This window comes from Mauremys reevesii, linkage group 11 (assembly GCF_016161935.1).
Source record: "Mauremys reevesii isolate NIE-2019 linkage group 11, ASM1616193v1, whole genome shotgun sequence".
Lineage (NCBI taxonomy): Eukaryota > Metazoa > Chordata > Testudines > Geoemydidae > Mauremys > Mauremys reevesii.
Genome location: NC_052633.1, coordinates 55,015,304 through 55,077,562, shown reverse-complemented (window position 1 = coordinate 55,077,562; position 62,259 = coordinate 55,015,304). Strand labels below are relative to the sequence as shown.

At 40.4% G+C, this 62,259-nt stretch overlaps 2 long non-coding RNA genes across 3 annotated transcripts; one reads left to right on the top strand and one right to left on the bottom strand.

Annotated features, from left to right (window-relative positions):
- Positions 1 to 1,638: 1,638 nt before the first annotated feature.
- On the bottom strand, positions 1,639 to 44,435 carry LOC120375035. The gene is made up of 3 exons (XR_005586405.1): positions 44,393 to 44,435; positions 5,870 to 5,950; positions 1,639 to 2,330 (listed from the first exon to the last, which is right to left on the bottom strand). It is a non-coding gene; the product is annotated as an uncharacterized LOC120375035 (long non-coding RNA).
- LOC120375034 lies at positions 44,125 to 52,705 on the top strand. Of its 2 annotated transcripts, none has more exons than XR_005586404.1 (3): positions 44,125 to 44,414; positions 46,444 to 46,591; positions 52,104 to 52,705. It is a non-coding gene; the product is annotated as an uncharacterized LOC120375034 (long non-coding RNA). The 2 variants fall into 2 exon arrangements; XR_005586403.1 differs by having other exon boundaries at positions 46,487 to 46,591; positions 52,104 to 52,704.
- The last annotated feature ends 9,554 nt before the right edge of the window (positions 52,706 to 62,259 follow it).

Sequence of the window (62,259 nt, the reverse complement as noted above, 5' to 3'; positions counted from 1 at the left end):
TGTCCTGAAACACAGCAAGGCCCCAATCCTGAAAACATGTTCCTATATGCTTAACTTTAAGCAGGTAGTAGCTCTTTAAAATTAAGCACATACTTAAGTATTTGCAGGATTGGGTCACACATCATCAGAGAACTCTACTAAACCTAATGATGAATTAGTTCTATCTATTATCCTTGGCTAAGATCAAATATTTGATTCCTGTTTGACTCCATATAAAGGCAGGAAGTAAAAACTTGCTCCCACAGCTATATCTTGGTCCAAGTGATCAGCATGCTTTTGAGTGGGCCACAACAAAACACGATTGAATTAAACATGAGGTGAAAAGGGGAAAACAAATTTATTTTTTAAAATCTTTGTATTCATTTGCTGTCTTTCTTTGGCGATTGCTCCAGTTTTTGGCCTATTCACAGAACTGCTGTGGCACTGCTGCAGTTTTATAGCAGCTCTTGTGAAATAAGGGCCTAGCCAGAGCTTTCTGAAATCAGTGGAAGTCTTTCTACTGACTTCAAAGGCCTCTAGATAAGCCCTAAAATATGGGGAAAAAGAAGATGCCATAATATGACAAGGAAGTCCATGCAATACAAATCTGCCATGTTGACTTAGCCATATCGTACACAGAAACACACACTGGAATGTGTGCCACACACCCATGATAGTTTTTGCCAGTACAGATTAGTCAATACAAACTTCACAGGATAGTATTGCAAAACTGGATGTTAACTCCTATATGTCGTATAGCAGATACCTTTGCGTTGGTTAGCTTGGGAGTCTCAAAACTGCCTCGTGTAATATCTACCTCTCAGGGGGAAAAAGTGACTAAACCAACCATTGGAATTAAAACTAGTTCACTGCCAAAAGCACTAGGAGAGGTACGTGGTTGCCCTTTCATAGTTAAGCTAAAAGTAACCTGATTAAATTGCATATATGTGATTCAATGGCATGAATAAAATGGGCAATCAAGAGAGAGCACAAATAAGTTTTACATGCATAGATTTCTCTTAAGTCCTTGTACAATAATAAAATAAATAATAATAATAATAATACAAAAATCTCCTTGTTCTAGCCTATGAAGTATAACACAACCCTGTTGACTGTGAGTTGAAGATTATGCAGTAGATATGAAATGTATATAACTCAGATGTCAATGATAGCTCTGAAGTACTAGGGAAATAATTAAGTTTTCCTATTAGGAGTACACATCCTACTGAAAATTTCAGAACCCTTCACTGGCATACAAAACTGCTAACAATAGCTGAATTAAAGGTTACGTACAACCTAACTGCAAGCTTTCGACAAATTACTGCAAGAAGCAAAGACAACTAGGATATAAAATCTGAATAAATGAAGAAGTGGATACTTATTCAGTTTATTGTCTATCACTCAGATTAGGAGTTGCTATGCAATTGTTAACATTGCAGAGGCCATGGAAAGAAAATTTGAATTTTCCAGCAATTCAAGTAAACACCAAAAACCAAACCAATATGTTGCAATAATAACCAAGTTCAGTGTATTCTTAATGTAAATAATATTTATACACTTCATTTTGATGTGAAAAGCTAAAATAAACATTTGACACAATCTTAAGCATGGAAAGAGCACATTTTTTCTACATTGTTAATATTATCGAACATCAGACCAGCAGTATATTTATTACATTTTTAATATACAAAGTAGTAATTTGAGTCACCAAGTCTCTGTATGTTAGAATTGTTATAATCTGGTTGAACATGTCCTCTTCACTTTAATACACATTTTAAAATCTACTCCTGTGTTACTAAGAAATTAAAGCAAAAGCAATAGGCATTGTTTATGCAAGACTTGGCAATATTCTGGTTCTGCTGTTACAGAGTAGACAGCTAGACAGCACAGGGAATACAAGTTAACTTGCAAGTTCTAATTCAAGAGCTGAGCTGACACTACTGATGGTAGCACTGATGATAGTAAAAGCAAAAAGGAGGCAAGCATTAAACAGCAGGTAATGCCATGATGGCTTATGCTCCGTGAGACAAAGGAAAAACATTTATCTTTGCCAACACCATTTTCAAGTATCTTCAACATGTTTACTGTAAGGCAGAATATGAGCACCCAAAGCTGTGTCATTCAAACATCAGACACAAATATGTGGCTAATCAAATACATGCTTCTTGACTGTAAACCTGAGTAACAAATCATAAACTGTTTCTGGTAGCTGTTTCTAGCACAGTGATCAGGAATTGGCAGATATGTAACTAAAAATGTATTGGAACTTTGTCCAACAAAGAGGCAGGTACAATTGGACACTCTTCCTTTATAGAGTCTTCACAGGCCCAGAGGTCACCAACAGAATGCCCCTAGGAAAAGAAATCACTTTGTAAAATACCTTTTATCAATCAAAGTAACCCAAAGTCTTATCCCAGAAACCATCATGGAAGAAACAGGACCAAACACCCTAAAGACCGTCATTGAGACTACTCATGTATTTAAAGTTAAATGCATGTGTAGGAGTCTGTGAATGACTACTTCTCTGAGTAAGGTTGTCAGGACTAGGTTCTAAGAGAGAGTGGAGGAGTCGAGGAATGATAAAAGAAAAGATGAGAGAAGGGAAGTATAAAAAATAGCAAATATTAGGAAATGAGGAAAAATAGGTGAAACTAATGCCATTTGGAGAGGATATGAGAGCAATTCCCACCTTTCTTCACTAAACCATAAGTTAATAAAATACAATACACAACAAAACTTTCTACACACATTCTTAAACTGATCCCCCTGAATAAAGGCAGGAAGGATTGAAGAAGTAACAGAACAACAGCTCACAGCAGAATTACTATTATGGCAATTTTATTCTGTTCAGCCATTTTGTTTTTATTGGAAGACTCTATTCACAAAATATGTCCCCCATTCATCCACATAAGCACATGCCTCACTTTAAACAGCTGAAGTCAATAGACTAGCCAGGTACTTAAACCTGGTCACTCACGCAACTACCTGGCTGAATCAGGGCCTTGGTGAGTGGGCCCTATGTAAACCTTCAAATGTTTAAAGTTTCTTGCATGAGGTCAGATATTTGATTTTTTTTCAACATTCAGCTTTTTAATTCATATTCACCATCATGCAATAAATATATCATTCATAATTTATTATTTTCTAAACCCTTATGAAAACATCCTATAGAATTTAGGGAAAATGATAAGCTTTCTACTGGTTTTTTGAGCCATCCTATGGTATTTAATAGAGAGCTATAAAATTCTAAATTATAAACATACAAAAAGGAAATCATTCTCAACTAAATTTTAGATTGTAAGATTTTAGAGTAATTTCTATAGAACCCTATTAAATGTCTATAGAACTCTATTAGGTTTCATTCCTATTAAATTACATAGGACCTTTCCATAAGGGAATTTACCTTTATGAGCTTAAAAAAATAGTCTGGGAACCATTTGTGAATTTGTGAACTGGTACAAGACATGTTTGGTTTTTTTTTCAAATTTGCAGTGTTATGAGATCATAAAATATTTTATCACTATTTGAGGGTTTTTTTTTCCTTTTTATAGTTCATTTCCCATTAGAAAACCTTGAACCAGCCAGTTCATTCTGAGTTTGTGATTTAAAGCCGAGAACTGGATAAATATTTAGCCTATCCCTAATTACCCTCTATAATACCGAATATGCAAATTTCAATGTACTTGGAATTTTCTCTAAATGATTTGGCAAGTATAAATTATCCTTGCCCTCAAGACTCCTGGTTTCCACAGACAGTGAATCTACAGTTGGTGTTAAAAGGCTGCAGCTTTATTACTAACAATCAATATAAGTTTTAAACATGAATACACTTAACCAGTGTTAATGCAATTACATTACATTGACCAATATTAATGCCAGAGACATGTCCGTTGCTGGACTGTGCCAAAGGCATCATACATAACTGTCTCCAAACATCCTTCTTACCTCTATCTTCAAGTGATCTGACAATACTACAAGGTATTCAGCCAGCCTAACTGAGGGTCACTTTGCCAGACGGCAAATTGCCAACTCTTTGGGACAAATTCAGAGTTGTCACATTTCACGTTAGGACTTGCAGACCAGACCTCACTATTCAATGTGAGATTGTCCATGGGCCACATTGTAAACCCCATGTGCTGTACCTTGGCCATCCCTACAATAGTACAAGGGCAAAATGCTGCAACCTACAAACACCTACATTTTGAGGTGGGTGATTCCTCTCTCATTGGACCCCCTGATTTGACTTATCTAAGGATTTTCCCTCTTAAATCACCATGTAACTTATCCTACATACAGATGAGCTCCTTCAGGGGGTGGAATGTCCTTTATTCCTCCACAGAGAGGGACAATAATCAGCTTTAGCTCGTATCCAGGCAACCAACTGCCATCAGACTGGTCACCACCCTGATCCTCTGCCTCTTAGAAAAAAGCTACAAAATATACTTGCGTACATGCAGTGAAAATATGTAGTATATTGTAAAAGGTGACTTTAGGGGCAGATTTTCAAAGGTATGTAGGCGCCTAAAGATGCAAATAGGCAATCAGTCGGATTTTCAAAAGTGCCTAAGGGTGGGATTCACAAGGGGGACTTAGGCATTTAAGTTCAAAATTTAGATCCTCAAAACCCCTACTCTGCTGTCCCGTACCCTGTAGGTGCCTACACTTACATGGCACCTACATTTTTGCTGGTTGCATGCACACTGCTGCCTCAGTGCTGACACCACCATGCAGCTCAGTGCCTAATGCCTAAGACTCAATGGGATTCACAAACTAGACATTCCCTCTCCTCTTTTGCCTGTGAGGCCCAATCCACTAGATGTGCTCAGAGGCCACTGCACAAAACACAGCTGCCAGAGTTCAGTGATGCCCCCCTTAAGCAATCACTGGAGCAAGTACTGGAATGTGCAAAAAGAACAGGAGTACTTGTGGCACCTTAGAGACTAACAAATTTATTTATTTACTGGAATGTGGTTCTTCCATATTGCAGGTGAGTACCCTACCCACTGGACTATAAAGTATTTCTCTCTCATGCTCTCTCAGGCCCACTGAATAGTTAAGTATTTTATACAAACTATTTTATATAAAGCTTCATTAGGAAAGAGGCCAAACCTAGAATATCCCAACTTGGGTGTTCAGAGATTTGGTTTCAAGTCCCTGTGCCACATCAGGCAGACTGAAGATATGAAACTGGGTCTTCCACATGTTAAGTGAGTACCCTAGCCAGAGGGTAAAGGGTAGCTCTCCATATATTTCTTTAAAAAGGGCTGGCTTGGCTTAGGCACCTAACTCCAGGAAAGGGACCATGGTAGTGAATCCCCAGTAAAGGGAAGTGCTTAACTCCATTTAAGGGAATAGGCTACACCTCTCTACTTGGTATTTCCTAATGGCTAATTTAGGCAGCTCCTCGCTCTGCATGGTGGCTTCTGTGAATCCACTTTTTAGGCACCTAATTCTCACCATGCATTGTATGGAGAGCATGGGAACCTAACTTGGGGTTGTAAATTCCACTTGACAGCCAGGTGCCTAAAAGTTAGGTGCTGCAAAACTCAGGCTATGTCCCCAGGTTATGTCCATGCACCTAACTGTCACTGAAATCATAAGTAAGGCATATAGGTGCTTTTGAAAATCCCACTAGATGCTTATCTGCATCTTTAGGTGCCTGAATACCTTTGAAAACCTGGCCCTTTAATTCTTCTATTCCTTAGAATCATTGAGGGATATCTATAAACTAAAGTAAAAATCAGATGTACTGTTTTGTAATACTGATTGTAATTTGTAATCATGTTTTTTTTTTATTTTAAAAAATCATTCCTGTTCATATGAGTAATAACTACATTCAGATTTGAAGAGGAAATACCACAGATCAGGGAAGCATGAGAGTCCAACGTACAAAAAGAATACATCCTCATCACTAGTAGCATCTTCTACTTCTATGGGTGAAGGTCTCACTGTTTATCAGAGGCATCATTACCTAATATTTAAAAGAAAAGAAAATCACTGCTTCAGAGAGGAAATCCTAAAATCTGAAAGGGCCTTTTAATGCGTCAAGAATAGCAGCTGTTTTTTCCAAAAAGGAGATTTGGCAGGCGCTTAGTCACAAAGTCACTGCTTTGGGAGTTTACCCAAGAGATGTGATGGGAAGCCAGAGATGCTGGCATAGCATCAGGACAGGTTGTCCTTGATGAACCAGAAGGATAAGGCAATTTTGGCCACATCTGACATCTCGCTGAGCATGAAACTCAGCAGCAGTTGCACTTTACAGAGGCTTGTGCAAACACTTTTTTAGCTTTGTTCTCTGAATTTCAGGTCTGAAAGAAATCAAAAAAGCCAGATTCACCAGTGAAGTGACAATTTACAAAACCAAAAATAAGACTCTAAGACATCCTGCACTATAAAATGGATGTGCCTAACCACACCAGTGGGATTTAAATGCTTTCAGAACTAAATGACCTAAAATTGTGTAGGGCCCTGTTAAGTCTGTGATTCCATGACCATAGAGTTTGCTACAGTAGCCTATGTCTATAGCAGGATTATGCAGCAAAATCTAAGCTTTCATTTAAAAGCATTATATTGTTGGCTCTGGTGGTTGGGAATGTAACCTTCCAAATGTGAATCAAATGTGAATGGATGCAGTGCTGTTTCCATGACTCTGTGGCAACAATAGCCATGTGAGCAGTGAACTGACACATTTATCTCAATTGAATGTTCACTCTGAAGCCTAGTGATTATACAGTAATTTCAATATTCCTTATTCTTTCACTACATTTAGGTGAAATGTTCAGCTTTTCAGAAGGATGGGAGAATTAAAATGCCTACCTGGTGTCAAAATCTAAATGTCCTCAAAAACCTTCCCTGATGCAAAAAAGCCCTAACTGTCTTTCTTACCCAGATATCAAAATCTCTGACTTTCCTCTGGCAACTTCTATAGTTTAGTCATGTACTTTTTAATATAAAAATGTATGGTATATTGGAAACTGAAAATGGGAGGACATGATAAAATAAACTACATTCAACATAAAAATTAACAACAAGGCATGTGTAACTATTGTATTATTCAATTCTATATTTAAGTCAATTAAAAGCCCTCCAATTCTGAAATTTCCTGAATTGTCTGCAGATTTCCAGTTTGCCATCCTGGAGTGACAGACTCCCTAAAAGGTCTTACTGAAAAATGTAGTTCTGTCTTGCCACAACATGCACCAGCCATTTGTTATCTGAGCTATGTGTCACTTCCATCCACATTAAGCATCAGCAAGACAGCTGTAGACAAAGGCAAAGAAATGAAGAGTGGCATAGGTGAGCCAAGACCATGACATATACTCAAGAGAGGGAAGAGGGTGGGAGGCCATGTGGTCTAGAGGACACAGGAGTGGGATTCTGTTCCCAGTTCTGCAACTGATTTGTGTGAATTTAGACAAATCTTTCACATCTTTGTTTTCCTATTTGTGAATAGGGGCTTGTTGGACTTGATACAAAGCCCTCTGAAGTTAATGGAAAGGCCCATAACATTGACCCACCATAAAGCACCTTGAGATCTACAGCGCACAAGCACTATGTAAGTGCTAGGCATTATTATAATGTAGACCATAGTTATACAAAAACAAAGCAGCAAACATAATTATGTTAGCAACAAGAAGAAAGTCAAGGAAAGTATGGGCCCCTTACTGGATGAGAGAGGCAACCTAGTGACAGAGGATGTGGAAAAAGCTAATGTACTCAATGCTTTTTTTGCCTCTGTCTTCACAAACAAGGTCAGCTCCCAGACTACTGCACTGGGCAGCACAGCATGGGGAGGAGGTGACCAGCCCTCTGTGGAGAAAGAAGTGGTTCGGGACTATTTAGAAAAGCTGGATGAGCACAAATCCATGGGGCCAGATGTGCTGCATCCGAAGGTGCTAAAGGAGTTGGTGGATGTGATTGCAGAGCCATTGGCCACTATCTTTGAAAACTCATGGCGATCGGAGGAGGTCCCAGATGACTGGAAAAGGCTAATGAAGTGCCCACCTTTAAAAAAGGTAAGAAGGAGGATCTGGGGAACTACAGGCCAGTCAGCCTCACCTCAGTCCCTGGAAAATCATGGAGCAGGTCCTCAAGGAATCAATTCTGAAGCACTTACAGGAGAGGAAAGTGATCAGGAACAGTCAGCATGGATTCACCAAGGGCAAGTCATGCCTGAGTAACCTAATTGCCTTCTATGACAAGATAACTGGGTCTGTGGATGAGGAGAAAGCAGTGGATGTGTTATTCCTTGACTTTAGCAAAGCTTTTGATACGGTCTCCCACAGTATTCTTGCCAGCAAGTTAAAGAAGTATGGGCTGGATGAATGGACTATAAGGTGGATAGAAAGTTGGCTGGATCGTCGCGTTCAACAGGTAGTGATCAATGGCTCCATGTCTAGATGGCAGCCGGTATCAAGCAGAGTGTCCCAAGGGTCAGTCCTGGGGCTGGTTTTATTAAATATCTTCATTAATGATCTGGAAGATGGCATGGACTGCACACTCAGCAGGTTTGCAGATGACACCAAACTGGGAGGAGGTAGATACGCTGGAGGGTAGGGATAGGATACAGAGGGACCTAGACAAATTAGAGGATTGGGCCAAAAGAAATCTGATAAGGTTCAACAAGGAGAAGTGCAGAGTCCTGCACTTAGGACAGAAGAATCCCATGCACTGCTACAGACTAAGGACCGAGTGGCTAGGCAGCAGTTCTGCAGAAAAGGACCTAGGGGTTACAGTGGACGAGAAGCTGGATATGAGTCAACAGTGTGCCCTTGTTGCCAAGAAGGCTAACAGCATTTTGGGTTGTATAAGTAGGAGCATTGCCAGCAGATCGAGGGACGTGATCATTCCCCTCTATTCGACATTGGTGAGGCCTCCTCTGGAGTACTGTGTCCAGTTTCGGGCCCCACGCTACAAGAAGGATGTGGAAAAATTGGAAAGAGTCCAGAGGAGAGCAACAAAAATGATTAAGGGGCTGGAACACATGACTTATGAGGAGAGGCTGAGGGAACTGGGATTGTTTAGTCTGCAGAAGAGAAGAATGAGGGGGGGATTTGATAGCTGCTTTCAACTACCTGAAAGGGGGTTTCAAATAGGATGGATCTAGACTGTTCTCAGTGGTAGAAGATGATAGAACAAGGAGTAATGGTCTCAAGTTGCAGTGGGGAAGGTCTAGGTTGGATATTAGGAAACACTATTTCACTAGGAGGGTGATGAAACACTGGAATGGGTTACCTGGGCGTGGGGGGTGGAATTTCCTTCCTTAGAGGTTTTTAAGATCAGGCTTGACAAAGCCCTGGCTGGGATGATTTAGTTAGGAATTGGTCCTACTTTGAGCAGGGGGTTGGACTAAATGACCTCCTGAGGTCCCTTCCAACCCTGATATTCTATGACAATTACAAGTCGTCTTTATGTGCGTATTACCTAATGTTTTTGTTATCAAATGCGCCCAAGGATAGCAGTTTCCCACCTTTAAAATTGTCAAAGTTTAACTTGATTTTGCTTTTTTGACAACATTCCTACCTCCTACCTTATTATTAATCTCTTAATAATCCTCTTTCTTTCTTCCTCTCTCTCTCTCTCAAAAGGTACTGTGCATGAAGGTCAACTCTCTTAACACAGCTTCTGCCCACTTTTCAGCTAATGTATTATAGCACATTATCGAGTTTCCAAACAATTGTTCAGTTTTCATTAAAATGTGCTAGGTTTCTCTCTTTCTGTAGTGTTAGTAAAAATGGTGTTGAGTTGTTGACTAGTAATATGAACAAGCAACCCCTTGCCCTGAGAAGAGGGTGGAATTGATTCTTGTTATTAAAAACAGACCCCATGTAGGCCACAATGCATGCAACAAAGGTTAACATTATGAATGTGTAGCTAGCAAGTTATATACATGTGCCAGTATTTGTGTTTTAATGACTCATTTCCAATTTCTGATGCATCATCTCAAATCCCAGTTTGTCATATTGATGTGTGATGGAACCCTCAGGTGCTAATTCAGGAAAACTACCTCATAACAGAAAAAAAAATTCTCTATGTACTAAATATTATCTGAATTTTCCTATTTTTCTCTTTCCTAGGAAAAAAAGATGAATAACTCAGAAAGACTTATCCCCTTCAGCACAGAAATGGAGGCAGAAAGTTTGTGAGAAAATAAAGCTCTAATCTGGCAGTGAAAGTAAACTTCAAAAATTAAGATGAGGAGGGAATCAAGAAAATGAAGTCCAAACACACAGGTGAAAAAAGTTAGGATAGTAAGATACTACTAGCATGTAAACGTATCTTTTATTTCTAAACCAAAGAACTATTTGTACCTTACTGATGCTGTTATTACTTTGAATCAATGTTAGAATGATCCAAAGCCAGTGAGCTACTTAATACCCAATTCATATTTACATCAGAATTAGGATGGAGTTTTCCACAAGCCAATCCATCCAATTTAACATGACCATTTGAAAGAGCGCCACTGTACCATGGACAAGGTAGTGACTGTCATAATTATCTTATAACGCATGGTCTCAAAAATTCACAACAATGTTCAGGGCTTATCTATAAAAGCCACTTGGAAAACACTGAAAAATCTTTCTGTCTAGACACATTTCTGGTGATGTCATTTTTGGGAGGCTTCTTTCCTTGTTCTTTGTCATTAAAATTTGAATGAAAGCAGGATCTTTATTGCTTAAGAGTTCACGTGCTTTTGTTGTGTATTTCTCACCTCAAGTCATAAACCTCTGCTTCTAACATCATAATCATCTCCACATTAATTAACTGTGATGTCACAAACAGAAGATTCTGACTTCAGGGGAAGAATAACAGCACATCAACTCCTAAAGCAACAGAAGTCTCATTTTCATGCAAATATCCCTAATGATAAAACAGGGATGAGAAACACATTAAATATATTAAACAACACTGTCTTCAAATACATGCTGTTTTCCATGCAGAATGTCAGCTGTTCTTTAAAATCCATGAGAAATTAAGTTGTTCATACATTTACTATCAGAGTATTTTTTTCTTTCTCTCTCTAAATTATACATCTAGATGTTTACATTAATATTCAGAAATGTTTGTTCTATTGTCTCGAGATGGGGTTGGGACATCCTAAATTCTATAGCAAATAGTGACATAACCACATAGTAAGACTACATTGATTAGGCCTGATTTTGATTTCTCACCAGGCTATTTCAGGAGGACTGAAGACAATGTCAATAACACTGGTGAAAGTGGAATTTGAATCAGGTTAGATAAAATTTAAATTTAAAGTTTAGATAAAATCAGGCTTTGTATTTTATGGCATATTTGATTTGCACAACTATGCATACAGTATAACACGTTCTCCTGTACCTTTTTCCTTCAGCTAATCTAGACATCTGCACTCTCCCACTTTCTCAGTTTGTTCAGACTCTTTCATCATTTGCCCTTATCATGTCTCTCAACTGCTCTGATTTAGTCACACAGCCCCTAATGCTGGATCTCTCAACCCCTTCAGAAATCTCTCTCAGCTTCTCCAGCTGGGTCTTAGCCACCCCTAGATTCTGGCAGCTGAATGGCAAATATGAGAGTCTCGTTCCATATCCACAGCAGACACACAGTTATTATGAAAACTTTTCCTACTCCAAAGTTGTCTCCATAAACATTCAGATCTAATAAGCGAATATTGTGTGGTTTGTGCAAACAATGGAAATGTGTATGGGCAAAGCTATTGCTCAGATTTATTGCTCAAAACAATGACTTGGATATGGATATATTTGACTAAACAACAACAGGAAAACTGGTCAATTCACCTGGAAATTCTGCATAAGCTACAAGTCTCACTACTGCTAAATTAGGGTATTGTGACTGGTTGACTTTATCAGTGTCTGGCTCCGACTGGGATGGATGAGAAGTAGCTACCTGAAGGAGGGGAAGCAATGCAGGCAATTGACAGGGATGATACTTACCCCCTCAAATGCCTGAATTTTTTTCTCAAGCTTGCAACTTTAAGTCGAAGACAATACAGAGTCTTCGACTTAAAGCTGGGCAAAAACATTTTTTGGTTTAGTAGTTTAACCAACACACACACACACACACACATTTTGGATTGGGGTTTTTTGTTTTGTTTTGTTTTTTGGATGGAGGTGGGAGGTGTTAATATTTTTAATTTTTTAAAAATAAAATATAGGGAAATTCTTAACAAATCGTCTTTCTGGAAAGAATAGTTGACACCCTTCATTCGGAAATGCCAAGTGAACCATTTCAACATTTCCAATTTTTTTTTTAAAAAGTAACCAAAACAACATGCTGAAATCAACTCAAATTTGCAAACAGTTTCAGTCACCCCCCAACTTCAGTGGCATGGAACTTCAGGTGTGTTCCTCTGGCGCTGTTGTCAAGGATTATCACTTTGGATAGAGAGAGTCTGAAATGGGCTTTATGGTAGTAGTTGTCAGAGCCTGTGATGGGCAGCACAATAGGCATCAAGTATAAACTGAGCATATCCAGATTCAAGAGCATTACAGGTATTACAGATCTCTTCCCAGGTTGTTTTAATGGTACATTAGTGGTGAAGGACGTCTCATATTTGCCTTAGTCTAAATTCTTATAAATGCTCTATCTTTTGTGAAGTGATTATCCCAGATCTAGCAACTCTACAATTTTAACACTTTTCCCCTCTACCTTGAAAAACTTTTGATGCTAGAACCAAATTGGGGAAATCTGAATATAACACTGTAACTTTAGGTCTGGGGGCAGGATAAGAAAAAGGGCTAGCTAGCATAGCAACCATGAGTCATGTGCTAAAGTTCGGAAAATTCCCTGGGTGGTTGTGGTTCTGGTTTTTTAGTATAATGAGTATTTAAAAGCTTAGCAAACAGAGTCCTAAAAATGTAATTGTAGCTTGGTAGCACTATTAAATATGTATACTGTGGTCTTTTTGACAATTGTATTAATCCCTTTATAAAGTCTTCAGAAGTTCCATCACAGAAGCATGGATGCTGTTTTGATCTATTTATTACTCTTAAGTGTTCAGAGAACTGTCCCTATTTTCTAATTAACACTTTTAAAGATAAAAAGCTATGTATTAAATCAATCTGAATGATGGTTGTTTGTGAATCCCACAAGATAAGGCAATTTGCATGTTCACTTTGTACTTACAAACTAAATCTGCACATCTCCAAAGCAGCTCCTTATAATGTAAACCTTTTGTGAGTATTTGTAACTTAAAAGAAAGTTTGGCCTAGTACAGAGGCAGTGCCAATTATCTAAAGGACTTCTTTACTGAACATGATTAAGATACAAAATTATTAGGTTGTTATTTTATATTGTTTGCTAAGGAATTTGAGGAAACTACTTTAGAAACGTTAAGTGTTCTGGTGTTTCTTTATTTCTTTTTTATGTGCAGTAACATAACTTGCTTTGTTAACAAGTAAACAGTGTGAACAGTGACCACTTTTCACATCATATTTGGGCTCAGATTCCTTTGTTGTGAATTAAATCACTTGCTGCTGAAATCTACCTTTCACCATCCTGTTTGGGTGTTGAGCTGTGGCTACAAAAGACTTTAGATAGAACATGAATTTCAGCTTGAATGTTAAATTAGAGCAGTGATTTATTATTGGACTTCCAGTACTGATGATTCAGCACTATAAAGATGTTTACAAAATTAGGTATTCCAGAACAATGGCATCGTTTCCGCTCCCACCTCACCCCCCCAAAAAAAACCCTCTCTTTTGTATAGATATGTGCTATTGCACAGTGGAAATGCAGAAAATATACACTCAAGATGGATCTCTGAGTAATTGTTCTTGAAGTTCTCCTTTAAAAAGACTTCCTTTCATATTTACTATCTATCACCACTGTATTCCATCACTGCTTTGTCTACTCCTGCCATAGGTCCAAACAATTTCAGGGAGACGAGAGGACATTTATTTGGTTTAGTTTACCTGAATCTGGTCCTGGTTCCAAGTAGTGATGGGTGACCCACAAAAGGGCTTAGAGATTTTTCACTTCAGCTAAGCCCCTGAAAAGTCCATAACTTCCATCCTAAGCGTCTGTACCCGTCTTCTCCTCTCTGGCTTTTCACAAAATAACCCAAACCTTTTCCTTTCCCCCAAGTCTGTCTGTTGTCTTGATCCCTGAATGCACCTTGATCCCTAACTTTGTTATAGATCAGGATGTAGGCAGTATTGCCTAGTAGTCAGAGCAGGACTCAGGTCTACTGAGGCTAGGGAACAAAGTTATTCAACTGCTAGTTACCAGAGCCAGGGATCAAGCCAGAGTCAGAATCAGGAATCAAAGTTTGGATTAGAGCTGAGGTCAGATGCCAAGTGCCAGAGTCGGGGTCAGAAGTTGGAAGCCAGGGTCAGAGCCAGGACTGGTAGCTGAGAATTGGAGGTGACGCATAAGGACAGGCAAGGATCAAGCATGGGGCAGGAGCACAGTGGGAACAGGATCGAAGGCAGGGGTGATGCAGGAGCCAGGAGCAGACCAGAAATCAGGAACACAGTTGTGTGCAGGAGACAGGCACAAGCCCAATGCAGCCACAACAGGAATCCGTTTTGTTGCTCACACAAACTTTCTGTTCCTCCTTCTGGCTTAAATAGCGTAGCTGGACCAATCGGTGGAGCTGGGTGATCCTCCAGTCAGAACTCCTGTGGGTAGTGCCTTGGCTGGGGCTATAGTCCTAGTAGCTTCTCAGCCCAAAAGGTTTCAGTAGATGTTGGGTGGAAGCTAGGATGCAGTGACTGAATGGGGACACCCAGGCCTTGGTTCAAGACCTGCCACATCACCACTCCCTTTTCTTGATCCTGATCAGGCCTTCCATCAACACAGCTATTGTTCTACCTCGGCACCTTATAGACATTCAAAATGCATCCATCACCATAGCACATAAGGGCCTTTTGCATCTAGTGACTGCCATGGAGGTCTCTCTCATTTCTGGTATAAAAACTGCAATAACCAAATTTCATGTGGTCCAGAGTTAATCTGGGTCAGAAATCCCTCAGACTTCATGACCAACTCTCCTAACTTAAATAACTCTGAGAACCTGTGAGATTTGCAGACCACAGCCAATCCAGCAGAGATGGTCACAACCATTGAAATCCTAAAATGATCCAACTATTACTACTACTTTGCACTTATATAGTACTTTAATTTGTGGATCTCAATGCACTTAATGCTAATTAATTTATCAAACTCTCTACACTTTGTGAAGTAGGGTACATATTATTTTATCTCTTTTACAGATGGATACTGAGGTCCCCAAGTTCACTCAAGGACAGAGCTGTAAGCAGAATAGGTGAGAATGACCAAAGAAAAGAACTCAGGAGTCCTGAGCCTCAGTCTACATTCAGTGAAGACAGGAGGTCTGTTGGGGTTCATGGAAAGAGGTGACGATAGGTTTACCTTATAAGCAATGTAAAAAAGTATTATTTGTTGTTTGTACAACTCCATGCATGTCAATGGCATTTTATAGAAAAGTAAAATGATAGAACAGAATAGAATAGAATAGAATTCAGAGACAATGTCTATGATGAAGTCTGGGGTGAAGAGCTATTAAAAGCCTTTTAAGAGGTCTGGAACCACTATCAAAACATTCTTTGTACTGCAGCCCAACACTGGACATCAGTATCATGATGGTAGCTAGGTGGCCAACATGAAATGAGATGTTGGTCTCAGTTTAGTTCCTAATGATCCAGTGTCCACATTACCAGAAAAAAAGCACTACCACAATAGCAGTAATTATCACTCTTGTTTGCATCCTCAGCAGCGAGCCCATGGACTGAATGGGCAAGGAATGTGCCTTTTTTTTTTTTGTCACTCAGCATATGGTTGAGACAGATTTACAGGGAAGCTTGCACTGCTGTAGCCTCAGTCCATTCTGTGATCAAGAATTTTCATTCCAAAGGGCTGTAAAATGCAGTCCATAACACAAGCAGTGGAATCACTGGAAAAAAATTCTTAAAAAGAGACGAAGAAAGAATGACCACCCCACTGTAGATATTGTAGGAAACAAAGCACATTGATGGTTAGGTTACTAAACACTGTGAATTTTCACAGTGGATCAGCAGAAAGTTATGAAACACAGGTGTTCCTGTAATTGTGATACATCGGGAAAATTCACACTGTTAAATGAGCCTCAGCTTCATACTTCCACCTGTGTGATGTGGAAATGTACTGTTTGTACACTGGGCTATAATAGACAATATGTAGGAGTGATTACTGGCTGGTTCAAGACCTGCTAGGATTTTTTTCACTGTGCTCCTTTATTCATCTGAGTGTATAATTTCTGCATTTATATTTACCACAGTTGTAAAGTGGGAAATGTGTGTTATACATGCTGGTAAAATAATGATAAGAACACACAAAAATGAAGTTAAAACATTGTACGGGAGAAAAAAATCCTGAAAGCTCATATGCAAAAAGGATAGCTTTGAACCCGGAGGGTGTGTAGGAATAGGAAGGCATTTCAGAGAACTTCAAATGAAATTAGACTTTTTTCTCAGGTTAGAATTCTATTAAAACACTGTTTTTATATGTGGAGAGAGGGGGAGGATGGGTTTAGAAGAGAGGGAGTGTGCACCCTGGAAACACAGAGAAATAGAGAAATGGGGCCTGGAAAAAGATGAAGTAAAAACATCTACAAAGATCACCTGAAACTGAAAATGAAGAATACAAGGAGAACACTCCAATACACCTGTAATTTATTTTCCTTCAACATGTTTTATGGTTGTTAAAGAGAAAATCAGAGATCCAGGACTCCTGGGTTCTGTGTCAGATTTTGACATGGGCTTATCATGTGACCATGGGCAAACTATGTAACCTGTGACTTACTTTATTCACATTTTATTGATTTATAGGTGCTTTATTAAATAAATCTACATTTCATAAAAACTACCCACAATGGATAACTTTAAAGAACTGCTGCTGTCTTAAAAATCAAGAGTACTCCTGTTGCTCTAGAAGTTTGAACAAGAGTATTTTTTATTGCATTAAGAAAAACAGGTATTGTATGAAAGCTACTCATGGTCTGCCTGCAAAGTCAGATTCGGATCTCATGCAGAGCCCGTGCAACCATTTAGGCAACCTAGGCGGTCGTCTAGGGTGCTAGGATTTGGGGGGCGGCATTTTCTTTGGCAGCGACCACAGCAGCCGGATCTTCAGCCGCCCCGGTTGCCGCTGGCATTTAGGCAGAGGGAGCTGGGGCAGGGGGGCGCGGGGAGGGATGCCTGCAGCAAGTAAGGGGGGGAACAGCACACAGGGGAACTCCCCGCCCCAGCTCACCCCTGCCCCACCTCCTCCCTGAGCATGCCGTGGCCGCTTCACTTCTCCCGCCTCCCAGGCTTGAGGTGCCAATCAGCTTAGGCAGGGGAGGCACCTCAGGGAGGAGGGGGGGAGCTGCCGTGGGGCGGGCGCCTCAGGGCGGAGGGGGGGGCGCCTCAGGGTGGGGGCTCGGGGGCGGGGGAGGGTGCAAGGTGGAAGTTTCAGCTAGGGCGTGAAACATCCTTGCACTGGCCCTGGTCTCATGAGCACTGGTGTAAATATGGAACAACTCCATCCGTTTCAGTGGAGTGACTCCAGAATCACACTATTGTCTCAGAACAGAATTTGGCTTGTTATGTACAAAATGCACAATGAAATTAGAATCAACAATTAAAAGGGAATATTTTGCTGTGAGGAATCTGAGAATGTGACCAAATTCTGTTCTTTTGTCTAATTTGTTTTTAAAGAATCTTTGTACAATTTCTTAGTTGTTACATTTCAGTGCCTTTGTCACCCCATTGTGTGTTAAACAATGTCATTATGATTGTTATGCTTATCCACCAAGTTTTGCCAAAATCCCCCACTCACTGCTTCTTCATTAAACAACAACAAACTGTGAGGGTTAGTTCTGCATCAGCACTTCAATTTCCTCATGAAAAATTGGCCTTCTTTTTTCTTGGCTTGTGAGCACCCCGACCAATATCACTCATGCCTTGTTATATAACAAAAGGAAATAACAGTGACTGCAACAGCAATCTGGCTTTGCCTGCCTGTGCTGGATGCCATTTTGAATTGTACAGCCCAGTCAGCATGCACTGTTTCCTCATCACCTGAGAAATGACAAAACAAGGAGACAGAATGCCTCATTCTCCCTGGTACCAGGCCCTGCCAAATCAGCTGGAAAGGGGGGTTATCAGAATATTTTGGCTAGTCAAGAATGAAAGATGTGTACTTGCTAGACAGAGATGGAAACAATCTTCACATCCCTTTCACACTAATTTTAGTTTAAAAATGGGAACAAGTGACAATCATTTACTGTGCATAATAATTGGTTTGCTTCTTTCCAAAGCTTGGCTTGGATTATTCAAAGAGATGCTTGGTATGGTCCCTAATACTTATATGGAGTCTCAGTGACTTCAACCGAACTCTTTCATTCAGGTCCACACATGCACCACTGCTTGCAAGACTGGTGCCTAGTTCTTCAGGTTGGGGGCTACAGATTTGTTGTTATTCTAATGGTGATTTGGTAAGTACCTCTTGAAATTGGGACTGGTAATCTTGTATGCTTGAAATCCAACAACGTATTTAAGCACATGTTTGATTTCAAGCATACAAGTTAGCTCTCGGAGCAATCTGACCATTTCCTTCGCTACTTGTCTGTAAAGTGCCTGGCATAGGGGTTTTCAAACTGGGGGGTCAGGACCCCTCAGGGGGTCACGAGGCTATTACATGGGGGGTTGCGAGCTGTCAGCCTCCATCCAAAACCCCGCTTTGTCTCCAGCATTTATAATGGTATAGTGGATCAGTGCCTATATCAGAGCCCATAATTAAGGACTGAACTTGTGAGGAGCTGCCCAACTCCTGAGAGGTGTTAAGGTCACTTGTACTTTTAAAGCTAGATCTTACAAGGATCTGAGTGACACCTGAGAGGAGCAAGAATGCTCATCTCCTAGTGAATTAAGTATGTCACAAGATTGGGTACTAATGCTGAACCAATGACGTGAATGGGAGTTTTGCCATTGACTTCAAAGTTGCAGGATTCAGCCAACAGTAACCAAGTTCCTCGGTAGTCACCCAGAAAAATCACAGAGAATTTTTCTATTTTAAAACTAGCTAAATGCCTTGGCTGAAGTTTGTGATGTGCCAAGTGAATAAAGATTTTTTTAAAGGAGGAAGAGAAGGTGGCTCAGTGGCTTACATAATAATCTTCTTTTTGATGGCACTATGGATCAGATGGCAGTTTGGTAATTTTTAGCACAGCTCTCGTTTAGCCCAACACAGACACAGAAAATGAAGCACTCATTTGCTGACTGGAAAATCACAGTTGAGGTCGATTGATGAAGCAATGCAAAGAAGCCTGTTCTGTTCCCAGCTCGTGGATAAACAATACCAACCATCACCCTTCACTAGTTATATATTCAACTATTGAATATTTAAAAAGCCAGCTAAGCTTCTGTATGGCTTACCAGATGATTTGTAGAGAAAATGTCAGATTATTATACATTTAGTAACACTTGAAGCAGCCAAGTTGTCCTACGTGTCTAACACGGAATAAAATAATTACTGAAAAAATATTAAAGAAATCCAAGCTATACCAAAAACGTACTGAATGATAAAACCATGAAAGTGGATTTTCCATTACACTGTAAAATCTTAGGAGGCCAGGAGTTAACTAAAAAAAACAACAAAAAATGAAGCAAGGAAGGTACAGTAGTTACTTTCTTGAAAACAAAACCAATCTTTTCATTCCTGCCATTTGTTTGAATTCTTCCTCCGGGCAAGCTGGACAGCTGCACTAGTAGGTTTTTTAGTCATGGGTTGTAAGCCCCACCTGGCTAGATTTGTTTAGCAGACAGCTGGCAGAATGAAATAAAAAGAACAGGGACATACAAACTGCTTCCAAAACAAAAAGCCAAAAGAAGACTTTTTGGATGCTTTAGCTTTCACTGGGTTTATTGCTTGTGCATGTGCATCTGAGGGGAATTCTTCCTTTAAACATACGTATGTTTACCTTCCCCCTTCACCCCGCACCCCAAAAACATAAATGGAGCCAAAAAGAACAAAAAAGTTGGTTCAGTTAAACAGATAAACAGCAAGGGAAAAGCGTGTCTTAGCCTACTTGTTTATTTTTTCAAGACACACACACACAAACACCTCATTTATGGTTTCTAACTTCCCAAGAATGACATTGGTTTTAAATTAACTTGTCGTCCCCCCCTATTTTTTTAAAGCCAATAAAATAGATTTTCTTCATCTGGAATGTTCTTTCTAGCTTAAAGATAAGAAGGAGTTTAAAATTGTGGGAATGGCATCCCTCCTGCATCTGTTTCTCTCACAAACCTATCAAATATCTAATTTTTGGCATGACTGCTGGCTCCAACAGGGGGATGACATAAACCAGCTTTGTGGTTACATGTTTCACTTTTAATCTCATGAAAATGAAAAATCAGTGCTGAAATGTCCCTTTACATGTGACAATGTGGGACTCTTCCAAAAACCAAAGGAAAGGGGCGTAAACCTGGTTAAGCTTAATATACAGCATATGTGTAAACGTGCCTTTAGTTCAGTTTTAGCATGATCCTAGCACAGCTATGTCAGCTTTTTTTAGGATCACACTAAAACTAATTTAAAACAATTTTGAAAATATCATATTTGGTACACAAAGCAAGATACATTTTGTGTAGCCCTAGTGTAAAATAGGAATCAGTAGATTAACAGGCTACTCTGTGACAACCTATCTTCTCTAAGCATTGCCAGTTTCCACAGAGCTATAATACTCTTAGAAGACTTCAAATTGACCATAATACATTTCTCTAGTTAAGAAGAAGACAATCTGATTTTTGCATGAGTTCTGCATTATACTTAACACAGTAAAAATATTGCATGGAAGACTAAAAGACAGTATGATTTGGACACTGCCTGACTGGAAGAATTCTGTAAAAACCAACTCCAAATGTTTAAGAATAAGCAGCCCTGTCTGTATTTGCCTATACCTTCTTAACCAACCCAAATGACTTGGGGTTAGAACAAACCCCAAAATGGCCTGAAATGCAAACCTATTTCCATATTTAGTGGAAACACACCAAATATTAAATAGAAGACCCTGACAAACAAATCTAACCCATTACATAATACTTGCTTTTCAGAGCAGAAACCTTTCTTGGCTCTTTTCCACCCCTGCCTATACATCTCTACAGAGCATAGACTTCATGGAGCCTTGTGTGCTATGTGAATTTTCGAATCCCTACTTTACCAAAAACACTGATATCAATATCATATGCTTCAAATAGGAGGGGCTCTGCTGGCTTAATCCCTTGGGCTCAAAGAAACCCAATGCCCTGTCCTGGGATAGTACTGGCAAAAAGCAAAGAGATACAGTTACTTTATACAGATTTCATATACTTATGAAAACGCATTTCCATCAAAGAATGAGCAAAGAGGCATGGGGTGAAGGGAGAAGTGTGCTTGGTGTTGTTTATCTATACCTTTGGTTTCTGTGTGACCCTTATAGACAATCCAATCTTTTCTGTAGCCCAACAATTTTCTATTTAGTTTAATGGATACAATTACATTTGTTTGGTCAGATACATACGGGACTGCATCTTTTTGTTGAAAAGCTTTGACATCCTTTACCTTTCTATCCCCTTTCTTTCCCCTCCTCCCTAACTGAAAAGTGGGAGCGACAGTAATTTTGTATTTCTGAATTCTTTGGTAAACGTTTTGTAAGAGTCCACTAGGTCTGCCCTAGATGAACCTGCAACTCAGCCAACTTCTTTACTAAAGAAAATTGATTTTTGTTTACTCCTTTCAGTAAAGAGAATCATGATGAATTTTAATAGGCTCACCCCCCACTGCTAGAAAATCTCCCTCCTTTGGCTCTGTGAGCTTTGAAATACGTAAATCAGAAATAAGCCTGGATTTAAAAAAAGAAGAAGCAGAAGAAGGAATTCTATACGTTTAAAGCTCATCCTTAATACTTGACTCATCAGCCATGTTTTTTCCTGTGTACATCACCCCAATGAGCACTACATCACTTTGCTGCTCTATTACGAGAGATCCTAATTGTAAACTGATCTTTACTTTTTAACAGAAGGGATAATGAATAGCAAAACCAGTGGAAGTATTTCATTTCTATGCTGGTAAATTAACATAATTCATTTCAATTCTGTTAAACAGTTACATTTTCCTCTGGAGAGAACTGTTTGAGGAAGTAAAAGTCCAGGAGAAAAAAGGGCATTGGCTTGTAAAAATGTTCCCTAAAATTATGACTATTATGGCATAAATAAACATGCAACATGTACTTATGGAGGCCCTGATCGTGTAACTGGAGCTATGGGGCAGATCCCTGTGGCCATGCAGAACACAACTGGTTTTGCCTGGGTGCCACTTAAACCGATCTGATTGCAGGATTGGGATCTCAGATTGCAAACTCCTTGGGGCAAGGACTGCGTCTTCTTTTGAGGTTTTAACAGTACCAAATACATGGAGAGCACTCATTAAACAATGCAGATGTCATTTTTAGTAGAGATAAATTGTATCCTGGTATGTAAAATATGGAAATATACTTTGTCTGCCATACCATGCTGTTTTTTAAAAGGCGTTGTTGTGCAATGACTTCTATAAGAAATCTTTAGTTAATTTCTGGGCATAGGAAAGTCAGATCAGTTTTCCTCTAATGCTTTGAATGTTTTATTATAGTATTTATCATCCCCAAATATCCCCAAACATTTATTAACGTAAACAGATATACCAACTCTGCCGTGGATCATTTCATTTAGCAATGAAATGCAGCTGTCTCTTGAGGTGAACCATCACCATTCTGGGGATGGGTAGAATGTCATCAATCCAAGTTAAAATCTGACCAGGGCACAAAAGTTAATAACCCTATCATTGCTGAATTGTTGGACCTTTAATAAGCAAAAGAAATCAAGACCTTGTTTTTACTTGGCATCTCCAGCAGATAGTGTCCCCTAGTGCCATGCTCAGGCACTGGACTAGATGCAGAGCTGGTTGGAAAAAAATTCAAAAATGCAAAAAAAATTGATATTTCAAAGTTGTTTCCATTTTGCTGGATTCAAAACAGACCCATTTTTCATTTATTCACATTTTTTATTTTATTTACTATTTTATCAAAAGCATTATCAAAAGTGTAATGGATGGGGGGGAGCAGTTTCAAAACCTAGGTTTTTTGGTAAGTAAAATATTAACTATTTCCACAAACATTTTGATAACATCTCTGATTTTTAAAAAAGCCAATTTTTTGGTTTTTTGGTTTTTGTAAAAAGGCCATTCAACAACAAAAAACTTGTCATTTGAGAAAAATTTCTCCCAGCTCTACTCAGAGGAAATAATTCTTCGTAGACAATAGTAACCAGCATTACTTCCCACAGCACCTACACTTTAATTGGCTGTCCGCAAACCAAGCAACAACCTAGCTTCATTTATGATGCATGATGCAATCTCAGCCTGAGGTGTTTTGACTGCAGGCCCTCACGATTTTGATTTTACTTTGATTTCAAGCTTTTTAATATTAGTATGCGTGAATCTCTGAGGGCTAAATCATGTTCATGGATGTGCAGTGCCTTGTCGCTCATAAAATCAGTCATCATGCTTATCCATGCACTATAGTGGATTTTATCAGGTATCTGATGATGTGTACATGTGTATCTAACGTAATCCATTTCTAATTCTGGAAGTTTTGAAAATCTGAACTCTCATCTCCTTATCAAAAACCTTTTAATGGCTTAGTTTTCTCCAAAATTACGCAAAAATTAGGAAAAATACAGAATTTCCAATAATATTTCGAATTTTCTCTCCATATTAGTATTTAGATTTATCATTTCTTCAGCATTAGATTGCCTTACCAAGTGTAAAAGAAATGTAGCATGGCTTTTATAGCAGGTGAATGACGAATGAAGTAAGTCTAAAACTAGAACATATTGGTAGTGATGTTTAATTGATATTTAAATAATACAGTCTAATGAGAAAAATAAATAATAGTGACCCTGATTCAAAAGTGTCCTTATGCATGTGCCTAACTGTAAGCAACTGAAATCAATAAAACTACTCATATGTTTGAAGTTTGGCATTTGTTTTAGTACCTTTTTGAATCGGGGCCTTTATCAGATTTATTGATTTGCTTGATTCTGAAAACAACTTACTATGGTACACATAGATACTTGTTACTCATATGTGTAGGCCCAGTCCATGGAATTATTCACATGAATAAGCATTACTCACCTAAGTAAGGCTTTGCATAAGAAAGCCATATTTGTATATACATGTATATTTTATACACAGAGAGACACAGACTGTATGCCAAATATACACACAAATCACTCATTAATGAAAGGCAGCCACTTCTGGAGTGGAATATGTCTGCTATTAGAAAGGTAAGTATTTAACAGCACACTACACCAAGGATCTAGTATATGCCATACAGAATATTGGGTCCAACTGAAAGGAGGGAAATTAAGGTGGCAGAATGTAGTTACCAGCATAAGAATTTAGCTAGGACTCCAGGATTACCACTTGTGAAAAGAGCCTTGCGATCTTTAGTGACCACAAGTAGTCCAGACCTCTGTTGTCTCATACAGATGTGGGTACAATCAATAGCACTGTGCGCCTTGTCACCATGCTGTGGCATCAATTCAATAACAACTCAGACCTAAGAGTGCTGCCTATTCAATCACCAATACTGGTTCCTGCAGCATCATATTGTTTTCTTTTCCCCCCTCAAGGTCTCTCATTCATGTACTAACCAGGCCTGACACTGCTTACTTGTGAAATCTGACAAGATCACAGGCCGATCTGCTTTGGCTGCAGGCACCCCTTGAGTAAAACACAAAGCAGCACAGAGCAGTCTGGGTACATATAAAATGTGATGAATGTCAGACGTTTTGGTGGGAAGGTCTCTTGGAAGCGTTTATGTGGAAACCCAGCATCTTTTCTCACACCTGTTTCTTCTTAACAGGCCCAACCTAGATTGAGGCCTTGTGCTTGGTGTCCATTTGAAGACAGCAAGCATATAAATATTGTAATGAGTCAACTCTCATGTAATTTACATATTAAAAGGAGAGAGTAATGCATGGAAAAATCAGTTTGTCTAATGAAATTAAAAGACTTTAATCAAATACTGGTAGTGAATGGAGATGTTTGAAAACCACTCTAACGTCATCTGGCTCACTCTTCACCATACCAACTAGAATAAAAGGATGTTGGGTGTTTTTACCTATCATGACCCTCCATCCACCTAAATCATTTGTATCATAAGAACTCTGAACCAAGGGGTCCTGTCTGGGTGTGTGATCTTCAGATAGTGGGACAAATGTTGAACTCAGATACACTGGTGTAAATATTGGGTAACACCATTGACTTCAGCAGAGTTGTTTCTTAATTACATCAGGACAGGTGAGAATAGAACTTTACCCAGGACAGCTAAAACAAGCATTTTCTCTCAAATATGCAATGACTGTTTATTTTCATGGATGAATAAAGAATATAGTACAAAGATGCCAAGTGGCTTAATGTACAGAGCAATGTACAGTATTCCTTTGGCTCAGAGGTTGGAATGACTGCTTCTCAGCAGGTCCTGTTGACCTCTCCTAGTGCAGATGCATGTCACCTTTGCAGGCAGCTTTCCTTTTCTCAGCCCTGCTCTAGGTTAGTCTCTTTCCCTCACCCTACAAGATCTGCCCATCTGAGAACCAGTTTTCCTAGGCTCTATCTGTGTGGCTGTTTATCCACAGCCAGATCCCAGGCTGCTACTCATCAACCATCTGCCTGTCATTTCCTGTGCCTGATCCCCGTCTAACCTTATGTCCCCTTCCTCTTCATTCTGGAATCATCACACAGTGCCCCTGACTGGATAGATGCTGATTTCAGTCCCCACTTCCCCCAGGATGACACTGATGTCTGGCCTCCAACTCCTTCCCTCCAGATCATTCTCAAGAGGGTGCCCACGGAATGACTCATCGCACTATGTATTACACTCAAAAAATACATTAAAAGAATGTTACAGCTGTAAAGTTTAGCACTCAAAAGTGGAATTAAGGTTTCCCATACAGCCTTAATATAGCCCCTTTGTGTGTCTGAGTTATGATACAGTCTAACCACATGATCACACAGTATTTTTCCACAGGACCCTTGTTTCATTCAGTGCACAGGATGGACAGTGCTCACTAAATGAACAGCTAGTCAATATTTTGTTGTATCCTTGTTGAGAGTCACCAGGCCCTGTTTACTGCACACTACTCTGAAGACAGATTTTTTAATTTCCTCTCAGGCTTTCCTATGGTGCTCCCATTGTAGTATCTTAGTGCTTTACATCAACTCATTCAGCTTCACAACACCCCTGCAAAGTGAAGAGGGAGGTTTTATCTTCATTTTACAAATGAGGAACTGATGCAGAGATCAAGGTCAAAATCATCAAAAGTGTCAACTAATTTTTGGTGCCTAACTAAAGATGCCAGGGTCTGGTTTTGAGAGTACTTTTTCATTCCACTTGAAGTGTTCAGAGCAGTGCTCCCTCTGCTGCTGGCCTGACCCCACTGCCCAGCTCCTGTCCTTGCCCTCCCTGGTTCCTGCCCAGCCCCTCTCTTCTTTCCTCCTCTCCTCCTGCCCTCATTCTCCCAACACTGCTACTATCTGCCCCCCAACCAGCTCAAACCCCTCTCCCCCAGCTGCTACCCTACTCCCTGTCTGCACTTCCAGGTCCCTGCTCCTAACCTCCCCTCCCCAGCTCCTGTCCTGGCCCCTGCCCCTCTATTTCTCCTCTGCTTCTATTTCAGGTCCCCCAGGTCTCTTGCCACTGGCTCCTCAAGCCCATTCCTCTTCCCATTCCCCCACCCTCTTCTCCTCACCCGTCTGTATTCCAGTCAGGTTGCTTCCTCCTCTTCCTCCTCTCCTCCATGTTGCCTGGCTACCAGCAGGGGAAACACTGATTGCATAGGAAAGACAGTTTCCCTGCTCTCTGTCTCTGCGCCTGGTGCTACAACAGCCGCCGGCAGCAAAGAGGAGCAACTTCAGGAAAAGTGCTGTTCAGTCCCTGTAGCCATGCTTGGGGCTGATGGAAACTCTGGAAAATTTAGCTGCCAAACTTTAACAAGTTTCTACAGAGCATGTGCAAACTGCACATTTCAGAGGCTCAAAATATGCCCAAATTTAGGCAGATTTTCTGAGGTGGCAAAGTTACATCCCTGACACCAGGGTGCACCAAATGTCATGTTCCAAAGCATGGAGGCACTACAGCTTCTCTGTTAAATGGTTGTCAAAATTTCTAAACAAAGGGAAAATAATTTCTTTCCTCCCATAACATGGGTATTGGGAACTGCTGAACTTATATAGCTGAAATTTTCCAGAAAATAAAATAAAGTCAGCCTAAAGAGGACATAGGGAATAGAAATTATCAGCCTAAATGGCTCAAGTTTGCCAAAGTCATGAGCAATTGAAAAAGGAGTCTTATAATAGAAAATGTTGGGCAACTTTCTTAATAGGCATCACTACCTCTCCTGCCTATAATATAAAAAACAAATATTGATTTCTTCCCCACTCCTTTGTCCGTGCACTATCCATTTAGAGTTAAATCTTGAGGAAGGACCTTTCATATTTTATGACCAAAAAGTGCCCAACACACATTTGGGTGCTTTATGAATAATAATAATATCCTTGGTGTTGCTATGAAGTTCCAAGTGCCTATAGTATGCAACACAATGGAGCCATGAAGGGCTAAATCCACAAAGGGGACTTGACTCAGTGTTGCAAAACCTAATTTTAGGTTGCCCAGTAGAATCCACAGCCCTGAGTTAAGTGCCCAGCTCCTTATGCAATGCATGGAAAGAGTTGGGCACCTAAGAATGGGATTCATATAATAAACCAGCAATTTGAGTACTGAGCTATCTAAGTTACTCAGGAGGAAATCCAAGGTCTGGGGTTTGGGGTAAGCCCCACTCACAGGGAGTTAGGCACCAAAGCCAGGTCACGTAACAGTAGTGGTGGTGATATGCAGTGCTAATGGCTTCCTTTCACTGCTCTTTACATTTGCTCTTAACAGATTCATTGGAATACTGGTGCTATTTCCCAGGGACCTCCTAGAATTAGGGCTTGTCTACATCCGAAATGCTACAGCGGCATAGCTGGAGTGCTGTAGAGCTTCATTGTAGATGCTACCTATGCTGAGAGGAGAGGCTATCCCACCAAAGTAGGTAATCAACCTCCCAGAGGGGCAGTAGCTAGGTCGATGGAAAAATTCTTCCACCAACCTAGTGAGATCTAAACCAGGGACAAGTTCAGCTTAATTATGTCGATCAGAGGTATAGATTTTTCACATCCCTGAGTGAAGTGGCAGGATTGACTTAATCTTCTAGTGTAGACCATCTCTTAGACTTCGTATTTATATTCTCTAAGTTCCTCACCCGGGAGTCAGCTGTACTACTCATATCAACCATATCACTTATTGTCTATCCAGTAGACACTGGCTCCAAAAGAAGATGCTGTTGCACAGTAATGGAATTACTAAGTAAAGGAAAGGGATTGTGTGAGTTTTGGGGGTAAACTAGGGGGTAAATTTAGGGATAAATAACGGTTTGCCATTGATTCTCATAGCTATCACCCATACTTTATTAGTATGCTATAGCTTTGGTGGTGATGACCTTTTTATTGTTTTTGTGGTAACTCTTTATTTAAAGTATCTTATCATTATGAATTCATTTAGTATTGATTGCAATAGCTATGATCGTAAAGAATTAATTTGGCATACTATGGATGTCATATGCACTTATAAAAATTCTGCTGTAATTCAGGATTAATTAATATGGCAAAGTTATTGCTTTTGTAATTTCACCATCTCTAATACATCTCAGTTTTTTCAGTAGGTTGGAAAGCCCACTCTTGCAATAATCTGAACAGGGGATTTCTTCATTCTTGTGCAAATTTTCAAAGAGTAACTAAAAATATGCCGTATTTTATTTTTGGATTTCTACATGCCTTTGGTATTGGATTTCTTTTATTATTTATTTCAGTGGGATCTAAGGACCTCAAATCTCATAGATTTGGTGAAACAACTGGACTGAGTAGGTTTTCCCACCTGCTTATAAAGCCTGAAGTGAGCAAAGGTAATTTAAAGCTCACTCAGTTTGAATGTCTTCTCAGTGAAACAGAAAGGGGTCTGTCCTTATCAAGACAGAGCCTGCTGGCAGAATATTGGACAAGTACAATTGGACAATTACCTGTGGGTTCAAAGTCTCCATAGAAATGTCAAACTACACTTCTAGCTAATTGAGACTTAGCAAAAGCAGGTATTTGTTTTGGATACTGTGTCTCATTGCATTAGTTACAGGCAGCATGTCAGCCATGTCTCCATCCTGCCAGTTCTGAACGTGATGAAATACAACTCAGTTTGATAGTAAAATGAGTGCAATATACCATAATGACTCCAGTAAGGCAATTACAATGTGGATAGAATGTGCTTTCACAAAGTAACAGATCATATACCTCCTAAATCTCAAAAGCTTCCAAGTTTGGGTTCACTTTGAATAAGAACCCAAAGTCTAGATATTCATCTCATCTGAACATTTTGGAATTTCCACCACCACCACCCCAATCTCTCCTTCCCCAAACAAAGACATCTTCTCAACATACGCCAGATCTTCTCTAACCTACGTTACAGAGAGGTCCAAGTGACCCCACTTCCCTCCTCTGTGTAAGTCTTCTTTTCATGCAAATGAACTCATTCGTCTTCTATAACAGGATCCTATAATGCCTGTACTGTGGGGAGATGTCTCACAACATTACCATTCTGAAATATAAAAGGAGGGGTCTCACCAAGAATTGTAAAATCTTGGTGCACATAAGATCCCTCCCTCCAGGAATGAACAAAATCCAGGTGTGGAGGAGGAGGCAAAAGAGGGGGTTGCTTATATTTTAATCAAATCCATTTACCCATCCATACCTTAATTCAGTTGTGTTTGACTTACATTGAACAGTTACCTGAAAAAAAATACAATATCTTCAGTTGCAGATCAGAAACTGGCATCCGTCCTGTCCAAACACTAAGCATTTCAGCCTCTTAGCTATAATGAACATACACATTCACCCTTAAAAAATTAACAAAAAGGATGTCATGAAGGTAAGAGGGTGTTCTTTATTTGTGCTATGGGAAGCAATAATGGAGATTTACAGTTCTTCAATACAGCAAAGGATTTCCCAGAATGCTGACTAACTGAACCACTCGGTCATTTATTGATGTACTGCTGTTCTGAAAACACAGGTTTATTAATAAATAGCTTCACTGGAGTGTAAGATCTAAAGGGAGGTGGGAGAGGGACGTGACTGTAAGAAAAAAGAAAACGGAAACATGCAAAAAAGTCTAGTGTCTAGGGCGTAGGAAATAGGATCAGATCAACTCCAAGGATCAAGAGAGAAAAGTAAATGTGTGGGGAAAACATTTAAGCAGTGGAGAGGTCGATGGGAGGTCTGGATCTGGAGAATGTTTTGCCTCCTGTTTCTGATTTCAGGAGCGTTAACCATCTCTCACCATTTAATTAATGCCTTCAGTAAAGTATGTCACAGATGTAAAAATCTATTTCCAAAAACCCTGTGGTGTAACTATAAAATGGGTTTAAATACAAGTTGAACTGCAAAAAGCATGGAAGGAAAAGAAAACTTCCGTGGCTTATCAGGGTAGTTGATGGGGACAAAGAAATGCTCCTGCAATCCTGCTGCTGTAAGTGCTACAGTTCTCTCACTTCATCCTACAGCTGTGATGCCCCAGAGTATCCAGTGCATTTAGCATCTCAGAGCCAGGCATCAGTCGTAGTGACAGCAGCCTGTCTGAGGAAGATACCAGTGGATTTGGGGGAGAAGCAGGTCTACCTTGTTCAAAATAAATGTCTCCCCAGACAGAATTTGACAGTTGGATGCAGTGTCTAGAAGGTCAGCTCCTGTGCTCAGGTCTCTCCGTTAGCAACAGACTCTGTTACCATTTTGCCCATGGACTTCTATTTTGTCTCAGTTTAAGTTGCCAGTGCATTGCTCAGTGGAATTCTGAACAAAGTGAAAGGAACAACTGGGGAAAACTTCTCTAACATCCTTCCTTTTAACTTTAGTCAGTGTAGAGAAATGTATCAACATGTAGCAGATGTGCTGAGACCAAAATGATCTCTTCCTCATGATTACAGTTAGTTATACCTGGGGATGTGCAATTTAATTCAGGCACAAATGTGCAAAAGAGAGTGGCACTAGAGTAAAATAAGTGGTACTAAAGTCTTTGTTCCATGTACAGTAATATGGTGTTTTATTTCACTAGACCAGGCTCACACATAAAGAAAAGAAGTAGTTTGATACAAGCCATCTCCGACAAGTACTGCTAAGTGAATGTATTTGTTATCTGCATTGTTGTAATAAATATCATGAAATTTCTTATTTGAAGTTGGGAAGTAATGATTCTTTTGCCTTAATATGCTACACTGGCTCTGCTTCCTGTTGTTTTCCACAATTTAAAAGTGCCCAAGAATGTCATTATAGCTTCATGTATCAATATTAAACCTTTGCAAACAGTTGACTAAATGAGCAGTTGTTATCTTTGTTTCTGAAAATAGTGTACTTTTTTACTTCATTTATCAGTAACTAGGTGTAGTCAGTTGCACTCCAGTATTGATCACAATATTTATAACAGCCGTGGAGTACCTTTGCTCAAGGTCATTGTAAGGTCGAGTTATGATCAATATGAATTGACTGCCTGCAAATAAATTTAAGTAGCTGACATAATTGCAACTACTACCTATCTAAAATTAAGGTGGACCATTCCATCCTTTGTTAAAAAGGTGTATGCGTGAAATAAGCACACATTTGGTACAAACTAGTCTTGATAGGTTTTACAAGTTAAATCAGGGATTGGCAACCTTTGGCATGTGGCTCGCCAGGGTAAGCACCCTGGTGGGCCGGGCCAGTTTGTTTACCTGCTGCATCAGCAGTTTTGGCCAATCGCGGCTCCCCCTGGCTGTGGTTTACTGCTCCAGGCCAATGGGGGGTGCGGGAAGCGGCGTGGGATGAGGTATGTATTGGCCTCCGCTTCCCGTAGCCCCCATTGGCCTAGAGCGGCGACCCGCAGCCAGTGGGAGCCGCGATCGGCTGAAACTGCTGACATGGCAGGTAAACAAACCGGCCAGGCCCGCAAAGGTGCTTACCCTGGCGAGCCGCGTGCCAAAAGTTGCCGATCCCTGAGTTGAATAGTCTTCCACACGATTAGAGCTGTGCTTAGGGCCTTCACCAGCAAACATTTACTCACATGAGGAGTCCTTATGCACATACGTAGTCCCATTGATTCACTCAGAATCAGGACCGTAGCCTGCAAAGTTTGAAGCGAAGGTTAAAAAACTACATGCAATGTCAGCGTTCCAAAGCTTCACTTAAAGTTTTTCTGCTCTGTGGACCCTGTAGAATTAGGCCAAAATTTCCAAACATAGATACCTAAAGTTAGGCCCCATAATCTATACTTGGGCATCATAATCTGTTTTTCTCCCACTGAAGTTATTTAGGAGGCTATCTTCAGCATCCCAAATTAGAAATTTTGAACATAGATTTTTTTCATTAAAGTAGGGTAACCAGGTGTCCTGATTTTATAGGGACAGGCCTGATTTTTGGGTCTCTTTCTTATATAGGCTCCTATTACCCTCCCCCCGCCCCGGTCCCAGTTTTTCACATTTGCTGTCTGGTCACCCTACATTAAAGACATTAACCTAAAATCTGATCTTTAATATTTGCAGGTGTTCACAACTTCTTTTGGAACTTAAATTGAGAGCATTTTGAGCTGGCATACGGTCTGAGGAAAAGTGCAGTTCAACACATTTATTTATATTTAGCTAACTCAATGATTCAGACAATCATAGTTAAGTAAAAGAAGATCTGGACAGAATGATTCCATAATAGGGCAAGATCCACTTGGGATCAGTCTATCGGCCACTGGATATCACTGCTGCTTACACAAATTATGTTTACAAAGCACTTATCTGACTAAAAGTTGTGATTGCAGGAAGCAGTTTAGCTAGAAACATTCCACACAAGCAATTTCTAATTTCAGAAGAGTAGGCTCATAAAGCTCAAAAAGGTGATATCCAACTTCAAGAGCAATTAATTTCATTTGGTTGTTTCAGCTTTAGCTAAATGAGAGTTATGAATAAAGAGCAAGTTTTGGGGGTGCAAATAGCTCTAGAAAGCAGATGCCTTTCTGCTTTTTAAAAGTGATCTTTTCTAATAAGGATATTTCCCCTCTAACTGTGATTTAAAGAATAAAAAACATATAACTGATCATTGAAAAGTAGAAAAGTGTGAAAGTCAAATTCTGTTTCCAGTTACCTCAGTGTAAACCAAAAGGAAGTCTACTGATTCCAAGTGTTACTCTGGATTTACACAAGTACAAATCACACACAGACACACACACACACACACAGGCCAAATGCTCAGCTGGTGTAAATCAGCATAGCTTCTTAATCAATAGAGCTATGCCAACATAATTTCTTGAAATATTTTAGAGCTTATTCTGTTAATTGAATCCAATAAGATGGATCCTCAGGGCCTGATCCAAAAGCAACTGTGATCAATGAGGAGATTCCAACTGATTGCATTTTTTAATCAAGACCTTAAAGAAAGGAAAACAGAATGAGACAGATACCCAGCAGGTGTAAATAAGCATAGCTCTATGGAAGGTAAAAGAATGCTGCTAATTTATACCTTTGGAGAATATGGCCTGTGTGTTCAAGAGGTGAATCCCTCATGTTAAAATATTTTGAGCTATATCTCAAACCGTGGGCTAAATTTTCCAGAGTAGCAAGGCTGCTTTTTTCTTGGCAGGTGATGCAAAGCAGGCTGAATTCCATCCTAGCTAACCAGAGGATTCCCTCTGCATATGACAATTCTCAGTGGTGTAGGACTATTTTTGCAGCTCCTTCACCTCTCCTCCTCCTTGTTCCCGATCCCATGCACATTGGACTATTGGTAACTGGTATAAATAGATCAGCCACCAGGGCTGATCTAAGCGGGACCAGGGGAACTTTTGCCCTATCTCCAGATATACACAAAGTGCTGCTTAGCCAGTCTATAGAAGCTAGGGCTCTATGAGTATGTCTACACTGCAATGTAAGCCCAGGGTTACTAGAACTCAAGTTAGCAGACCCTGAGTTTGTTAACCTAAGGCTTGAGTGTCTACACTCATTTACAGCTCCAAATTAGGAATTGTTGAATCCTGGGTCACAACATAGGGCTCCAGTGTCTACATTGGATTATGCAGGCCCAAGTCCAACTACCCATTCCCAGACTTCCTAGATCCTTCCCAAAAAGTGGCCATACTAGTCATTTGTTTGTGACGCAATGTGGAAAAAAATTGACTGTCCATCAAACTTCACTGTCTAGAGGACAAAGAAAGTAGGCCTGGGGGATTGATGGATTCCAATTGTATGTCTGCAAGAAAACACCCGTGGATGGCCCATGTGAGCTGACTCTGGCTCCTGGGGCTCGGGCTGTGAGGCTATAAAATTGCAGTTTAGATGTTCTGGTTTGGGCTAGAGTCCAGGCTCTGGAGACCCCATGAGAGGGGCTGGTCCCAGAGACCAGGCTCCAGCCACAATCCCAATGTCTATTTTGCAATTTTATAGCCCCACGCCTGAGCTCACAAGTCCAAGTCAGCTGACATAGGCCAGGCACGGGTGTTTTATTCAAGTGTAGACTCAGAGGCTGAGTCCGGTGGGGCAATGTTTACACTGCAAAGCAATATGGCTTGAACCCTGGGTCCTGGCTTGACCCCGGCTCAGACTCTCCACATCCATGGGGTCCTAGGACCCTGGGTCCAACCCCTGGGTTATTGCAATTTATGTGTAGACAGAAAGGGAGTTAGGCTTGGGCCTGCGCTTACATTGCAGCACAGATATGCCCTATGTCTATTTTAGGAATTTGTAGGGCATCTGTGACTGCAGGATCTAGACACTAAACCATGAATTATATTTGTAGGACTTTAGAACTACAGTATGAGAAGAGCCACAGCCTTTATGACATTATTTTACAGTACTGTTAAAAGACAGTACAATAGAGGATAGGCTTTTCAAATGAAAGAGTGCTATCTGTTCACATCAAAGGGTATGAGACAAGAAACTGGGCCTTCTGATAGAAGGTCTTTGGTATTTAACTATCCAAAACATACAGTACGTTGGAGGGTTTTCCTAATAAAATAAGTCATCCATTAGCCTACATATAACCCAAATGACATCCTCACACAGTGCAACAGTCTTGGGGCCCAAACCATTCAAGAAGCAATTACAAAATCAATAACATATGCCGTGGTGATTACATTTGATTAGTGACAGCATGAAAAAAAGAGCAACATCCACAAAAAAAAAAAAACTGAAACAACACTTCATTGTTTCTTAAGTGAAAAAAATTCAGTTTTTCCATAAACTAAAAAGTTTCTGAAAGCATGGTAACTGCAAGTTTGATTATTATGCATAAGGGAAATTACTGTCATATTCTTGGTAGGGATGAGGCCACACCAGAACCTGAAGACATCACCACTACATTTAGCGGCAGAGTGGGATCTGGAGCTAGACTTTTCTACAGTGGGGCAAAACAAAATCCCAGTTCCAAATACCACGTGAAAGTTTGGATGCGGATCTGAGCTTTGTGGGTTGGACCCATTCCCAAGTCTCAGCTGATCTCTTTATTACATGAAACAAAAAATAATGTGAATATTAAGTCATCTAACGATGATTCACATTGGCTGCGTTTGCCAGTGTCCTGACTGACACCCAGTGAATCACCAATAAGACTGAATACAAGGATGTGTAATGTGATACAATGTGACATACTCCAGGGTAAGATGTACCCAGAGGAACCTAGAGTGGGACCCATTACACTAGATGTTGTACATGCACCTCTTAAAGGACAGCCCTCCATTATTGTTAGTTTACAATCTAAATAGACTAGACAGACAGAAGCTGAGAGGAGATGAGTCACGTAGGGCCTGATCTAAAACCTGCTGCACTTTGGATCAGGCCCAGAGAGATTAAGTAACTTGCCCAAGGTCACAAATTTTGTGGGAAAGAAGGGAACTGAACCCTAATTTCCTGAATCCCAGTCCAGTGTCTTAACAAGACTACCCTTTCTCTCTAATAATATAGCTGCTTAAGTTAAAAATCAAGGATTCCATTCTGCAATCTTTACTTGAGCAAAATTCTCATGTACTTCAATAGTGTTTCACATTGTTTGGTTTCATTGACTTCAGTGGGTTATTGCCTGAGTAAAGTCTGCTGAATTTGATTCCAAGTATCTTATCTAAATCAATCGCAGAAAGTGAAAGGGCAAGTCTCCATCGTTCCTTGACTACCTGAATTCAGTTTGGCACAGCTGTAAATAGAGAGTTTGGGCTGTTACATTGTGTGGAATAGAAAATCTGTGAAGTTAAAAGCATGCGGATTTCTCTCTCTCTCTCTCAAAGTAAGTATCCACCTTAAATAAATTAAATCATATAGCAGCAGTAGCTAAGGTGGTCAATGCAATTAAATTCAAAACCTGAATGTATTGAACTTTCTGCAATTATACATGGGTCATCTCTGGACAATATGTTGGCCATCTGGTAGCATCTGTGCTGTTCCCACTAATAGAGTTCCTGCTGTGGCTTCAGGCCATGACAGGCAGCACTAAGCAGGTCACATGTTGTGTCTTTCAGCCATATTTAGGTCACAGTTTGGGGGGAAGCAGGAATAATCATGTTGCACAAAGGCAATGAAAGTGAAGAGCCCCTCTCAGGTATTTTGTGTGTGTAAGAAGTTAAGAGATACTCTTCACAATTTTATCTGCTCCTCAGCCCTAGGCTGCAGGGAGGTGAGAGTCAATTGCAGCAGCCGTTGCAACAACTCCACTTAAGCTTACACTTCAAACAACGGTGGCTCCTGTAAAAGTCCCTCTGATATCGCTCTCTCCCCTGCCCCCATAATAAGGATCTCACAGAACATATTTCCTGAATGAACAGCATAATGGCCTATAAAAATAAGAAACTGAAAAGAATTCCCTTAATATTCACTCCCCCCACAACCTCTGCACCTTTCCCCCCCCCTTTTTTTTTTTTTTTTGAGACAGCACTCAGCTTGGAATCACTATCCAGATTTCAAGAACAAAGAGACCCTCTTTAGTAATCCTGATTAGAGCCTGTGGTGGAAGAACTGCCTTTCTGAACCCTGGACAAACCTGTAGGGGCAGGAGGGGGGAGTGTAGGGGAGGAAATGTAAATAATTTCATGGGAAATCTGCTAAGTCTGAACTGCTTTCGTGTCACATATTTATTCCACACGCCATTTTGAAAGGTAAGCTAGTGAAGTAAAATTTATACCAGTTAAATTAGAAGTGTCACCTTTTTGGATCAGAAAAAAACCTTTTCCTACCTACAATTCTCATACTGGGCTACATATCCTAATGACTTTAAAAAAATTCACTTGAAAACTCACGTGCACCAAAGATATAGTGGGTTTTTTTAAAATGTGACACTAATGTATTTTCTGCAAAATTCATTTAATATGGATTTAAAAAACACAATGTGCTTCGTCTCTTGACCAACATAAGCAATTTCAGTTTGACATCAATTAGTGAGTAGCTTTTACTCTTATAGACATATTTATAATGGAAAGGAGTGCATTTAGGCTTTAAGGTCCTGCCAACTAATCAATTTGATGAACTAATTGATAATAAATGTTAATTGACAACTAACAGCAGTCAATTAATTGCATTTCAAATGCAGCTCCAGGAAGCTGAGTTGAACATTATTCTACTTCAAGCTACTCAAATAATATCTCAGCAATGACTTTGCAACAGGCTTCAAAGGTCAAAATGGGCTACTTTTCCTATTTGTTAGAAGATGTTGGAACGTGTTCATAAAAAGCAGTGACCTGTGCACAGACATACTTTGCACTGTAACTCTGATGTGATGACTAGTTGTAGTACTTATTAGAGTGCCCCATTCATAAAGCTCTACTGTAGTTAAGGCTGCATCTGCACTGTCCTTTAGAAAGCCCTATTTTTTAGGCCTGAAATTCCCTTTGGGCGGAAACACAAAGCATAGGTCCCTTCTATCAGGAGGGATATTTGTTTGGATAAAAGCTGATCCCAATCAATACGCTGTTTGTGGGATGGGGATGGGGTGTTCCCATTGTTTGGTTTGCTTGTATTTACATGTAAGAGATTTTATGAGGTTTCTAATCCTTTTTATTACTGCTCAGAAACAAACATTTTGTCCTTTCAAAAAAAAAATGGGAGGAGGGAGGGAAGCGGAGGGTTGGAAGAGGGCACTCCCATACAGTACATTAAATAGGGCAATATGGATGAGCAGTTACTGCTTTTTCCTCAACATTTGAACGGACCCAGGATTTGAGGCCACTGTGATGGACAAACCCAACAACAAAATACAGTTTTAGAGGCTTACTTTGGATGCTTACTCAGCATGTTAAGGCTCTCCTTCCCAGAGCCTTTCCAAGCCAGCAATAGCCACTGGTTTTCCCCATCTTCACAATCCTCTGTGTCCACAACTCTGCAGGGTAGCTCTCCATCTTCCCTTTAGTTTCCTCCTTCAAATATGGTATCTTATCAGTCCCCGGAACGATCATAGGTTTCTAGAGCATCAGCTCTCTTTACACAAATGGTCTAGCTACCCTCTCACTAATTTTCCCTATTGATACAGCTATTGAAAAGATGGCCTTACTCAGACTTAAGGAGCACTTGCCTTCTTCCAATATCCTTGACCTTTGCCAGTCAGACTTCAGGCTGGGATATGATACAAGAACTCTCCTAGCTGAAGCGCTTGAAAGTCTCCTCAATACCATGGAGAGGGGACAAATGTCCATTCTAATATTGCTAGATATCACAGTAGTTTTTGACACCATTGATAATTACTTGCATCTGACTTGCTTACAGGCATTTCAGGGCTGAGCAGAGCAGAGCAGAACTAAGCAAGCTTCATCTATTCTTCTAAGATAGATCTTGCTCTGCATTACTATCTCACGGAACTATCTTACGGACCAGAAAACACCCAAAAACCTAGATGGCTCCAGCTCAACTCAGGTAAAATGGAAATGATGCTGGCAGGAATGGGAAAACTCTTTTAGATACTGGAAGGAGCCATAATCTCACCTTCTGCAGAGTCCAGCTGCCCTAAGATTGTCATGGTAGTTCACTTCCTTGGGCCCTTGCTGGACACATCACTGCTCCTAGACACTCTGTTGATGGTATTGGCCAGACATGACTTTTTCCATCTATACTAGTCAGGAGATTGAAACTTTTCTTTTCATATTCAGACGGTGATACATGCTTTCTTCCCTTCTGTTCTAACATACTGCAGTGAATATCTATGAAGGGCCAGATGCAGCTTCTTTGTGGCCAATATGCAGCAGCTCACCTCTACGTAGGTGGGTCAAACCATTGAAAACACATCAGGTTGGTGCATCTCACTTTGACATCCAGCTATGTGATCCTGGTTCTCATCTTTAAAGCCTCCATAGCCTCTACCCCTCTCTATATGCCCCATAGCAGCAGCTGAATCTGTTAGGAAAATCTTCCTGTCAGGGTGGTTAAGCACTGGAATAAATTGCCTAGGGAGGTTGTAGAATCTCCATCATTGGAGATTTTTAAGCACAGGTTAGATAAATACCTGTCAGGGATGGTTTAGATAATACTTAGTCCTGCCATGAGTACAGGGCACTGAACTAGATGACCTCTCAAGGTCCCTTCCAGTCCTATGAGTCTATGATTATGTCTGATGGTCCTGATCAGACCCTCAGGAGTGGATGCTGGGGACTTCCTGTGGCTGTAGAGTCTCACACTTCCAGAGAAGAGGATGCATCTCAACTTTTCATATTTTTAGGGCAAAATGCAAAGCATATCACCCTGCTCAGGACTTCCCTCTACAATTAAGATAGCAGGATGGACCAACAATGCTTCTCCTGGAAGATAAAAATCAAACACATCAGAAAGCTGCATAACATAAAAAAGTGGAAGAGAGTATGGTCCACTCTGCATGAACTCATGTTTTGCTTAATTGTCTATATGGTAATTTGATACTATACTGGTGGTCATATTAGACAAGAATAGATAAGACAGATGTATACGTCCTATCTTTCTCCCAATTTGTGACCTACAAATAGATTCCTATCCTTGAAACTCCCATCCCCTCAGTGTAGATCTCACACAGGACCTAGCATTACTAGGAATCTACACATTGGCCCTGGCCCTGCTGAATTCCAATTTCATGCACTTTTTAGTTATGTGCTCAGACTGCAAATTCAGATCCCATAGCATGTGGGACTAGTGAACCCAGAGCAGGACATTCTGAATTGGAGGGTTACAGGTGGCAGGGAACACACTGAATGATCTTGGGCGGAGGTGCCAGGGCTTACTGGAGAGTTATAGGGAGATAATTAGAATTCTATCAGAGAAATTTGCAGGCCATTTAGAGGGTTGCAAAGAGGAAGAGTGGTGAAGTCTTCAAAGTCTATTGAAGGGTTGGAGGGAAGAAGTGTTGTGAGTTCAGGAGAGGGAAAATGAGAGTGGGCACAATGACCTTGTATTAATTCCTCCAGACCTGAATACAAAAATAAATGGTTTGAGATGGAGTGAATATTACAGACTGAGTTTGCCTGTCACTAATTATATTGGATCTTGTTGCTGTTAACACAGCCAAACTCATTGGCAGAAAATGGATCTGATCTTATTATAACACTGCGGGAAATTTAATGACTTTTCAACAATATTTCTGTGCTGCACAATTTTTTTAAAGACATGTAAAAATTTACAAACAAAAGCTCCATTACAATAATATTCAAATTTTGGCACAGCACAAACCCATGTCTGATTGCAACTGCACAGTAGAAACATCATGCAATCTATGTCCTTCAATATTTTTCCATGAATGGGCACCAGCACAAGAACTTGATAGGTGCCCAGTTGTACTGACATGTCAAAGGACTTACGTTATTTTTCTACATTCAAACTGTGCCATTGTGCTTTTTTGGTTTAACGACATTATTTAATAGTAGTTGTTTGTATGCTCATTGTTTTATAAGGAAAGATTTCTGCTGTTGCTTTTGTCTATTTACTGTATTGTCGGAAGTTGTTTATTTTACACCATGACACAGATCCTGCATTAAAACTATCACTGGCAGGAGTCTCTGCGAATGTAACTATTTTTATGGACCAAATGTTGTGGGTCAATGTTTTAACACAAGCTTGTTGTATAGTATATTGCTCAGTAAAGTGTCCCTCCACTGCAGGCGTTTAACAGTCTGTCTGTTGGCTAAGCCATTAGTGCAATTCTGTGTTCTTTTTTGTTTTATTAAAGCAAGGATGGGCAAAGTGAGGCCCATGGGTAGCATGTGGCTCGTGGAGTTTTATAATGTGACCTATGGCTCCCCTCAACTTTAATATAAAGGGCAGCTTGTGAACACCACAGGTCTCAGCGTGCAATCTTAGCTGCTCAGACCAACCTGGAGCATTGCCCACTGGGTCTGTAGTCTCTGATAGCCACCCCTTTACTTGTTTTATGTAAGGTAGGTGCATCTGCCTAGAGTTTCAGGCAAGTGGCCTTTAGTTAGGCAAAGTTTGTTGCCCCTGTATTAGAGCAACATATAGGGATATGCTGCAGTGAGTCCTTTCCCTGCCTTGCTTAAAAGTTTCCAGGCTCCAGACACCTCCATGCAGGCTTTCATCTTTGGCAAGCTGCCAGAGGAGGGTGCTCTGTTGTTAGGTGAAGACCATCCAGGTTGGAGTGAGGGAATAGCTAAGTAGGAATCCTGTTTACCTTTCATCTTCCTCCAGGAAAAATACTCCAGTGTGTGGTGTTCTTCTCGCTCTCGCTCATTCTGTCACTCTCTAGCTCTTTTACAATAGCAACAACAATGATCTTGTCTAAATGATTTCACAGACGCTCAATTCAGACACTCAACTTTTAACATTTCAATTTTGTCATTTTGTTGCTTCACAAAAGGTGCGTTTCTCTGGCATAATGTTCCAAGAATTATGTCAATGCACAGTAATGGCTTTTAACATTAACTTGATCATTAACAAACACATTATCTGTGGCATAATCAGCACCTCAGTCTATCGTGTAATATGACAGTAGAGCGTTTGGAAGCTAAGGCATGGTCTATGCACAAATCAGTTCAATTTTGTGTGTGGACTCTCTTAAAATAATTTAAACTTGGTTATTATTGGTTGACCTTGCCCCTTTAATGTGTATAACAATATAATATAACACAAAGAGTTGCACAGGGGATTCCAAAATTTAACTATACTGGTTTAATTTAATTGGCTCCAGTTTGTATATAGAGAAGCCCTACGAAGAGGGTCCACTCGTTTTAACATGCTAAAGTCTTCGGGCTGATCTGTGTGCAAGTTTTGCACTAATTTGACTCTATCAGTTCTGTAAATTTACCAACAGAAGCTGTACAGATGTTCTCACTTTTATCTCACTAGAACAGCCTCCACAGTGAGGGTTACACCAATTTAACTCTGTCCTTGCCAGCAAAATGAAAGGTAACACAAGACTTCTAACTTGCTTTCCACTTTTTCCACACAAGAGCTAGCAGTTCTAGGCAATCTTTCAGATATTTTGACATTGTACTGCAGTTTACCTTTAATATGCCTCATAGCCGGGGACATACAGCATAAACTTGGGGTCCTCTACTAGTATCAATGTGCTCCCAGGAAGAATCTTTCCTGAAAGTGAGGTGGCAATTTCCTAGCTCCCCGAAAATATAAAGGGGCAGATCCTTAAATTGTAAATCTGCTTTGCTCCAGCTAGGGTAAATCCATTGATTTCAGTGCAATGATGTTGATTTACACCAGCTGAGGATTGGGTCCCAGTAATTTGCTCTTCTCAAGACAGTTTTCCCATCAGAGGATCTCAAAGCACCTTGCAAACCTTCATGAATTAAAACTCGCATCAATTCTTTATTATCCTCCCTTTACAGATGGAAACATCAAGCCACAGAAAGGTTAAGTGGCTTTACCAAGGTCATGCAGTAAGTCTGGGGCAGTGCCAGCATTAAAACTCATATCACTTGACTTTCACATTTGTGCTTTAATCAGCAGACCATGTCTCTCCATTGTGTTAAAGACAAACCGCTGCAAAATCACAGTGATTATTACATGGCGTTCAGCTGTTTACTCACTCCACTGATTTCTTACTGTACTGCCCTGTGCTCCATTATTCAATCATTATACCATCACTATTGTTTTCATTGGTTACTTCGACACCACTCAGGCCTATTCTCACCTGCACAACCACCCAGCTATTCTAGCAGCGGATCTCTCTGGAGCAGATTATCAGGTCTGCAACGGTATTTAGATGCCTAACTCCCATTGATTTTTGAGGATCTAGACTGCAGCGATTTTGTGCGATTTGCACAAATATCCCCTGGGGACTGGAACTGATCCTAGTTTGACATTTATGAACAAGTGTTAGAAAATACTAAACTCACTTTAAAACAGAGAGGTAAAGAAAATTATTTTTTTGTACGTGAGACAGATCCTTAGCTGATATAAATCAGCATAGCTTCATTGATGTCAATGGAGCTACAGTAATTTACAGCATCTGAGGATCTGGCTCAGGTATGTTTACATTTGACTGCATATTTAAAGATATGTGGTTCTTTCCAAAGGCTTGCACTGTTCAAATATTTCTTCAATACCATTACCTCCTTCCTAAAGCTCATTTTTCTTCAAACATCTTAAGTTTTGCTTTGCACATTTATAATGTGCTGTCTTTGTTGATCACTTTTTTTTTGTAATTCCATTATCACAAATCACAGGGTTGCCAAATATTCAAGGATCAGAAGATCACAAGTTGACAAGTAGCAGATGCACATAAAGAGGTTTTAAATAACATGCATTCATTTCCCAAATGCAACCACACAAAGTACCTATAACTTACTGTTAGCAAGCTCAGACACAAAGCCTGTAAAAATGCACTATCCTACTGTATTCACCATTTTGACTGTTTTAACTCAAGGAAGAATCAAAAGAAATTAGAAGGAAAACCTAAAAGGTTTCAGACAAGCTGTTTCTGTTTAAGGACAGAAGTTTCAGCTCAAATACAGCATAATTGTGATGTCATTGAGCACAGTGAAAGCTGCAGGCAAACAGAACATTTTCATTGTAATACCACTACTGTAGGCATATTTGAAACACTACAGCATCTTCAGACCATAATTATAACGGTTTGTTGTTTCTGTGGCTTCAAAGATAATAGAAGTTGTTCATAAAATTTACACAATGCTGATGTATCACATACAAAATATAGACTCAGTGTCATGGGCAAAATATTCCATTATCTATTTTGCATGGGAAGAAACAGCTGAGAAACCTACAGACCATCAAATTATGATTCAAGTGTTATCATTACCAGCAATTAGAGATGGAAACCCAGAGGTGCTAACCAAAATACTTAGCTGTAATCAGGTAAGCCAGCTTCAACTTGCCTTGTTAGTCAGGTCACAGGTGTTCAGTACCCAAAGAATTTATTCACTCAATCAGTGATTGTCTTGGGTTGTATTGTCTCATTAGTATTCACTAACACAGCCATAATAAGAAGGAGGGGGAAACACCAACATGAGAGGGGAAATAAGAGATGAACGGTGGGGAAAAAAGAAACCTTAACTGTGTAATACATGCTTTCCCCCACCCCCTCCTCCTAAGATTCTAAGATAAACACTGGCATGTGGTGCCTTCTACAGATGGATCAACAGCAGCATGCTTACAGCTGTGCCTATCTGTCACACAGGTGTTGCAGATTGCATTTGCCAGCTAGCCAACAGGCAGTGAGACTTCTTTTAAGGGCAGGGGAGGTGATCACCTACAGTTGTTTGACAGAAAAAGAGAGAGTAGCCCCCACACTGTTAATTGATAGGTTTACTCATCTTCACCACCTTGCTGTTCGGCTTCACCCTCTGAGGTGCAAAGAGAGGCAGATGTGGTATTTGGCAAGCTGTCAAGATTTATCTTTTTTAAAAAAGTAAGGCACATCAGAGGCTGCATTAAGCAGAGTCCTTCTGTCTGTAACAACACTGCCATCAGCACTGAAGATGCCCTCTGCAAATGCAGTCACTGGTGGGGGATTTAGGGAGAGAACAAGAGGATGCTATCCACAATTGATCCCCCCTGCATTCTACCTGAGGAGTACCCTTCAAATACTACATTGTATACATATTCTTTTGTAAATAATGAGACAGACTGCTTCTGCCTGAGTGTCCTTACCTATTCGGTCCTACTAATTTAGGTTCTCCTACCACTCAGCACCATGGTACAGTATCTGAGCACCATATGCTCAACCCTAGCCATATGCACACATGCATTTAAAAGGGCAGGAATCTACTCCCAGTTTTGCTGATAGTACAGTGTGGCTTTTATTGTGTTATTAGTTATTCTGCACTGTCAAATATTTTTCCCTTCCAATTATTCCTCTGACATTGGAGCCTGAGGACAGATTTGAAGCTGCACACATCCAAGTTGGGAAACATAATATTGGAAGGGTAGAGGTTATTGGCACCCAATGGAATCTTATTGTTTGTATTGCTAAACATCCTCCATCTATTTGACATAGTCACCTGAGAAGTTAGTCGTGATACTGCCTTGTGAGTCTTGGAGCTCTTGCACTTCTTGTTGGAAAACAGGGTGAATATGAAACCACACAGTGCTGACGTTCCTGCTACTGAACGTTGCAGAGACTTCAGCATTGTCTCCTTTCATTTCAAATTCAGTTTGAATTTTTTGCAGCAGGAAGCGCCGGTTAAGCACAGGCAGCACAAGACTCACAATGGCAATATCACCACTTCTCAAGTAACTGTTTCAAATAGGTGAAGGATGTTTAAGAAAACTGACACTAAGATTCCAGTGAGGGGACAGTGGACATACCCTCTACTATTCCAGTCTCATGCCTCCCAACACGCACATGAATGACTTTTTGTTAGTCTAGAAGCCATGCCAGCACAAATTGTGTGGAGTTCCTTTCTGCATGAGCTGGTGTTTTGGAAAGTAGTTTTCTTCTTGGAGTTGATACAGAATTTTTCTGGCCTAGACAAAATGGGCAACAGGTCCACAGATCTTACATTCCACTCCTAACATATTTTCAGTAAGTCACTCATAAGCCAGACAGGCCAGACTGTGTTCAGCCATGGTTACACAGTTTTATACCCATTATACTGGAAAACACAGAACATGTTTGGCAACACTGCTTGACAGTAGGGGCCTGATTCTCCAGAGTCTTGCACTTTGGGCAGTTATTTATACCTGTACAAAGTGAGTGCAAAACTCTACCAGATGAGAATGCTACTGTTTCACACTCACCTTGCACTCAGTTTCACCAGGTGTAAATAGCTATACCAGGTACAAGGAAGTAGAGAAACAGCCCCACTGAACAGAAAATAAGGGACATTTTATATTGGAACTAAAACGCCCATTGCAGATTGACTGCAATATAATCTTTTTTCAGACCCTTTAATTCAGAGTGCTACTTGTTTCCTGATGATACTTAGCTTGGAGCTGGGCAAGGCAAAGCCGGCAGACTGGAAGATTGCCTAATGCGCTGTGACTGACATGTAATCGAATATTTAACCACTGGTCCACATGTCTGCGGTGAAGTGAGTATGACACCCCTCCACGTAGTTGTGATCGCGCCTCGCTCTTCTGTAAACAGTTTCATAAAGGTGCAGTATAGCTTTTTATGAAATGTATGTGAGAGACAAGATCACAGTCACTGAGGTCACCTGCTGCCAAGAACTTCATGGGAACTTGCTGAAAACTAACCTTTAAATGCCAACATCAGTCCACAGATGAGCTCTTTAATGTTTTCATTCTGTTAACTGTTCAGAATAGTGACTTGTTGTACACTTGCTTTTCACAGCCACCATTTCATTCAGTGAAATGGACAAGCCACTTGATGACTTTATGTTTCATAACCCTTTTGTATTTGTGGGCACTAAAAAAAAACCATTTGGAGGGTGAGAACCCTCAAGGGAGAGAATTCAGATGTTTTGTTCAGGCCTCAGAAAAGGTATCGATTCTCCTTTTCCTTTACCACAGCCTCTTGGCTACCCAAGCGCTTTGTTTCTGTGTACTTTCCCAATGCAGCAAGCATTTCCTTTTAAAATAGCATTTGAGCAATGACATCCTGCAGGCACCCACCCTTGCCTCAGGAGTGGCAGCTGGTGCAACTGGAAAATATTTTTGGTAATACTTAAATAAAATTGCCATGTCAGACCTGGAGGTTTAGAGAAAATGTTTCATTGCTTGACAATGGTTAAGGTTTAAACATTACTGAATTGCTTAGGGTGAATATAGAGGTTTATTCTTCCCCTTCTTTTTGGTGTTTTGCTGGTAGCATCTGATATAAATGTCCCAGTCAACAAAAGGTATTTAGATTTCTCAGTTATACACTGCTCTCTTTCCCCTTTTCTGGCAGGCTGAGAAAATCTCACACTTTTCCTCCCTGGTTATCAGCAAGTATCAGAACCTTTGCCCTTATCTGCAGCTACTGTTGGTAGTTAGCAGGGCTGTAATTACACTACTGAAATATGGGTATTTAAAAGCTTGAGGCTTCTGGAGGAGATAGTTTCAGTACTCTAGGCATCAGGTTTGAAATACCTAGAGTCCCTGGAACTAGCAGGGTTGATTCATCTATTCATCCTAAATTATGTCCCATGAAGTTCACGATGTCTCTTTAAAAAAATACTCTTGAGTGGTTTGGTTCTTGCTATCTCTGAAATTGATCTTTAGTTTTTCTATTAATGATAAGAACAAAAAGTGAAACTGGGACAATGTTGGTAATCTGGTAACCTTTATTGATAGCTGCTGAAAGAGCCAGCGTTTAATTTGTGGCATGGCTTGCTGAGCTTTGGCACATCTATGCTTGGCAGTTCATAGCCCTGGCACCTCTGGGCTTGCCGCGTCAGTTATGAAAGTTAAAAAGTTACTTGTGTCCCAGTACCTAATTTCTTGAGCCCCAGCACATCTTCTGTTAGAAATTAAGCACTGTGAAGATCTAAGATGATATTCTCAAATGAGCCCAAGGGAGTTAGATTCCCAAATCCCATTGAAAATCAAAGGGAGTTTGGCACTTAACTCACTTGGGTTCCTTTGAAAATCCAAGCTAATGTCCAGGTGAAATCCAGAAATGCTATGTACAGAAACCTGTCAGTATTTAATGGGAAATTATCCAAATGCCCACTGTCTCTGAATGTCAGCTATCTCCATTCAGAAGTACAACATAATCTCAGAACTCAATATGTTAATTGGAAAACTTTAAAAAAAAATAGTTATCTATCTAACAAAAATTGAATTGAGAAATATTGCTGCCTTCTCCAACATGATGTAGACAGTACACTCTTGGAAACTAGAATCAGCGTGGCTTTTTCCAATGCACTCTTGAAATAACTGAAATTTTTTTTCTCCAATACTTTGCCTCAGAAATCAGTGGCTATTATGCCAAAGTGTAGTAGCCTGCGGAGATGCATAAAGGTCTAGATATGAAGCTTGATGCCTGAGAAGTTGAGAGTAATTTCACTATAGTTCCAGGCAGGTGTTTATCTATTTACTGGTGATAGAAGTCCCCAAGCATTTCAGAGCACAATCTATCACCCAGCATGTCATACCAAGCTTCCTCCTTTCCCAAGTCCTTATTGTAGTCAAGAAATTCTCTGCCTATGTGGGGAAGGAAGAGGTAAAGGTAAAGGAAGAAGTACAGCCTACTCCAAAGCCACCATCGTGCCTCTCCTTGAATTTGATGCTGAAGGCTCCGGCAGCTGGCAGTCTTCCACAGGGGATGAAACTCACCCACTTCTACTTATACCGTCACTTACCTTAGGCCAGAGATGTGTGTCTGTTTTTATTATTCAGATCTCTCATACCACTGAGCCACCTGTACAACAGATTTAACATACAGAAGTGATTCTGTTGCTATCTGCAGTGAAATAATCTTGGCAGGAAAGGATAGCTAATCCCTAGCATGATTTTTTACACTGTGCGTAATTTAAAATCCCCTCTTTGGATAATTAATGTATATTTGGTACTTTCTTCATGGAAAATAATCTTCAATGCCCATTTTCACAGATGGGCCTGAATCAATATCTAAGATCTGAACTTCTTAGCTTCATAATGAATTTAAGGAAAAGCCTGGTTTGAACACTCATGAATGCCAGTCTTCAAAATCTGGATAGGTATTGGAGCTTTCCCCAATGTTATATAGTTAGGTTTGAACTGATCAAAAAACCAGCTTTTTGGTTTGATCCCATCTCAACTCGCACCTGCTCAATGTTAAAAAACTCATAGAATCATAGAATATCAGGGTTGGAAGGGCCCTCAGGAAGTCATCTAGTCCAACCCCCTGCACAAAGCAGGACCAATTCCCAACTAAATCACCCCAGCCAGGGTTTTGTCAAGCCTGACCTTAAAAACCTCTAAGGAAGGAGATTCCACCACCTCATCATCTGGGCTATGAAAAATGGTAGAACAATAACCACTGGTTTGTCCTCAGCTTCCCAAAGTCTGAGCAGATTCAAAATTCCCTTCACCAAAACTTTATGCTATGACTGTAAGACTGCTTGAACATTACAAGGAAAAACTTGTACTTTTGCGGCTGTTCAAGTGATACTTACAGCACCATTCTTTCTCTATTTAGTTTAAAAATTAGGTAGATAATGATAATGTTCCTCCCATAGATGATCTCCTACTTTTTAATGATATCCACTGTTCTCCCCTACATAAATGACTAAATCTTCACAGAATCTCCATCTTGATTAGCACTCCTGCTAGTAAAATTTCACATACTAAATCAGTACCAGCTGCAGCAAGAAAGAATGAAAAAGGCAAGTGTAAATGTTCCATATGCCCTACCAAATTGGCATCTGTGTCAGTAACCCTGTGGTTTTTTTTAAACAATTGTATACATACATTCTCAGAAGTGTTTTGCTCACAGAATTCTGCAAGCAAAATTCTCTCTGTTGGTACACCACTGAAATGTCACATCTAAAAGCAGCAAATAGTCTTCTTCTTTCTTCCTGTACCTAACCTGTATGTTCAATTAAATGAAGTTGCTTTAAATTTACTGTACCTTTATTATGATGTCCGTTCACTGTAACATGACACTGGAGTTCTCTTGCAAAGCTGCTTTACATTTAGAATTTAGTTATTAGTAACATTACAGACAGCCAAAGTTACTATGGCATTTTAATCATTTCCAAGTTGAATTCAGAAATAAAGACTCAAGTTCCAAATCAGATATTCTGGAACACAGTATTGGGAAGCATTTATAATAACCGACATCTCTGCTTTCAAATGACTCGTGAATGACGATGCACTGAGAAATATTTAGAGAGACTGTAACAAAGTATTACTGGAGATGTCCACTGACTCAGCTTCATAATGAAGAGTCACTATTAGGTTAAAGGTAAGACAGGTGCTAAAGCCTCTCAAGACACTGATATGATACTAAAATATCTGAATGCCAGCACCTTCATCATACTGCCACCCAAGAGAACAGAGCATGGCACAAAGCATTACACATTAAAAAATCACTGTAAAATAACCAGCTATATCCTGGGTGAAAACATTTTAAGATATTTATGTTCATGCTGTCACTGGAATTTGATCGGAATGACAAAATGGACTTTTCAAAATAAAACAAACATTCATTCACTCGCCAAATGGTTAACAAATGCTGAAAGCTTCTGTGGTAAGATGATATAGGACCAGATCCTCAGCTGATGTAAATCAGCAGAACTCCACTGGACTTCAATGGAGCTACACTGATTTACACCAGCCAGGGATCTGATCTGCATAGGGAATGCTAAAAAAAAAAAATCATACAATTTCCCAGCATGATAGGATACCTTGTAAATAAGAAGAATTCAGTACAAGTTTAGTAGCATTAATCAAAAGATGTGTCCAGAAATAATAAAGTATTTTCCTTCATTTTCATAAACCAAAGAGACCCTCTTCCCACAAATTTCTGTTCCTCTGTCACATGATATAGTGGTGACACCTCATATTTTTCTAGTGCAATATGGAGCATATATTTGCATATCATGTCATGCCTGTCCATGGTAATCAGAAGCCATTATTTCTAAAAGCTAAAATTTCCCTCCTGGATCCCTGTATGCCAAGTTTCAGCTCACAGTATTTTTATATATGGCTGTCATATAATTGCTGCAAAGAGAGGTTTATAAGGAAATGCTGACAAAATCATAAGTATGGTGTCACATTAGCGCTACCATACTTACATCTGTGGCAGAGGTTCCTTTTAACATCATTTCTAGTACTACCGTAAAAGCACCTCTAATCTCATTCTTGGCATGAGCAACAAATGCCCAACATACATAGGGTACAATAGTTAGAGTAGGGAACTCTGAGTCCTGACCCCAAGGATGAGATACATTGAAGTCAGTGGGATTTCTTCCCTCAGGTCTGTTCCCAACTCTGCCAATGATTTATTATGCAAGATTGGGCAAATTTATTCATCTTCCAAAAATGGACACGAAAATATGTTCTGTAGCTACCTCAAAAGGGTTCTAGGATGATTAGCTAATTAATGACAGTAAAGAAATTAAAAAGTTCCTTATAGTAAAGGTGAAGTATAAATGCAAAATATCATTATTATTTCATAATAACCACCAGATACTGTATTATACAGAGGTAGTATTAGCCTACAGCATCCTTGTGGGTCTAGGTATTTGGGTCATGTGTCTTATTTGTGAGTTCCAATACTATAGCTGGTTTAAGTCTTGTCCTTGACATTCTTTTCATGCAGGTTTTTATATGCAATGATATATATAATATATTAAATGGTGTTAAAACTATCAATCCAAGGTACTATTTTTAACCCAGTGCAGAAGATGGGACAGAAGCATAAGTGACAATTAAAGAAAATATATTCAGAACGGTCTTCAGCAAATATTTTTTCTTTTTTCCCCCTGCAGGAATCATAAATGTGTTTAATGGCCTCCCAGGCAAAGATATTAGGGCAAAACACTGTGTCATTCCAAAACCAAAACTGTTATCATGGGGCGAATGGGCTGCTAAAAGTTCTGTGATCATTAACAGGTGAAAAAGTCTTATCTGCCCCCCAAATGTCTGAACTTTCTCTCTGTTTGCTTCTAGGCCACCCCTTGATGCTACTGAGACTACAGATGCATAGAATTTACAGAGTTTTCCTCATCACGGGGAGTAAGAAGAGCCCTTTCAATATGTATAAGAAGTACAATCACACACTCACGACTATATTTTACGCCTGCCTGCAACCTAAACAGCTGAACAGATTGTGATGAAATTCAGACACTGATAATTTGATGAAAAAATACTTTCTGGCCAAAACTCTGGCTTCCAGAAGTTTTTCGAATCTAAACATTTTATTTTGAAATGGTGAGGGGAGAGACCAGTCTTATGGAAAATCTATGAAGAAAACATGTAGTGCATGTATTTTTTTAAAAAAAATCCTATGCAAAACAAAAACATTTGTCCAGCTTTGGGATTTTTCCAATGACTTGGGTGCATTTTCTCTCCCTGACTTCAGAGACTTTAGCTATATTTATCTAATAAGCACTCTTTGCCTACCAGTGTTTCAATGGTGGTTTAACAGTAGTTTCAGTGTCAAATTGCCCTTTCCTCAGCAGGGATTGTTAAGCCTTTCTGTATTATACTTCCAAGACACTCAGGAGCTGGAGTTGGAAGATATAATATTTTCTTTGAAGTTTGCATTTCACAACACACTGGGATGCAAACAAGCTCCAGTTTCTCAGTAGTCAAACAATTCTGGCACACAGGGACTAGGACTAAATATTGTACCAAATTTTCTAATTATGTCTTTGTGATATTTACTACATGATGTTAGGTGAAAGCAGATTCTAATCAATATAAAACCCCTTGTCTAAACAGGACATCTGGGCTTTGAAATATTCTGTTTGTTGTCTCAGAATTACCCTGTAGCATGCCACCATAGCTGTATAAATATCTTAGTTGGTGAAAACTTTGCAGTATTTCTGATAAGTTTATCATAAACAGATGAGCACTTTTTCTCTTGTTGCTTAAGGTGCTGTAAAACCCAAGATAAAAATCAACTCTAGTATGTATAAAATTACAAAAACTTATGTCAGTATAACATTAGGTTTACACATTTAAAAGCTCAGAAATCAGGCAATATTAAAGTTAAGGTTCTCAAAGTTATGCTAACTTGGCCAGATTGCATATCTTGAGTGTTTCATGGTATAGATATTTAGCAACATAACATTAGCATGCTAATATACATCTTTCTAAAGCAACACATTTGTATTATGGATAACTTAACAGACCTATGAAAACTTTACCTTTTTCATAGCCTTGACCTGATTCTCAGTTGGCATAAATCAGGATAGCTCCATTGATTTCAGAGTTACAACTATTTACACCAGCTAAGAAACTGACCCCTATATTTTGAGCATTTGGTGTCAGATTCTGATGCCCACACTCATGATGGGTAGTACTTTATTTTGTGAGTAGCCCCACTGATGTCAATAGCAATATTCGTAAAATGAGGTATATTCAATGGGAGTAAGCGTAGCAGAATCTGGCCCTTAACTAGCAACCTTAACATTATATTCATGTTAGTTTTTAGAGTACTTTTCTTGGTTTTGCTTTCACTCACACTCACACACACGGGATTGGGGGGAATCATGAAAAGTCCAGTGCTTTTAAGTGCAAGTAGATGGTATGGTATTCTTTGCTGGAGGAACTTACAAATTCTTTAAACTGGAATTCACAAGAATGCAGACTTTACAAGCTCTCTTAGCTTCACCTGTCAGCCCCATGATTTGTTCTTGCAGTGACTGTAAACTCCACAGGAGAAAAGTTAAGCAGAGAGGAACCTATCAGCTCTGCAGGCACATAGACATTTCAGAGCAGAACATATTTCTGCATTCAAATCTGTCTCCAACGGAAGTTTTTTATGCTAAAAACATTCCCTGTAGATAATAAGACAGGTTCTGGCTCCCCAAGCAGCTGCTTTGCAAAGCTGGCTTATCCAGCTATCCAAGAATTGCCCTGGGGTAGGGAAATCCCCAAATGGCACAGGACCAGGACAACTAGCTTTATGCCACCCCAACCAGTATAGAGGGGATGGCCAGAGTGCTCTGGCTCTAACTTGCATCAGCCAACTCCAGGATAAGGGGGATATAAAGGTGGCACAAAGTCACTTTTGCCCCTCCTGAAGTCCTGTGTTGAGTGACACTTAGCTGGACCTGAGGGGCTAGCCCATTATCTACAATGCTAAGCTAATGCTGCAGTTAATGTAGCCCCAACATTAGCACAAGTTGCCACCAGACATTATTTATTATTGTTATTCCTGTAGCACCCAGAGACCTCACTCAAAACTGGAACCCCATTGTGCAGGATACTGTACAAATACATATAAAGACAGGCTGGGATCCAAGAGAGAACTTAGGTATCTAATTCCCTCTTTTAGGCACTTAAGTCCCCATTTTGGTTGTACCGTGATCCTCAAAATCCCTGTCAAACCCTGTAGGTGCTTAAACTCAGTGCCAAAGTTATTCAAGATAAAAGTTCCCTCAGGGCCTACATTTGTGCTGTTGGGCATGCTCACTGCTGCCTCTCTCAAGGTGTCCAGACACCTGTCTCCTCTCTCAGCCCCAGAAAGATCCCCAAACCAGGAGAAGACAGACTTTTGGCCACCTATGTTGTATATGGGGCCTAATCCAGTGTGTGGTCTTAGAGCAACTTGCGGCCTGTCAGGGTAATCTGCTGGCAGGCCGTGAGACAGTTTGTTTACCTTGACCGTCCGTAAGCACGGCCACCCGCAGCTCCCAGTGGCCACGGTTTGCCATTCCTGCAGGAAGCCATGGGCCATAGGGATGTGCTGGCCGCTGCTTTCTGTAGCTTTCATTGGCTGGGAATGGTGAACCATGGCCATTGGGAGCTGCAGGGGGGGGAGGAGGGGAGGGCGTGCGTGTGGACGGTCAAGGTAAACAAACTGTCTCCCGGCCTGCCAGCAGATTACCCTGACTGGCCGCAGGTTGCCCACCACCAGCTTAGAGGATGCCTAAGAGGTCTGTTTCCATTTACAGTCTGGCCAGAGGAGATGGCACCAATGATCACCTTATAACTTTTAGCCCAGTGGTCAGAGCACTCACCTGGGATGTGCAAAACCCACATTCTATTTCCCCCTCTCTGCCCTGTTCTTGTCCTCTCAGGGGAGTGTTCTAACCACTAGGCACTGGATAGTCTGATGTAGACTCTCTTACTCTCAATCTGTTGAAGCTGTTCCACTGTGGATAAACAATGAAAGTGTGATTGGGGTAGGGGGACTAAACCAAGGGTACCCTGCCTCCCATGTCGATGCCTGAAATTATGAATTTTGCTATTTGTGGATTATGTGTGAGCAAAAAAAATTACATATTGACTTAAAATGGGTAACGTGTTGAGTGTTTTCACCTGTCTACAACTGAAAAAAACAGTTTCCAAAAACATTCACGTTGAGACTGGGAACAAATGAAAAATTCTAGCCAGAAATTTTCAGCTAGCCATGAGAATGTGAAAGCAAGGGGTTATAATGAAAGTCCTTAACTAGAGCTTTTGTTATAAACATTATATGCAAAGTCTAAACTTAGAGTAGAACACCAGAGTACTAGAGCCTTAAAGTTCCTTCCTCTCCTGAGGAATGAATGGCACTGAATAATACTGAGTTCCTCTGCAAAGACACACCCTACGTGCACTGAGCATAGAATGTTCAAGATCCAGGAGAGGATTGGGAAGGGTGGAATCCCTACCCTTTTTCTTCATGGCATTCTATTAATCCACACATTGTATCCCTAAGAATTCAGGAGCAAATCTATCTTAAAACTGTCTTTTACTTCAAATAGTACTTTGGGGGCTCCTCTGGTGAGATGCTGTTGTATTAGTGTTCTTGGTAATAATGGAGATCCAGTCATGGTCCTTCTCTATTATACCAGCAGAAGGTGGGGGTGCTACTGAGGCAACATACTCAACATTTGGGAGAAGAGTTCCAAAGCAGAGGTTCTCAGACTTTTTCACAATCTCATGAACCATCTCCCCTTCTGTTTGGAAGCGCATGACACCTCTGTGGCTATAACAACAATTTCTTCCATGAGAAAATAATACTAGGAAATAATTTAATGTATTGTAGGTGTCTTCTAATGCATTTTAGTGGCTGAAAACAAGGAGGAGAGCCAGCACCAAGTGACCACTGAGTTCTCCATGGACCAACAGCAAGTATTCCATGGACTACCAGGGGTCCACAGACCACAGTTTGAGAATCACTGCCCAAGAATACCAGGCCAATTAAGGAGTAACATTAGCAAGCTCTGAAGACAGTCCCATATAATCCTATTCAGACAGAACGAAGAGAGCCATGAAGGGCAAAAACCGGGGAAATGGGATTCTCAGGGCCCTTATAGACACACATAGAGGACGATAGGGAAGTAAGAGATGGCACTTTAGTTTCCTAAGTACATCCTCAGTCACTGCATTTTTAGATGAGAATTTCCAGAGGCAAGGACTAAAAGAATATTTTGGTTTTCTTTGGGAGATTAATCACTTGGTCACTTGTTACCTTTTGTTAGAAGCCTGACACCCTGTAACCTTCTTGCACAAGAAAACAGATATCCTTTTATGCATCAGTTTTGAAAGAAAAATGTTTGTTTTCCCATTAAAGTAAGCAATTTTTGTTGAAAAATGTTTATGAATTGTGAGACAAACACACCAAAATATGGTACAACTGACACAGGAGGGTGCCAAGTGGTTTAGGAATTCAATGAAAGCAAATCTATTTAAAAAAAATGTCATTCTCTCCCCCTCTCTCTCTGTTTTTCTGGAGATGTGTGTATCCTTTTACACATAAAAATGTATTAAGAACATGTTCTGAAAAATAACAAAGAATAGCAGAGAACTCAGGAAGTGAATGGCACTTCAGATGAAGTTTAGCAAATTAAGCCATTGACCTGCAGAGGAGATTAATACCAAACAAGGTGCCCCTTCTTCTAAAGTAATGAATATTCTTCAAACAGCAAGGGAGCACTGACTGCTGTTTGATGCTGATGACATTGAAAATTTAGGAGAACAGAAATTCCATCATTTTTCATTTGTATGCAAATGCGCCTGTTCCAGAAATTAACCCCTGAACCCCATGTCAGTTTTCATCTGGAGGAATTCTCTCTGCTAGCACCACACAGTGCAGCCTTGTTGCTATCCTGGTGTCACTGGGGCTTCCCCGCATAAAACAAAACAAAAAGAAATGGGTGGGGGAAGAGACCAAATCGGAATGCCAGGCTTTGTTTACCCCCATTAATGGGGGCTGAAGAAGCAATTGAAGCAGGGGCACATTGTAAAATGCACATCTCTAATGCACGGCCCTGTGTACTAGCAGAATTGAAATGCAAAATGCAGCCATACTTCTTAAGGCAGAACAGCTACCACTAATCATTTCCACTAGTGTTAAGGTGAACCATGGGACAATATACAAATCCTATTACTCTTCCTTTCAGCCAGGTCTTCAACAGTTAAAAAGTTCCTTTGTTACTTAGCACCTTAGACAAATGCCACTATCTGCATGTGAAGGGGAAAGAAGTGATTGAGGTTTTTTAATAGATGTGGATTTAATTATGCTAATTTAGACAGCTGTAAAGCTTTTTCAGTATAGCCACATAATGGGACCAGCAAGCACAGGTGTCCTTCATTGCAGGAAGTTACTGTTTAAACTTAGTCTTTTGGTAAGGAAGGGAAAATGCGAAGTAATGGTTAACGGAAAACTATTTTCTGAAGATCTAACTAGGAAACTTCACCCTTATGCTTCGTACTTCCACATTACTACATAGGGATCAGAAGGAAATCCACATTCAGTAAGCAACGGTGCAAACACTTCACAGCTCAGGGGCAAGCTTATCTCTAACTGGTTCGGCTAAGGCTAAAACAGGAAGAAATATGATCTTGTAGGTAAGGTATTGTGCTGCCACTCAGAAGATTGGGATTAAATTCCTGTCTCTGCCACAGACTTCCTGTGTGATCTTGGGCAAGTCAGATAATCTCTCCAGTTTAGTAACATTGTCTTATTTTTAAGAAGGGATAGTTGCAGACCTGTGTCAACACATCCCATTGTTTCTTTTAAAATAGACATTCAGATTTAACTTAATACTTGTTAAAATGTGAGACTAATGGCATTGTGAAGAGTCAGGCGCAGTGCAGCTAACCACCCTGCAAGCTTCGCTATACAGCTCTGCCAGACCAATGGCTCCCAGTCACAACGCATCCGGTCATCTATTTCTATTGGTCTCTTGTCTGATTTTTAGAGTGTAAGCTCCTCTGGGTAGAAGACATGCTTGTTTCTTCTGGTAATGCTTTACACATTGTGAATGCTCCAGAAACAAATACCAAACAGCTTCTGTGAGGGGAACAAGAATGACACCCATCAACTAGGATTTGAGCCCCGCCTTCCATGTTAATGTATTTCTTCTATTTTGGGTAGTTATGTGGCCCTCATCATCATAGTATCTGCGCACTTCATAATCTTTAATGTGTCTTTTCTCACAACACCCCTGTGAGGTAGGACAGGGCTATTAACCCTGGTAGACAGATGAGGAACTGAGGCATATTGAAGCTAACTGACTTGCCCAAGGTCACACAGGAGGTGTGTGGCAGAGCCCAACTTGAAGCCAGGTCTCTCAAAGCCTAAGCTACTGCCCTAACCATTCCACCATTCTTCCTCTTTTCTCTAATTCAAGTACTCGAACTGGGCTGAATCCCAATATAAGGTTAGCAATGGGATGGCACCCAGGAGCTGGTATGATTTCAGTCAGTAGCCAAGACATTCCATAGTAAGAATACTGCACATTACTAGCTACACTTTTTGACCTATTTAGCATGCTAAAGAATTCTTACTGAAAGGAGCCCAGAAAATGCAGTTGTATAGAGAAAGTCATCGCAATGTCTCAGCAGATGCCACGCTGATGTCAATGGCCAGGGGCGGCTCTAGGTATTTTGCCGCCCCAAGCACGGCAGGCAGGCTGCCTTCGGCGGCTTGCCTGCGGGAGGTCCTCGGTCCTGCGGGTTCGGCGGCACGCCTGTGGGAGGTCTGCTGAAGCCAAGGGACCAGCGGACCGTCCGCAGACATGCCGCCCAAGGCAACCTGCCTGCCGCCCTTGCGGCGACCGGCAGAGCGCCCCCTGTGGCTTGCCGCCCCAGGCACAGCTTGGCATGCTTGTGCCTGGAGCCACCCCTGTCAATGGCAGACTTGTAAAGATTTCCCTTCTTCATAGCAGGTCTAAGGAGTACAGAAGTGGTATATCAAGGGAAGCTGATGGGGTTAAAATTAAATTAAAGGTCAGATTTAACACAACAAAACTGGGGACATTCAGAATTAAGGTTGTCATTCAGCTTCTTAACGCTTAGAAAACTGCACAGAAAATCTGTTTACAAATATACTCATTATAAGCAGCCCTCACCACCATAAGGGCCCTGATCCAAAGCATGACCTAACTGCCTAACGCTTCCCCCCCCCCCCCCACACACACACACGCGCTCATTCAGAGTGGTACTGCCCTTCTCACCAATCTGGCAAACACACCTTTCTTCAATAAGCTTCTAGATCCAAACTGCAGCCATTCCAGATGCCAAATGCTGCCCCGACACACTCCCCAGTTTCCCTCCAGCGGCGCAACATTCCCACAAGTCCCCTCCATTGCTCTGCTGCTCCCACTAGTTCATCTGATCAATTCACAAAGCCTCCTTTGGAGCTGCTAGACCCTCTCACAACACCCCTCAAATACTCAAACTTTTCCTTCCAGCTGCCAAACTGTCCTACTGTCCTCTGAACAAACACTCTGATCTCCCAGCTGCTTAATCTTCCTACTACCCCCATGACTAGTTTCCCCAGCCAGCTTCCATTCTAGTTCCTGGGTCTGGCTACTACAGTCCCCACCAAACATAGATATTATTCCCATTAGCTCCAAAATAACCACTTGCTGCCCAGATCCTCACACTACACTCCCAGACAAGCGTGTGGCACTGGTGGGAGGGAATCACTGGTTGGTGTAAAGTTTGTGCATCTTACTGCAAGGTGCCCTCATGGATCCAGTGAAGGAGACATGAACGGCTATGTCAGGAGTGGGAAGGGGCATGGCTGGAACACACCATTACAAGTCAGTTCAATTCAGAGCAACCTTGAGACATCTCCAAGTTGTGCTGGGATCCAATCCATCTCCTGAGCAGCCCCAGGACTGGTGAAGAGGACAGCCAGGTGTAATAAAGCCACCTTTGCCCACCCCCAGGTGCACTTACCTCTGTGCTAGTTGACCTGATAATTGAGCCCTATAGGCTGAATTTCACGTTTTCCTTTGCCTCCCGTCACCAGTCCAACCCTTGGAGCTCTAGCTGCTGGAAATCGCTGTCCTCTTCATTTTTGGCAATATATTCTGTCCTGGGAAATGCTAACACTGATCATCAAGGGGTTAGCAACGTACTGTACTTCAAAATATGCAAGTGTGTAAATTATGCCTGCCTATATTCAGCTAATTATCAAAAAGCCACCCTCAGAAACAGTCCAACTGCAAAGCAGTAGTTGTTTATTATAGTCATACAAAATATATTATCAGCACTAACTTGACAAGCTTGCTGATGACAATGTCAGTCATACTTCACTTCACCCTCCTCCTGTGGTGCAAAACTGGATCCAACACCCATGGGCCCACACTGCAGAGCAGCTGAAGGGCCGAATGACAATTAATCTGGAACATATTCTTTCCAGCAGCAGCAGCACCTGACTTCCTGGCTAGCTTCCCCAAAGGTCTCATTGGTCATTATGGCAGCTGTGAAACTCACAATGAATTTGGTGTTGGCTCAGTTTTCTGTTTCACTGCTTTGCTCTCCTACATGCCATTTTCCTTGACTCACCCTTGATTACAAGGAATGTTCTCTGTTACATTCCAGAATAACATGATATCCAGAAGCAAAGCTTTGGAGGTAGGTTTTATTTTAAGTGTTATCCATTCTTGTGTTTGCTTGATGTAGAAATGTAAGAACTGGTCCTAGAGCCAACCAAATCCTGATGCTTAGCCCAGCAGTATGTCAAATTTCTTGCACAGATCCTGAATGAAAACTCAGTGCCTTTTGAACAGGAACAGCCAATGTACAACATGCCAGTTTAAGCACTTTGCCTTGCATTTTAACAGATTTCAGGAATTTGTGGGAATTCTCTCTAACGTCAGAGGGCAAAAGATCTGAATATTTGCAATGGCAAAAATATAAAAATGTGTGCTTCGATATCTATAAAGTTTATTTCTTGGACTAAAAATTCACATTAAGGAACAAACAAAGAAATTAAAGCCAAAAATCTTACAAAGTTTGCTTATGTGAAAGCAAAAATACTGTATATGGGATATCAGACCTCTGTATTAATAGACCTGTTTATGAATCACCATTCCACAAACAATATCCAATTCAAAGCATGATGATTTTTGTGTAGCATAATAAACAATGCTAAGTTTAATATATTTTATGCAGCATTTTAAAAAATCCAGCCGTCAGAGTGGTATTTTAGACCCCATAGAAATATGGGACTCGCCTGATTCTGCTGTTATTTCCAGCAGTTTTACACTGGTATAGCTCCATTAACTTCAGTGCAATTATTCCTCATTTACCCAACTAGAAGTGAAAGGAGAGTCATGCTGACAATGCTGGCTTTAAAGAAGTGGCTTGCATTTTCTAGGGATTTTTTTAATGTATTTATTTGTCCAGATTTAAACAGAAATTTTAGTGTTTAGAAATACAATTTGGCCACTGAGATCAAAGTAAACTATATGAGAATAGGTTAAAAATTTCAGAGGAGTTTCCTTGTAACTTATCAAATGACACATAACAGGCAATTAGGTCTGGACACCTATAAAAAAACCTCAGAATATTTCCCACTCCCTTCTGTTTCCCAACTTTTTTTTTAAATCACCACTTAAAAGTAATTCCACAATCTCCTGTTGCCTTGAACAATCACACCTTATTTTAAAATATTTCTAATCTCTAATTCTGTCATTATCCATTTTAAGGTCTTGATGCTGTCCTCTGGTAATAACACTTAGCACTTACACTATGTGCTGCTTTCCATCTCCAAAGCACTTTACAAACATTAACTAATTAATCCTTACAACACCCCTGTGAGGTATGTAGGTAAGTATTATCATCCAATTAGGTAAGTATTAAGCACTGTTATCCCACTAGAGAAGTATTAAGGCCTCCCATTTTATTAGGGATACTGAGGACAACAGGT